Here is a 72,089-nt window from a genome sequence, read left to right as displayed (position 1 = left end):
ATGAACGAGATGTTCTGCAATAGGCCAGAACAGTAGCAACTACAGCACCAAGGACAACTCCTAGGTAGCAAATGTCTTGTTCTGGAAAGGTCCACAGACAGGCAGAACTCTTATCTATTATATTTTTACCTTACCCTTCTTCCAAGGCACTCAGAGCAGTGTATATGGTTCTCCCATTTACAATTAACAACAACCCTGTGAGGTAATTCAAGCTAAGTGTATATGACTAGCTCAAGGTCACCAAAAGGGGCTGTGGCTCAGTACTAGAGTATCTGCTTGGCATGCAGAGGGCCCCAGATTCAATCCCAAGCATCTCCAATGAAAGGACATGGCAGTAGGTGATGTGAAAGAACTCTGCCTGAGACTCTGGACAGCTGCTTCCAGTCTAAGCAGACACTACTGACCTTGATGGACCAAGGGGTCTAATTCAGTATAGAGCTGCTTCATGTGTTCAAGAAAAATTCATGGCAGCGTGAGGATATTCCTGCACATATCCTACTGAACCTACTAAACTTATTGCTTGTTACAACTTCCACCTCCTCTCAGTCAGGGCCGTTCGTCCCTCTAGGCAAACTAGGCGGTTGCCTAGGGTGCCAAGAGGGTGAGGGAGGTAAATTGGGCTCCCCCACCCCCCTCCCAGTGCCCCAGGCAAGCACCTAGTTTGCCTGCCTGCCTCCCCCGCCCACCACCATCGCTGCCGCCGCTGGTCCCTCCATTCCCTTTGTCTCCCCACCGCGACTCCATGCCTCCCCCCCAGCCACGCCTTCTCCTCCTCCTTCCCTTCGGAGTTTGGACCCTTCCCCCCATGTCATTTTCAACGCCGGAACCAGCTCTAGCGCCACGTTCTGGCTCTTTAAAGCCCCCCCCCGGCCAAACACTCGAAACGTGGCTAAAACTGCGTTGCGGGGGTGGGGTGTGCTCACCAGCTCTCAGGAAGAGCGTGCTGAAAGGACAACCCCTGCTGCTACTGACGCCTCCCCTCCCCACTTCCTGGATGGGAGAGAGGAGTCAGTAGCAGTGGGTGTCATCCTTTCAACACATTCTTCCTGAGAGCCAGTGAGTGCACCCCACCCCCGTGGCGTGGTTTTAGCCACGTTTCGAGTGTTCGGCCAGGGAGGGGGGGCTTTAAAGAGCCGGAACGTGGTGCTAGAACTGGTTCCGGCATTGAAAATGACATGGGGGTGGAAGGGTCTAAAGGGAGGGAGGAGGAGGTGCGGGGGTGTTTGGGGGGGCACCAGGCAGTGAGTCTGCCTATGGTGTCATGGAGCATTGGGCCGCCCCTGCTCTCAGTATCGACTCACTTCCACTCCCCCATATCCATGAGGCATCCACAGGCTGGAAACGGGAGGAAACTGCAAAATCTGCCTCTTGATCTTTTAAATTAATGTATTAATATAGTGTATTGATTTCATGGTTTTAATGTTTTTATTCTGGAACACCCTCCCAGAAACCATCAGGTCCCTGTGGGACTTGTCACAGTTCCACAGGGCCTGCAAGACTGAACTGTTTCGGATGGCATACAACATCTAACAGGAGAGGGCTGCTACTGCATCTGGATCTATCATGCTTCAGTACTAACTGCCTAGGATCTGTACACGTTGAGAAAGAAAAATATTACACGATCCGCCTGAATAGATGAAGCAGCACCATTGCAATTTTATTTGATTGTTTTATTGTTTTAATATTGCTTATTGTTTATTGTGTATTTTATGTTGTTAGCCATCTTGAATCTGCATAGAATGTTGTACATCACCTAGAGCCCTACAAATGTAGGAATTAGGTGATCCATAAATGTAATGTAATAAAATAAATAAATAAATAAGTAGGTAGTGTGGAAATCTTAGTCTTGGTCTTTTCCTGATGGATATGGATTTTTGATGAGATGGCCCATAACATTGTTAAGGTCTGAGTAGATGATACAGCAGTTTCTTAAGGGGCTCAGCCTTGGGTGACTCAGGGAATCTGTATAGGTCCACTATCAACCAAGATCCTATTCAGCTTTGGAATCAGTATTTGACTCCTCTTTGGATGGAACTGCATGCCCTTAGAATACTTCTTGAGACCTAGGGTTATGACTATAGGAGTGACACCGTGTTAAATAACTCTTATTAAATTAAGTTATGTTTTTGAATGGATTAATATTAATTGATTAAGCTATGACCTGGATAGCCCAGGCAAGCCCAATCTCATCTGATCTCGGAAGTTAAGCAGAGTCAACTGTGGTTAGTACTTGGATGGGAGACTTCCTTGAAATACCCAGTCGAGAGGACAGGGGCAGGTTCTATTCAGCCATCTCTCTGAATATCCTCCAGGCCCCCAGCAGGGGTCAGTCACCAGAGGTCAACATGACTTCCAGGGGCAAACACACACAGGCACATGCAATATACAAAATAAAAAAATTGCTTAAATCTGCATAAAGGTACATGTGAGAAACACTGTAGTTCTAAAGAGCACCTGTAGCTGCCATATGCCAGCCCATTGGTCCATCAAGGTCATTGGTCCTCTGACCGCCCCCCCCCCCCACCTGCCATTGCAGCCTCTTATTTCCAGAGAACTCCTCTCCTGGGGAACCCTGAGAAATGACACAAGGTGAGTCTGCAGCAGGAAGGAGGAAAAAAGAAAGGTCCCCTGTGCAAGCACCAGTTGTTTCCAACTCTGGGGTGACATTGCTTTCACAACGTTTTCACGGCAGACTTTTTCAGGGGTGGTTTGCCATTGCCTTCCCCAGTCATCTACACTTTTCCCCCAGCGATCTATGGAAATTGTTAGTTTTACCTAGATCCAACTCCAAGTTTTGAAGGAAAATGCAAACTATTGTTTACTAGTTGTGATGTAATGGTAAACTAAATCTTCTACAGCCACTAATATTGTCCCATTGTGTAAGGAGAAGAGATAATGGATAAAAAAGAAACATGTACACAAAGAGCTTGTTCATATTGCATCAAACCATTATTTGGTAAACCCAGACCATCCATGTATGCTCCTGTGCATGAGCTACTGGTTTTCAAAACACAAACATTGTTAATAATTGCACTGTTAATCCACAATCATTACTAATCTATTTTATTATTACAGTGTTTGTTTATATAACATTCAATTGTCTGGAAATTTTTCTCCTAATGAGCTTTTTACCAACATGGAGGACAATTCGGCCATTGTTAAGTGCTAACAAGTTTGAATTGGGGTTCATAGCAGAGTCATTCCAGCCTAAATGGGTTGAAATTAATGGAATTAGACTGCAAAGAACTGCACTGTTCAATTCCCAAGTGAAATGAATTGCTATTTCTTTGACTGGTGCACTATCAATTATTGATTAATTATTGTACTGCCTTGCATTTCCAAACTCTAGTTCTTTAAAGGTCTTGCCTTACCTGAGTTGCTTCAAAAATCTGTAGAAACAAAACAGGCCCTTTTACAGAGATCACAAATGTTTCATTGACATTTTACATGCATTTGCTATCTGGGCCAGATTTAAAGTTCTTGAACCATGAACATTCCATCACATTTTAGGTAAAAATCTCTCCCCCTTTCTTTTTTACACATTGTATGCTGTAACTCCTAAAATTTCTCCTATATCATTGTGAAAAGTTCAGAGACACTATTTCCCAAGATAGCATCTTTCCCCTCTTTCATTCTTTGTGTGTGTGTCTGTAAATGGCTCAACTTCAACATTTTGTAATGCTGATCCTTTATCTTTTATTTCTCTGGTACGGTGAATCATTCTAATGCTGGCTCAATATTTGAGGCAGGGGAAAAAATGATGTTTCCCATTTGTAGTTCTCACTGAGAATAACAACCTAGTTGCCTTCTTGCTTTGGGCTGCCATTCATTTAAGTCATCTGCAATTTCTGCAAACCTCCCTGTTAAAAAAAGTTGTTTTCCTTCCTTTTGATATTATTTCCATTGTTGCTTGTCCATTTTTATTTAAAGAAGAATGTTTTTTTGTTCAGAGCTCCACACTGAAAATTGTGAGATTTGGTTTCTTGGTCTTCCATAGCTTTCTAATTTACCTCAAGCATGTTATTGCATTCCTTTGTGGCTAGTTACCAGAACCCACTGATGCAACAGGGTCATTGCCATTGTTATTATTTCCTGCTTCTGGCTGACAATTTGTTTTAAAGTAAGATTTTGAAATTGTTTCCATAAATCAAAAATATGGAATTCATTATCACAGTATGCAAGGACAGGTGCTACTTTTTTGGAAATGGGTAGTTCTAACAATAACTGCTAGCCACTAGCTAAGTGGAACTTCTATATACAGAAGCAGTATGTTTCTGACTGCCAGATCCTGATAAACAGCAGGGGAAAGCTATCATCTTCACATGCTCCGCTTTTAAGTGTCTAAAGTTTCTTGCTGTTAGAAACAGGGTGCTGGATTACAGAAACTTGCATCTAATCTGGCAGGGTAGTTCTCATGTGTAAAGGCCTGTATGAGCTGGGACCAACATACTGTAAGGCAGGAGTATCAAACATGCAGCCCATGGGTCGCATCAGGTCCTCAGAGGGCTCCTACCAGGCCCGCTAACAACTCACTGTCATAAAAACATAAGAGAAACCATGCTGGATCAGGTCAATGGCCCATCCAACCAACACAGTAGCCAGAAAACCAGATGCCATCAGGAGGTCCACCAGTGGGGCCAGGACAATAGAAGCCCTCCCATTATTGTCCCCCCAAGCACTAAGAATATAGAGCATCACTTGCCTCAGACAGAGAGTTCCATCTATACCTTGTGGCTAATAGCCACTGATGGACATCTGGTCCATATGTTTATCCAATCCCCTCTTGAAGCTGTCTGTTCATGTAGCTGCCATCACCTCTCATGGCAGTAAATTTCATATGTTAATCACCCTTTGGGTGAAGAAGTACTTCCTTTCATCCATTCTAACCTGACTGCTCAGCAATTTCTTTGAGCGCCCATGAGTTCTTGTATTATGAGAAAGGAGGAAAGTACTTCTTTCTCTGCCTTCTCTATGCCATACATAATCTTGTAAACCTTTATCACTGTACCATCGATTTATACAGAGACATTATGAGACTGGCTGATCTCTCTCATGGTCAGTCTCCGCCAGTTCACACCCCATCAACTTGTAGTTAGGATTTTTGGCCCCAATGTGCATTACTTTGCACTTGGCCATGCTGAACCTCATTTGCCATGTTGACGCCCACTCGCCAAACTTTGGCAGATTCCTTTGGATCGCCTCACAATCCTCTCTGGTTCTAACCACCCAGAACAATTTAGTGTCATCTGCAAATTTAGCCACTTCACTGCTTACTCCCAACTCCAAATCATTAATGAACAAGTTAAAAAGCACCAGACCCAGTACTGAGCCCTGCGGTATCCCACTGCTTACCACACTCCACTTCAAAAATTTCCTGCTTATACTCACTCTCTGTTTCCTGTTACTTAGCCAGTTTTTGATCAACGAGAGGACTTGTTCTTTTACCCCATGACTATTGAGCTTACTTAGGAGCCTTTGATGAGGAACTTTATCAAAAGCTGTCTGGAAGTCAAGGTAAACAACATCTATTGGGGAGGGATGGTGGCTCAGTGGTAGAGCATCTGCTTGGGAAGCAGAAGGTTCCAGGTTCAACCCCTGGCATCTCCAAAAAAGGGTCCCGGCAAATAGGTGTAAAAAACCTCAGCTTGAGACCCTGGAGAGCTGCTGCCAGTCTGAGAAGACAATACTGACTTTGATGGACCAAGGGTCTGATTCACTATAAGGCAGCTTCATATGTTCATATTGGGTCCGCTTTGTCCACATGTTTGTCCACCCCCTCAAAAAACACTAACAGGTTAGTGAGACAAGATCCCTTACAGAACTCATGCTGAGTCTTCCTCAATATTTTTCTTCCTCTCTTTCTTCCTTCTGCATTGAAGCTTGCTTTGCCAGGCTTGCTCAATCACACAGGGGCTACAAAGTAAAGCCTCTATTTTCTTCATTGGCTTATTCTCCTCTCTTGGGGAGAAGGAGAGCTTGCTTTGCATGGTTCTCTCAATCACATAGCAGAGCTACTGAGCCAAGCCTCTCTTCCCTCTATTGGCTGATGCTCCTCCCCCTCCTCATCCCCTGGGGAGGGAAAGAGTGAGAGTTTCTGCCGGGAGAGATACAAAGTACCTTTAAGGCCAACAAATTTTTATTCAAGGCATGAACTTTTTGCACAAAGAGAGAAAGAGAGAGTGTTTTATTAGTTCATTATGCCAGGTGTCTCCTGGGTTCAACTGGATTTGCCTCCCCCTTTTTCTCTGTATTCATGCTTTCATGATCCAGTCTTTCACAGTAGCAAAGCAATGTGAACTATTTAGATGAGGAATAACAACAAGCCAGTGAAGTGGATTAAGCTGAGAGTGTGCGTTCAGTCCAAGTTCACCCAGCACATTTCTTTTGCAGACTGGGGATTTTGAATGTAGACTTCCCAGATTGTAGGCTGATACTGATCACTATACATCGCTGTCTCTGTTCTTGCACTGCCTCATAAGACTTGTAGTTATTTCTCTGGGGAAGACTATAGTTTGTAGAAAAACACATAGCTCTCAACCTGTGTCATGGTGCCTTCACATGTTCTTGACCAGTACACAAAACAACATGTACAAAAGCTCAAGATGCCAAGCCATTTCATGTTTTCATCTGGGTTCTAGGCTAAAGCATTGACCAGGAGATTTCTGTGATGAATGTCAATAAATCAAAAGTAGGTTTGCAACTTACAGATACACACTTGAACAACATCTGAACAGCATAATCAAGATTGCTACAGCATAGACATTGTCTCCAGATTTTGATGCAATAATTCAGAGCAAGAGGTGTCAGTTATCAAAGACTGTTAAACAAAATATTGCATGAGTGCTAATCTTTTAAGCATGTTTTATTTTAAATTTTAAAAAATCTTTCATTGTATTTGACTGTCCTTTATAAAGTTTATATCTGTGCTACCTGGCATTACATTTTATGACACACATGTTTCGATCCAACAAGGTCTCATTTATGTCAGATCTGGCCCTCATAACAAATGAGTTTGACACCCCTGCTAAGGACTACCTCCTTCCACATGGACCTATCCATATACTCTGATCATCTTTGGAAGCCCTGCTTCAATTGCCCCCACCATCTGAAGCTAGATGGATCGCAACCTGATAAAGGGCCTTTTAGGTCATGATATCAACTTTTTGGAAATCCCTCCCCAAGGAAATCCATCTGTCTCCCTCCATTGGTATCCTTTCCAGAAGGTAAAGACAAGAGCTTTTTATGTAGAAAAAGCCCAGCAGGAACTCATTTGCATATTAGACCACACACCCTTACACCAAGCCAACTGGAACTGCGTTCCTATGTGCTCCTGCTAAAAAAAAGAAAAGCTCTAGTAAAGACTTTTTTGTTCATTGAGCATGCCTCAAAACAGTTACTGACCCTACTTCTAGCACTAGTTATGTTTTTAATTGAGTTATTTTATAATTTTAATTGTATTTTAATTGCTTACATATTTTAGTGTTTTAAATGTTTGCTGTCTTATGGACCCTGACAGAGTGGAAAGGTGGCATTAAAAATGTCTTAAATAAATCAATAATGTTTGTCTTGATAAGACATGGAAAATTATTCCTTTCATCATGGTTGTGATTCTTTTCACTTGAGGGCATTTTAGAAGCCCCCATCCCACCCCCATGTGGTATGAAACTGATGGAAGCTCCAAAAAAACCCCCAAACAATTTGTGATAGGTATGGAGATTTGCTATTTGAAGAAAAGACATCAGGATAAGCACAACTTCTTAGGTGCTTCTAAATTTGCTTTCCTGACCCTGAATTATGGCTTTAACAACCAGTATTGGGTGAGTAATTTCCTTTAAAGAGAATTAAATTACAATAATGTAAGCTAAGATGCAATCTTTTTGTACAGAATGGGCATTCTGAATCATGATGTTCTGATTATGATCACAGATGCAGAAGTTGCTTAGCAAGGAGTAAAAGAACAATCCTTCCTTTGGAGAACAATAAATGCCATACTTTGCAGGAAGGTCCTGAGAATGCATTAAATAAGGATGGGAGCATTGTTCTACTTCAAAAAGATAGCAGTTAGATAAGTAATTTCTACATATATCTATGATGAAAAATACAAATTTATTTCATCAATTCATAACTGATATTTAATAAACAGAGTGATATTTTAAAATTATGTGACTGATAAATGTGTTAAAATGCATAGGTGACCCTAACTATAAGAACAGCTGCACATCTTCCGTCATTTTGGGATGAGTTCAGCTCCTGACTCTGAGAAAGTTAAGTAATCCCTCTATTCCCCCCACATGTATTAAGAAACATTAGATCACAAATCTTCTCAGCTGAGTACATACAACAATTTGGAAAGACATGCCTATTAATACAGTCCTTTTTAGTGGATTGGTAAACATCCCTGCCAGTTGAACATCTGCATAGTTTCTCCTATCCTCACTCTTCATCGTCCCTCGTCCTTCTCAAACTCTAATCCAGATATCCATGTTCTAGAACAACAGCTGAATTAAAAGATTTTCAAATACTACTGACTATCATTATGTTTTCAATTTGACTTAGTAATAATAATAATAATAATAATAATAATAATAAATTTTTATTTATATCCTGCAAACCCTGCCTAGGCAGGCTCAGGGCGGCTCACAAGACATGGTACATACCATGATTACAATAAAATACAGTTAATACAATAAAATACAGCTAAAATACAATTAAATTACAAATTCATAAATTAAGTAAATAAATTAAAAACAGTATAAATTGAAGGTGCTACAGTTCAATATATATATAAAGATGGCTAGATGTCATTACCAGGATTCCACCTTAAAAGCAAGTTGGAAGAGGACGGTTTTACAAACCCTGTGGAACTGATTGATGTCCCGCAGGGCTCACACCTCCTCTGGCAGCTGATTCTACCATTGGGGAGCCATTATCGAGAAGGCCTGCTCCCTTGTTGTTTTTAGCTTGGCCTCTCTTGGTCCAGGGATTTTCATAAGATTTTGAGAACTAGATCTCAGTGCTCTCTGGGTAGGCTTCCCAAATCACCCACCTGGGCTGGGGACCCCTGATTTGGAGCCTTCTCCTCCCGCTCGCCAAAAATCTGGAAAGCGGGGGGAATAGCGGCCCTTCCCACCCAGCAGCTTCTCCTCGCCCCTTCCCTTCCCACCCTTGAGGGCAGCCCAGCCAGCGGCTCCAGAGGCGGCAGCGGCACCGGGCGCACCTCACTCCCGGCTGGCTGCCCGCTGCTGCTTCCGAAAGCGTGGCTGGAGCTAGAGGCGAGCCGCAGCGCTTTCCTGGGGCCCTGCCTCCTGCCTTGCCCTCGCCTTTGGTGGCTGGAGGAGCGCCGGTCAGGCGTTGCGGGCGCTGTCGGGGAAGGCGTGTGGGGACCAAGCGGCGGCCTCCCTGCAGCCTTCGCCGCTCAGCCAGGCGGGGGGCGAGGACCGGAGAGAGCCAAGGCGCCGGGAGCGGAGCGGAGTCCGGCTGGGAAGGCGGCGCGCAGCCGGGCTGGCTCTGCGGCTGGAAGGCTCTTGTGGCACTGAAGAGGGAAGGCGCGGTGCACCGACCCGTTTGGAGAGCCTCAGTAAAGGGCGGCGGGGGGCCAGGGAGGTCAGCTCCAGCTAGGATGAAAAATGCCTAGAAACGCATGGGGGGCGGGGGTTGCTTCGGGTGGAGAATAAAAGACCTCCTCAGCCAGACCTAAGCCACCCTCCCTCCGGGAATCTGGACTTTGGGAATCCTTTGTAGTTCTAGGGAACTGCCTGCATGCCCTCACTGGCTGGCCTGAGGACACAACGAAGATTTCTACAGTTGGGCGGGGGGGGGGGGGGAGAAGGGCTCGGAGGAGAATATTCCCTCTTGGGGGGAGGGGGTTGCCAGCTGGGCGAGGGGAATTCCTGGAGATGTGAGGGGGTGGTGGGAGGCTGTTTTTTTAGGTAGAGGCACCAAAATTTCAGTATACCATCTAGTGCCTCTCCCCAAAATACCCCCCAAGTTTCATAAAGATTGGACCAGGGGGTCCAATTCTATGAGCCCCAAAAGAAGGTGCCCCTATCCTTCATTATTTCCTATGGAAGGAAGGAATTGAATAGGTGTGTTGTCCCTTTAAATGTGATGGCCAGAACTCCCTTTGGAGTTCAATGATGCTTGTCACAGCCTTGATCTTGGCTCCACCCCTAATGTCTCCTGGCTCCACCCCCAAAGTCCCCAGTTATTTCTTGAATTGGACTTGGCAACCCTATCTCTGGGGAACATATGGAGAGAGGCGGTCCCTAAGGTAGACAGGTCCTCGGCCATATAGGGCTTTAAAGGTAATAACCAGCACCTTGTAACGAACTCGGTACACAATATAAATAGCTATATTAACAAATGAGGCCTTTTTAGGTCAGATTTTGATTAGTCAGTGTCTCAATAAGCACTCCTACTGCCTATGCCCAGTACAGTAGCCGTACAAGTAGTCTTAGAGGTTTTTTTCTATTCCACTGGTGATTTGAAAGGCTTCAGAATGAAACCTCTCACTTCTCAAACCAGATTTAAGCTAGTGTTAGAGCAAAAAGGGATACTGGCTTCAGTTGGCTCCCTTTCCTACAATCTAGCAAGGCCAGAAAACAATTTCCTCTGAAAGATATAGCTGTACTTATTGCACCCAACAGCATCACAAGCTGCTTCTACAATGTATCCAGATTTCAAAGGTGAGTTGTAATATAGTGCAAGGTAGAATGAGGGCTGTTTGGGGCAAATGATGTCCTGCTCTGTTCATAGATTTGCTGTTTATGTTGTGGATCACAGCAAATTTGCATAGGATTGCATTGTCATATGACATTCTCAAACATTTCAGAGAAGAAAATAACAATTGGAGCAGTCTGGCCTTATGTACACATTCTAGAATCACACCTAAGCTCTGTCACACTAGGGTGCAGGCAGGGGAAGAGACCAAGTCCAAGCCGGAGTCTGAGTCAGAAAGCAGAGAGGGAACCACAGGGACAAGTCCAATCCGAAGTCAGAATCAAAAGAGCAGAGCAGGAACCAAGAAAGCAACGTCCAAAACACAAACCAAGAGCGGGGTCATTTGAAGCCAGGAATCAAGAAGCTGAGGGATCAGTTTTCAAAGGCAAACCAAAGAGGAGGCGAGTCACAAGATAGACGAGTTGCTTCCACAGAGGTCCCAGCCCCGAGCAGGGGCTAAATGGGCCTCCGATGGTGCTCCAATTAACAGTGGGGAAGCTCCTGCTAATACTCAGGGCTAATCGAATGCCTTTCCTTTTGGCGTGCATCCCTTCTTCGGGCTGCTGTCAAGGTGTAGCCATTCCCTTAATTGAACTACAGGTGGGGGAGAGTCAGGCGGACTCCCTGCTTGCAACCGTGCCTGCTCCACCTCTGATGCTGAGTCAAGGGCGGGGGCTGCTGGCAAGCTATCAATCTCCTGAGCACTAGAGGGGCCAGCTGTAGCCTCTGATGCCAGCCCGTCCTCGTCGCCCATGACAAGCACCTCCTCCTCACAAGTTACCAGACCCTTTCTTTTCCTCCTACTGTGTGCAGAATTCAGCGCTAGCCCCTTTAAGAGCCAGTTTGGTGTAGTGGTTAAGTGCGTGGATTCTTATCTGGGAGAAGATATCTGGGGTTTGATTCCCCACTCCTGCACTTGCACCTGCTGGAATGGCCTTGGGTTAGCCATAGCTATCACAGAGGTTGTCCTTGAAAGGGCAGCTGCTGTGAAAGCCCTCTTAGCCCCATCCACCTCACAGGGTGTCTGTTGTGGGGGGAGAAGATATAGGAGATTGTAAGCCGCTCTGAGTCTCGGATTCAGAGAGAAGGGCAGGGTATAAATCTGCAAATCTTCTTTTTCTTTTATGCTGATTTAAAAGTTAAAAAAAAGTGTTTCAGCTATTGATATAATTGAAAAACATGTGTCCTACATACATTATACTTCATAATAAATCTCACCAGCTGTAGCTAGAGTTGCCAGCTGCCTGCAGGGCAGAGGGGGGGGGAAGAGTCCTGTTGCTTTAATAAATACTTAATGGGAGATTGTTTACCAGGTGATGATATTTAATGCACCTGCACCTTTCCTCACATTAAGCCACCATTAAAAGGACAAATCAGTTTTCTCTAGGCTTGTTGGCAACCCAGTCTGCAGCCTGTGAAATAGCAAGGCTGTGTTATGGTGCATTTGTCCATGTACATGCATTTGTATATGCATGTACATGCATATTTGTACATTTGTACATGCATGTACTAAAAATAAAATGCTTTTGCCTCCCCCACTCAAATTTAACTTTTATACCCCTGGTGCAGGGGGCTGCAGCAGCAGAATGAATGGCTACTCTAGAAATTTGCACTAACATTTTTTTTCAAAAAGCAGCTCAAATGTTTCCTAGTTTACTGTGCAGTGGTTTAGCAGGGACAGATACCAGAAAACAGGGTAAACTGAGTTAGTTGGAGACTATGAAATTTTATGGGGTAGGGCCAGGTCCATTTTACCTGCTGCCTATAGGTAAACTAAGGAAAGCACACAACAAATTAACTGGGGCTCGAATTCCGCAATACTGGTACTCTCAAAATGATCTGATAACTAATATAATGTCGTTTCCAAAGAACACAGATCAGAAAAGCTTCGCGCAGCCTATTAATGAGCGTCTGTCAGCAGGTACCTAACATTCTGAAATTACTCTTTCATCATGTTCCTAACTTGGAGTTCCTTACTCCCACATCGGTACAAATCTCCCCATGCCTTTTCATTTCAGTTGCTCCTGAACAATTGGGTTTGATTGACTTCACTCCCGATACAAAAGACTCAGCTCAACTATTCTGTGATACGTCACAGCAAATTATAATCCAATCCATATTTCCACTTAATAAGATGTCGTTTACTGGAGGAAGCTATTTACATCTTGCTGGGTATTAAATTATCTCCTGAAAATGTCTGCTAAAATACTTCTTTTGGTGACAGTAAATGCAGGCTTTGAAAGCTTGTATGCTGCTAGCCAGTAAAAAAACCCCCTTGCTTTCATTTTCTGGGGCTTTAGTATATCTGGCAGTCTGAACCACTAAAATTGCATTCATTGCTAACTGTAATCCAGTTTGGGTGAAATAAATATGTGCTGGGGCCAGATGTGATGTTTCCAAAGCGCCAATCAAAAAGAGAATAAGGTCAGATTAGGTGATGGGTTTCAGGTCCCTCACTTTTCATTGTGGTAAATATATTCAAGAGATTGCTTGAAAACGGATTAGTTACCTTCCAATATCATTTACAGTTCAGTCCTAGCATAATCACCATAACATCATCACAATACTGTCACAATGCTAGACCAATGCAACACCAACACTAGTGCAACTCCACTGGTTTAAGGAGCAGAATCATGTGGGTTGACAAGGTATACCACTGGAGGCGCAAGACTTCATTGGGAAACTACACACTCTCAGCTCAAAATCTCAATGCTGGCATAGTGTCATGCCAGTAGAAGAGGGCATAAATTAAAATACTCTAATTGGTCTCAGTGGGAAGAAAAAACATAGCTGTCACGTACAACTTCTACGACACCTATGATGGAGCAAAATATCCCCTCCCCCGAAAAAAACCACTGCACCTCAGCTTATAACAAAAATGCCATAGTGCTAATGAATGGGGAGTCATGGCTAAGCAAAACGAATGGCAGTCTCATCCGGTCAATCAGCACGAGTGGTCTAACCCCACTGTTTCATTCTGATGGTGCAAAACCCCAGATGTGCCAGCTAAGAACCTCTGCCATGTGAAACCTGTGCTGTTCCTGAGAGCTAGGGCTTTCAACTTTTTTCTGCTGATATGGATGCCACTAGTGAGGTGGTTTTTGCTCTATTCTCATCTCTTCTCCAAGAAACATCCAAAATCCTGCCTCCTGTTTACTTTCTCAGTAATTTGTCCCAGCATGCTTCCAGGGAAGATGATAGGGAGGCAGTTACAGCTTCTCTTATTGCATGGCACTTTGCATGAACAATGGAGCACAAGCAGCCAAGGCTGGTAATAAACAGGAAAAGAATACTGCTGCTAACACTTATTAGCATCCTAACACTTGTTAGTCCTTGCAGAACCCTGTCTCAGGATACAACCGCCTAACAGGAACCTCTTCTCCAGCAGGGAATATATACCATGCAGGTGAGCAAGGGACAGAGATTATATGACTCCAAGTTTGAGAGTTACAGATTTCTCCCATCTCTCTCCCCTCACCAAATACTAGCTATTGCATATTGAGTTAACAACCCTGTCCCTCTCAAAAGCTGCTAGCAGTATCTCTGATGCAAAGGCATAGGTTAACCAGCACTCTGTGCAGTTAAGCTTCCACCTTGCATCAGGCACTGCAGTGCGGAACACATCTACCTTTCTGATTGACCATTGCTACTGCTGGCCAAATATAAACAGAAGCAAATGCACATTTCTGTTAGAGGCTTGTGCTTTACCCACCTTATCTTATGAATGTTTTTGCTGCTATAATTAAAGCCTTGGATGTGGATGATTGAGAAGATTTTGGAAGTTTTTAAGATCGTTTGAGACATAATTTTTGGAGCACTAGCACTTTAACAATACCCGATGAAGTGGGTGAAATTTCGTAAGTTTTAAAAGTTGGAAAAGGACGTCTGTGCTAAACTTGAATGAACTGATTAAACTTTGGACTGTTATTTCTTGTATTCTATTTTAGGATTGTGGTTATAGTATTGTAGTAAATAGTAACTGATGTAGTGATATTATATTGTTATAAGTTGTTTTTGAATAGATTGTGTTTGAAATAATTTTTGTTATTTTTTCACAGTTATTTGTTTGCCTTTGCCTTTCACTGCGATACTCTAGGGTTGCTCGGCCAAATATTCATGGCATATTGTATGTAGCAGGATCACATGGCCACATGGAACAGCACAGACCAAAAGTTCATGGGAGTGGTATTTTCTCAGTGACCACATTATCTTCCTAACGCGAAGACTGGAGAAGAACAGGGCAGGGTTTGGGTAGCTGAGGGACCTCAGAAGGGTAGAATGCCATACAGTCTGACCCCCAAGGCAGCCATTTTCTCAGGGAAACTGATATCTGTTGTTTGGAGATCAGTTGTCATTCTGGGAGATCTCCAGGCCCCACCTGGAGGCTGGCAACCCAACTACTGGACCCTCCAGAATGTTGTTCCTGTGGTTAGTGGACCCTCAGGAACAGCCTAGTGGGTGTCTGCAGATGTAGAGGGTTAAAATTGGCACAATCTTATATACAGATACTGATACTTTTTAAAAAAAAAACAAACAAAACTTTATAAAACTTTACAAGTAAATGGAATCCCAGCCTGAATTGCCACCTTTCCCAGAAACCAAAGGAATCAGTGATGACCAACAGTGATCCAAGGTATTTTCCTGTTTTAATTATTAATGAGAAAAAGTACAATCTTGCTAAACTATTAATTTGTCAAAGAAATACTGATTACTTCCTGCTATTCCAAACTGAACAGATAAGAATAACCAACAATTAAACTGGCTAGCAGATAACTGGAAATATAATTCTTATAAACTCAACCTTTTAAACAGGGTGGGAAATGAGTGGTTCAAACTCATTTAATTTTTGTTAAATGCCAGTGTGGTTGAAAAGTGAGTATGTTAAACCACCCCACAAAATTTACAAAGCTTGAAGACAAAGATCATGGAAACAGATCTATTGTACTCATGGGATGAAACTGCCACACTGATGCTGCAGCTGAGGCATAAATCCAGGAAACACATTTTTTTTTGTTCCTAGAACTGCATTGCCATGCTATTTGCATGCTTCTTGCCATACAGGTAAGAGAAAGACTAGAGTACCATGTAGTTTGAAGTTCTGGTATGGAATTCAAAGCTGTCATTGTGTGGCAGGGCCATGATGTAGATGGAGGAAACCACAAGAACAAAAAACAATCCTGCTGGATCTAGCCCAGCATTGAGTTGCTCACAGTGGCCTGATGAATATCTTTGTGAATTGCAAGTAGGACTGCCTCTTGTTCTCTCCAGCACCTGGTATTCACTGGTGTAACTCTGCATCAGTGTTTTGAGTCATATTAGCCTGCAAGCTGTCTGTGCCAGTCTTTGGTGGTTGCCACTCTGAAAATCTAAGTGTCAATAAGAGTGTGGAGTTTCAGGTACATAAAAAAGACTTAATGCTATATGTTTCTTTAGGACTGATAAGCTCAAACACTGACCTCTGCCCACAGAAAGCACAGCACTGAAACACACCAAATATGTGAGTAAAATCCTGTATAACAAGACCTGTAACTTTCACATCAGTTGCACTGTAAAAGTTGCTAGTATCTGTCAGATCTATAAGATACTTGTTTGTTTGTGCTTCTAAGAAATTAAGATGAATTAATAGGGGGAAATCCTCCTGGCAGGCTAGAAACAAAGTTGATGCATTCATTGAATATGAAACTCCATGCCACCTCTGCAATCTAATTCATAATTTGGGGAGAGGGCAGAATAAAAATTGAATAAAATCTCTACAGCTTATTGGCAGGGTGCTATGTGGAAAAAATAGCTGGGCACCTCACTCCTGTTTTGGACCACATGTGTATCCTGGAGTACAACTAAATCTTTAATATTCAGACCTTGAATTAAACTAAAAATAACTCAAGATTCATAGGGGAAAGTGGCATATGGAATTACCAGTTTTAAACTGTATTTTCAGACAGCTGAACTAAGCCAAGTGAGTGAGAGTGGTTGTACTTTATCATGTACTTTAATTGCACAATCTTTTGTAAGAATTCCTTTGGACACACTGTTGTGGCTAAAGAGAACTAAAGGAAAAGACTTGATGATGAAGATATATTTGTTGTTTTAAATACTCTACTAAAAGTATGATTGAAATACAGCAGTAAGATTTCACCATCCACATTCCCTTTTGGCATCAGCAGTGAAACACATAGATTACAATCTTGCTCAATATTCAGATAGCTGTAATTTGTGGGAGAAGTACAGTTTACCTTGTTAGAAAGATCTGATAATTCAAGTTAATGCTCTGCATCCAACCAACCATGAACAGTACTCTCCTCATGAAACTGAAGTGCCCTTCCTCCACTGCTGCTGCAATCCCCCTTTGCTCCGGGCACAACGTGGACGTCTGATGCAGGAGAAGGAAATCAGAGAAAATAGGCTTCCCTCCGCTAGAAGTCGGTGGAAAGCACCTGTTACATAAGACAAAGGGTAATATCTTATGCAGATGTCTCTGTAAAAAGTCAGCAAAAAAAATCTCATTTTCCAGTATTTCTAAGTAAGAAACTTTCTTCAAATTTAAACAAGAAAAGGTAATATGGCAGCACTACCGGCTGCTTTCTAAAATTTATTACATATTAACGTGCTAAGTGATTGTACGAAGAAAAGCACGGAATGGGCACTTGGCACTAGAGGGCAAACACTTTAGCACCCAAGAGGGGGCAGCAAAGTCCACACTGTCTGGCTAATATCTCTCATTGCAGAACCTTAACAGGCACACCCCCACCCCCCGCTTGACTTAAAGGGGCAACCACAGACTGACAGCTAAGCAAGGGCCAGGAATCATCCCAGTCATTCACATCTGTCTCCTCCATTTTCCTCACAAGGCTGGGCACTACCCCCCTGCAATTCTGGCTTCCATAACTAAGGCCAATGGGTTGGTGTGGGGGTAACCCCAGCCAGCCCCTCCCCACCATGGCCTATGTCATGCAAAGGGGCAGACTCCCAAGAAATTGTAACCAGGAGAGCTGCCTGTGATTGGGTGAGGGCAGGTAGGGATGCTTGCAGCCCCACACTGGACTGCTAGCACCCTTCCTTGACTGGACCCTTGGATGGAGGACAGGGTGCAACTGTGGATCAGAGTGCTTGAAAGCTGCCCCAGTGTACTCTGTGGATCAGCTGGCCAAGCAACCCTGGGACTCAGCCCTTGCAGAATCAGAATCCAATGCAGCAGCAGCACTACATCAATCATTTGTAGTGGCTGAGCACTCCCACCCAAGATGGGTAAGTGTCATTAGAATGTCAACAGCATCTGTCCTGATGTGGGAGGGGTTTCTCTTGGCAAATTCCCTCTGCTCTGGGGTTGGACTGTGAACCCGGGTGTTGCTGGTGGCTGGTGTTGATGTCAGGGCTGCAGTGGGGTGGCCTAATGCCTCCTGGCATGTCTCCTTGGAACTTCCCCTCCTAGCCCTGAGGTTAGGGGGTAGATCCTGGTTCTTTTCTTTGCCTCTCAATCTTTACATTTCCAGGGGAAGGGTGTGTGTGACTTGGAGCGGGTATGTTTGCATACGAGCCACACTTTTGCTGCCAGTCTTGCTCTTGCTGGGGAAGAGGTGAACATCTTGTCTGCCACAATTGAAGTCTCCACCTTACTTGATGAAACTGAAGGCAACTTGGGAGGATCACTATCCCCCGCCCCCCCAAGAAAAACAAAGTTCGAAGCCCCTCCAGAAAAGTTGAACCATAGAAAACCAACCTGCAATGTGGGACACTCCTGTGCCAAATAGAGGAATGATAAAATGCTATTACTGTCTAGAAGACAGACATGTTAAGCATGTTGACCAAAGTTAGACAAGGAAAAGCCTCAACATACAGTCAGGACAGTTAAAATAATAAAACAGGAAGAAACAGCCAGTAAACCTTCAGCAGACCCTGAACCAATGGAAGAAGTAACCCCAGATAGGCCAGCCAGAGTGCTGCAAATCTGGAAAGTACAGGAAGATATTAATAGAGATTATATGGAATCTGTGAACATAAATGGGGAGGAAATTACAGGCTAGAGAGATACTGGCAGAGAACTAACTTTAATACAACCCTTAGTGAGAAAAGATCAATACCTTCCTGGAAAACCATACAGAATTAAGGAGATATGTAGCACAGAATTTGAAGTGGAGTTAGCAGAATTCCCAATAAAATACAAAGGCTTCCAAGGGAAATGGAAAATGGGAGTGTGGAAAGACTTAGATGTTCCCATTCTGTTAGGAAACCACTTAGCCAAACAATTCAACACTGTGAATAATAATTACCAGATCTAGGCCTCAAACTTCAGAATCTCAGGCATTACTTTCAGAACAGCAGAGAGCAACAGAAGAACCCAGTGCTAGTGATTCTGATACCTTGTTGCAAGGGGTCCAGGCTGAAGAATCCTTGGCAGAACAGAGGGGAGACGATTATCAAAAAGATTTGTGGCAGAAAGCAGAAACTACAATCCAGGAGATAACTGTAGAGAACTCTTGCTTATTTAAAGATATACACCAGCGACTTTACAGGCTGTTCATGAAGAGGAAATGTGCTGTCATCTGGGAAAAGCAAAAATGATTAGTAGCCCCTAGAAGGTATAGGATGTAAATCCTACAATTGGCACATGAAGCACCCAAGGCAGGCCACCTAGGCATTAATAAAAAAACAAGAGAATAGGTGCAAGAAAGATTCTACTGGCCTAATATTGGCCATCTGAGTATTTTGCAGATCATGCAAGGCTTGCCAGCTAGTAGGCAAAGCCCAAGATAAAACTAAGGGCAACCTCCAATTCCTCTTGTGACTGAAGCCTTTGTGAAGTTAGGAGTAGACATTGTAGGATTCATCTCTAGAGTGACCAGTTGAAGCAACAAATACATGTTGACTATGTCAGGAAGCATATCAGGAAAAGAAAACTGCTCCAAGAGCTCCAACAAAACTTACAAGAGCTAGGAGCAGCGGCTACAGACAACATAAGAGCCCAATAGAAGCAGAAATCTTGGTACAGTTCCAAAGGCCACGAAAGAATGTTCCAGCCCAGAGACCAAGAAGCCCCAAAGAAAACGTAAACTTAAGAGGCTTGGGAAGGATTTTTCCAAGTTGTTCACAAAGTTTCTGATGTTTTCTTTTCTTGACAGGCTTCCTTCAGGAGATTCATTGGCCCTCTCACCTGTCTTCCAAAGAGGGATTCAAATGGGCTGAACCTGGAACTCTTCTGTAGCACTTTTCTGTAACCATCCTTGAGGTGTATTCTAAGCCAAGGATAATTTGGTGGAAACAACTGGTCTGTGCACAGGGTAAAATCAGAAATAAAAAGTGATGCAGAAATAAAACAGATCACACACCATTATGATGGCTAATTCAAGTAAGAAACACCAACACCAAACTGATACTATGGAACTGCAACTCCAAGATTATAATTTTAATATAGTACGCATCAGAGGTAAAGAGAATGTTATTGTTGATGTACTCTCTAGGACCACCTAAGGGTGGAGGTTTTCAAAAACAGGTTGTGAAATGTATTTTGATGTTGTGAATGTTTATAATCTCACAGGGAGGGAGATAAGTACAGGAAGAAAGTACTAGTATTCAGGAAACTTAAGTTAAAGAATCTTTATGAAGGCACATTTTTACTGTGAAGAAATCTCTACAATAAAGAAATCTCTCACTGTTAAGAAGTGAGCATTTATGAAAATAAGCATCAGCAAATACTCTTTAGTCTGTTGAAAACATGACCTGAAAATGCAACAAAATTTACCTCAGCTTTCTCATCCCCTGCCTATCCCTAACTCAGCCATGCCTGTTAGATAAAAATTGTCATTTCAGACATCTCAAGTGCCATTTTAAATAAAGGGATTATCAAGAGGGCTCCTACTTATCTGCAATAAATCCCTGAGCTAGGCAAAAGAGGAGGAACATACAGAAATTTTAAAATATTTCATTAACATACACTACTAGAGACTGCTCAGTCAGAGTGGGGAACAGCTTTTTAGTGTTTTTGGTGGGAAAAATCTGCCTCACAGTAAAAGAAGCAGCAGGGGTCTGTCATACCATGGCATATCCAGGTGGCTAGCCATGTCAAGATAGGAGGCCATCTTGTGGGCTAGACTGAGCCTGAAGAAAGCTTTTTTTGGAGGGGGGGCAGCCGCATTAACTTGCAGAATCCAGTGTAACCCCTAGGCTGTTAGCCAAGTCAGCTGAACCTCATTGAAGCAGGAAGCACAACTTTTCTTTGCCACTGTCACTGCTGCTTCATAGGTCTTTCAATGGGCTGTATATAGCATGCTTCGTGTAGGATTCAGTGTGAGTTTTCTAACAGTGTCTCTCCACACGTCTTTTGGCCCTCTTTAATAAACCATGGGGCTGGCTTCCACATCAAGAACAGAAGGTGCTGATGAGGAGCAGTTCTATCAATAGCTCCAAGGAGCTCCACATTCCAAGCTCCCACTGCAACCTCAATAAACATATGTTTGGAATCCTAAAATCTTCCAGAGCACTCTGAGATCCATGAGCCTTCATGGGTAGATTACTTTAACTGTGCTCTGCTTTTTTTTGGGGGGGGGAGGGGGAGAGGGGGTGTCAGCAGGTCTCAGATTCAGCAGGAGCTCACGGGAGCACAGCTCCTGAACCTTCCTGATGGTTCCCCCTCTTCCCCCCCATCTACCTTGTCCATTGAATAGTAGGTGCAGCTGCATAACAATCCCTGGGTTAGGAGAGCAGGCAGTCAGCCAGCCACCAGGGACTTTGCCATGCCCCCCAGCAGCCCTCATTAACCCCTGGAGAAGCCCATGCACCCTTTCTCCACTTCTTATGTGATTTTGGGTGGCAGGTGGCTTGCTGGCCTTTTGAATGGGAAGGGGTGGCCCAGGAGAGCCCCAGGCGAGCGAGGCCTGCTTGGGCTGGCTGGATCTCTAGCCAGCCCAAGCAGGCCTCGCTCACCCAGGGCCTGCCTTTCTTGTATCAGGTTGCTTTTAGCGGGGGAGGGTGTGTGTGGCATATGCTAATTAATGCTAATGAGCTCCACCACCTATTTTTCTACAAAATGACCCCTGGGTGTCAGTATCATATTTACCCCTGCCTTCATTAGAAAACCATGACAACATTGTTCAGGCTGAATTTCTGACCCTGAAACAGGACCTATAAAGCCCAAGGTGTGGCCTCTTTCATGTGTTCTGCCTGTCACAATTTGAGATAGGCCCAGGGCAGCCAAAGAGGATATAAAATCCTGGGCCATCCCTAGTTAGAAGTATCCATTCAGCTTGAATTGTGAAGTCACCCAGAATAATCAATCTAGGAGTCTCTAGCACCATATCTAAGACCACAGTCCATGTCTCGCAGAAATGTGCAAAGACGTAATGCTTTTGGACATTAATCAGGTATCATATCAATAAAAATAACAAGTTGTTCCCTTCCCTTTTAACCCAAAGTAATTCTCATTGGAAGTTTAGATAATACTATAATCCTTCAAATCACACATCTTAAAAGGGATAAAAACCTACCTAACATTGCAAGACGGTATAGTACAATTTGGGAAAACATGATAATGGACAAGATTTCAACATAACAGAAACACATGGAAAATCCCAGCCATATCTTAATTGTTTTAGAACACTAGTTCCTCTTTATTTCATATGTAGAGTCTGTGAAAGAACATTGTATGAACATCTAAATGTAAGGCTGTGTATGTGTGTGTGGAAATGATAATTTTATTGGATACTTATTTAAGATGTATCGTAATTTAAAGACAACACAATGGACTGTTGACAAGATCTTTATCGTAAGATCTTGCCTTCTATCTTTACAACAAGGCAGATGGTTCATGTCCTCCTTTGTGAAAGATTCTATTCCTTTATTTTAGAACCCTCTGTTGTTAATCTCTTACCACTGCAAATTCTAAAAGGAAGGATTTGGGTTTTGTTTGTTTTAACAATGCTGGTGCATATACTCAGTGGCTCAGTGGTAGAGCATCTGCTTGGGAAGTAGAAGGTCCCAGGTTCAATCCCTGGCATCTCCAAAAAAGGGTCCAGGCAAATAGGTGTGAAAACCCTCAGCTTGAGACCCTGGAGAGCCACTGCCAGTCTGAGAAGACAATACTGACTTTGATGGACCGACAGTCTGATTCAGTATAAGGCAGCTTCGTATGCTCATATATACTGTATGTTCATATTCAGCGGGTAGGAGCTGGAATTCATACTAACCCAGGCAGATAGGTCAGACTGAGAGACAGCAACTGTTCCGAGGTGCGCTTCATGAAAGAAAAAAGAGCTGGAATTTAGATCTTTCCACTGGCGGATGGATGGATAGATAGACAGATAGATAGATACTGCACCACACAATTAAGCAAATTAATTGAAATTGTTTCCTTGAATTTTTATTGTTATTACTTAAAATTGTTTCATTATAATTGGTTAAAAATGGAAATCCGATTCAAGCATAGAACAAAGCGGTATACAAGTGCACCTTTAAAACCAACTAAGTTTTATTCAGAATGTAAGGTTTCATATGCTCTTAAGCAGACTTCATCAGACAAAATGGGAATGGCAAGCAGCAATTCTTAATATAAGTGGGCAGTGAGTTGGTATGTAGAATCATAATAATGGCCGTTTTCCCACTTACCTTACCCCGGAGCGACGTCCGACGTCCCTCTTCACCAAAAAGCAGTTTACATTTGCGACGCAAAAGCCCCGGGACTACGCGGCTCTTCCTGGTGCAGCAGTTTGTGCGAAATCCGCGCAGACGCAGCGCGGTGAAGAGGGACGTCGCTCCAGGTTAAGGTAAGTGGGAAAACGGCCAATGTTTTTAGCAGATTAAAAGAATCACAAATAGAAATCTGTTTGTTAGTGTTAGAACAAAGCAGGGCTGAAGCAACACTGGAGGGTGATAAAAAGCAAACTGCTGTTGTAGGTGTGAAGTGCCATAAATCTAGGTAACATTCTGGCTTTGTTAGTTTAAATAAATAGGCTTTGTTCTATTGCTTCAGATTAACACGGCTGCCTACTGGGAACGATTCAAACATAGTTACTAAAATAAAACAAAATCTGTAATTCAGCACGTCCATTTGCAAAAGACGCGCCTTGTCTTCCCCGCCACTGAGTTGAAATCTCCAACGGGTCAGCGCAGGTTCGAGCACACTGAAAGGGGCCAGGTCGTTCGTAGCAAGTGGTCTCCTTCCGGGCCCTTTTGTGCAGGCATTGCACGCGCCTCACCTCCTCTTTTGCAGCGCTGCGAGGCGCGCCTGAACTTGAAACAGAAGGTGCCGCTTGGGGGCGGGCGACGAGGCACTTCGGCATGGAGATGAGGGCGGCGTTGTTGTGTACGAGGGAGGCGGTGGCTGACGGGCAGTGGGAGGGAGGGAGGCACCGCCTGGCCGCTCTTGCGCTCCCTCGCCGGCGGGCGGGATAAATGCCGAAATCGCGGCGGCCGCTGTGCTTAGTAGCTGAGGCGAGTGGTGGGAGGAAGAAGCTGTACGCTTGCTGCCGCCCGTGTTGCTGTGAGGAGGCGCGTCTCAGGCGAGCTGAGGTGAGAGCAATTTAGCCCGCTGCTGGATTCTGCCGGCGCCTCCGAGGGCTCTCCCGCCTCCCCGCAGACCAGGCGCCTTCCTCCGCCCTCTTGTAATGGGACCCTTCCCCTCGCGCTTTAAACTCCTGTTTCCGCTTATTATCCGGGGGGGGGGTTCTCTCGCTCCTCTTCGAAGGTCCAAGTTAGCCCCCACCCCGCCACGGCGGTGCGGTAGCAGCTTGCATGAAAACTCTTTGTAAGGAAGGAACTACACCGGTGCCCCTCACCAGTAGAGAAGTTTGCTTTCTTTCTCTTCATGGCTGTTCCTTGTTCGGCTTCTGTGAACTGTAACGCGGTGGTTGAGTTTGCAGGATTTGTAGGGGAAGAGAAAAAGAAGCTGCTCCTCTTATAAAAGCCTAATATGCAGACGAATGTGTGTTTTACTTCTGTACTCGAATTCACAGAGGCTGGAGGAATAGAGCTTCTTTCCTGCTAAAGGCTATTTCAAAGGACTGGAGGCATAGCTCCCCCCCCCCCCCCCGTGCCTGTTATCCGCCAGCCACAGTTGGGAACCGGTAACTAGTTTTCTCGTACAGCATTCAGAAGCATTTACAAAGAGGATTGCTATAATTTTTGTCTTTAAGACCTTCTCCCTCGTAAATACTTTAATGTTGTAGACAGGATTAACTGCAGCCACACATCATTGGTTATCATTGCAACTTGCAGCTGGGATGTCATATGTGGATGGACCCTTCCATTTGCAAATGATTCCTGTGGAGCCACAAGGGTGTAATGTCCCAACAATACATGGATGCATTTATTTATTTATTTATAGGTTAGATTTATAAATCACACAATCCCTGAGTACTCAGGACTCTGAACAAATAACAACAAAGGGTCACCATTATGTTTACTTAACTGCTCCCCTCCTTGGACTACTGTAACCTTGGAAATTGATCTCACTTTTTGCCTATTCCCTTGCTACAGTCAAGCAATGCTGTATTAGTATAGGGTAGGGCACCTGGCAAAAAAGCATGGTTTCTGGTCATGGAAAGCAGGTGCCTGATTAAAAAGAAGTCTAGTTCCTGTTGTCGGAGGGGTTTTTCTTTTTGGGGGGGTGGGGGTTGTTTTCAAATCTCACCCAGAGATCCTTCATTATCTTGGGCTGGTTTTGCTTGCACAATCTTGTTTTCCTCTTACAGTAGCTCCACTTTGTAGTGGAAACCTGTGACAACCTTTGTAAGTCTCCCAGCCTGCAAGCATAAGCCTGAGCTTTTTGCCAAGGCTATACACATTGTAGATGCTCTGATTGTTTGCAAGTTGAGTTCACTTGCTCTACAGTCTCCTCTTGCTATACTGTGTAGGCACACATTCTTGTCTATCTCTGTAAAGTATTGATCATAACCTCTTTGAAAACCTTCAGTTTTTCAGCTTTTACCATGGCAATAAAAATGGCAGAAAGGCCTCCTAACATAATGAAGGTTTAGTAGTAGATAGTGCATTGAAGAAACAGCAGTTGATTCCTTGGTCAGGATTGGAAAAGGGAAGTATATGTTGGTTAAAGCTGATAAATAATATCTTTGCCAGTGTTCATAGTATTTCATTCCAATGGTATCAGTAGGGGGTTGGTTGATTTCCCTTGATTTGTGTGAGGAAGAAACCTGTTTCTGTACTCGGAAATGGGAACATGCAACATTTTGTTTGTGAAGTAATTGTGGAACGGAATTTGCTTGAAATTGGAACTGGTGGCTTGTGGCACTAGATGGTAAGAGCACAACCTGTCTGCTATGCTATGAAATTCTGATATAACAAGATTAGGGAGTTTGCCTAGATTTCTGTAGCATCCTTTTGTTCCAAAGGAAATAGATAAATGATTTACACTTAACATAGTGCTCTCTTGTTGTTCTGTTACACTTTATTCTTGTAGTTAAAGTTTTGAACCTGACTTGTAAGAATATATATTATGTAAAGTTATATTTATTATGGAAAGTTCTATGCAATATTTATGTAATTTACATATACTCTGCCTCTCAGACTCAAATCAGTTTACATCATGCTTCTCTCTTCCATTTTATCTTCACAACTCTGTAAGGTAGGTTAGTCTAAGAGAGTGCAGGGTTGCCTAGCAAACCTCCATGGTATGAGTGGAGATTCGAACCTGGATCTCCCAGATACTAGTTCAGCACTTCTAACCACTGCACCATACTAGCTCTCTACTATTGCTGTAGTATAGATAGTTTTATTTTGTGGGCCTTATTTCTATCCCCTCTGTGCATAGCTGCCAGAAATTCTGAACAGAAAGTTTTAGTCACATTTCAGAAGATAATGGAAACATGAGTAGTTAAAAAAGCATGTTAGTGAAAAGCAAACTGACAGCTTCTATATAAGGCTCAGCTATTCAGGACATGCTTTTAACAGTGGTTTTATAATAAATCTACTATTTGACCTGCATATTGCACATGCAGATTGTTATACAAACATATGTGTCTGGCTCATTTGGAGATGTGGTCAGCCTTGGAATGAGCAGAGGATGTGGTTACTGCCCCTACAAATCCGAAGCTGAAGCTGTGTTAAAGTAAAAATATTATGTAGTTCAATTGAACATAATCTGTTTTGAAAGAATTCCTTAGTATTAGGAAATCTACCACAATGACATGTTGCTCAATCATGAGACAAGTGTACAGAGACTAGATATTTCTTAACTAAATACATAGACAGGGTACTGCAACCAAGAACTAATGTACCTACAATGTAATTCTTGGGGGGTGGGTTGGGGGGGAAGTATTTTTGCATTTTGTGTGTGTGTATCTGCACCTGGCAAACCACCCCATAAAAAGGTCTGCCATGAAAACATTGTGATGCAATGTCACCCCAGAGTTGGAAACAACTGGTGCTTGCACAGGGGGCTACCTTTAGCTTTTTTTATCTGCACCTGGAAGTCATGGCAACTTCTGGTGACTGACCCCTACTGGGGACCTGGAAGATATTCAGGGAAATGGCTGAATAAAGCCTGCCCCTGCCCTCCCGACTTGGTATTTCAAGGAAGTCTCCCATCCAAGTATTTGCCAGAGTCAACCCTGCTTAGCTTCCAAGATCTGACAAAAATCAGGCTTGTCTGGGCTATCCAGGTCAGGGCACCTAGAATGTTATTATTGAAAACTACATTTTGATGGCACTACCGCCTTCAGTGTTGATTGCATGCTGTTTTCTTTCTTAACTGCTGATGCATTTCACTGTGGGCTTATCAACCTCTTCAGGCAGCCTACCTATGTTGAATTGGTTGCCTTCTTTGCCAATGAGAAACTAAAGAATTAATCAGAAATGGGATGAACCTTTTGTTCGCTTTGTTATTAAACTGGAATGTCTTTCCCAGTTAAAGTTTGGCAAGGCGCTTGGCTCTCCAATTTAACAAGCAGTCACTGAAAGCATCTTTTGAGAAACTGCTCAGAGTGAAGAAATAGGTCAGCCACAGAATGCATGCTCAAGGAAGGCAATATTTCTTTCATCCTCACTGTTTAAACAGTCTACCTTAAGTACTAAGACAAAAAAGAAAACCTGAAAGCTGTAATGCAACAAAAAGGCATGAATATATAGCATTTATAGTTCCCAAAGACAATTGCGGAGGTGTTTGTAGCTTTTGGACTGGACTCAGCTTTGAGATGGATATTTGACATAACCTTATCTGTTGCATTTCAGTGGAAACCATTTTGACAGACAGACCTTCTGTTCTGTAGCCAATAATTTGTATAGCTGTCAGTTGGATAAGACCATTCTTCTTGCTCTAGGGGTTGCTAGCTTCATTGGATAATGTAAAAATTGGTTATTTAAAGATAACTTGAGATGAAGTTTGTGGCTTGCTAAATGGTACGTTGAGGTCTACTTCTTTAAATAGTTTGTTAGTTACTGTGTCTTTCTGAAGATTTGGACTGGACTAGCTCTGTACTCATAGCTATTCCCTTAAACACACTATTTTAATAAGCCCTTGATCTCTAAAACTCAAGCCCTCAGTTTTGACATGATCTATATTGGTAGTTGTTTTATTCTTGTGAATGGGTAAGTGTTCTTGGAATTTGCTAATATGTGTGGTAATTTTTGACAATCTGGTAAAAAGAATATTATGTTGATTTAGGTGTTACGGTTTGTTTAGGAAGAATTTATTGAGAATTACTGGAATATAACACATGGTTGCAGGGTAAAAATGTTTCATTTCATAAGTAAACATCATGGTGATGCAGCAGCATAGTTCAAGGCTGTGTCCAACATTTATAACATGACAGGAGCTGACATTTGACCGAAGCTTACTTCTGTATCAAAATCTGATCAGCCAGTTTTCACAAACTAAACTGCCCTAACTCAGTGTGTATCCAGATGGCTGGTATAATGTAATTCCAGTGGAATTGAAGGTGTGGTGTATTAAACATTGGGCATTGTACCAAAAAAGGCATATTTTTTTACTGAGCTCTACAGTTGTTTTATACTCATCATTTTAAAACACTTTTAATGAAAGTCCTCGTCACTGGCTTTTATTTTGAACCATCGTTTTAGGAATGGCTTAGGAAACAGGTTTCCTTCTCATATCCCTACTGCCATAAGATACATTACCAGATAAGCTTTTGTGTATGCATTAGACTATAGTGAACAGGAGTCACTGAAGAGTTTGTATACAGTAGCTATAAATAAAATTCTAGATTCAGTGGGGGAATACGTCAATTTTTATGCTTCTGTTCAGAAAAATATCGTATTATTATGCAGCAACCATGTAGCTTTGGTAATGGAATATTTCATAAAACTTATTTTTGGTTAGTATAGACAATAGGTAAATCAAAAACTATACAACATAGCTGCATTTTTCTTCTAGTGGTTACTAGTGATCCACACAAAGTGTCTAGAAGGGCACAACTGAACCAGACCTGTTCTAAATTTCTCCCAATGTTGAAGAAAATGGCTTGTTTATATGACAGTAGAAAATCGATTCCTGACAATTCAAGTGACATCAGGTTTTTTAAAAAAATCATGAATAGTAAATGAAGTGCTGAAAATATCTCAAAAGGAATTGGTTCAAGTAAAAATTAAATGTATTTTATTATTTATTATTGTTATTACTAGCTTCATTTATAGTCTGCCTTTCTCACCAGATCTTGATTATAAATGTGGTAAAAACGTCAATCAATCAGCAAAGAAATTCCAAAGAATTTAAACATTTGTTTTTAGCAGCTTAGGTTCATAATGAAACAGATTAATGCAATGTTGCTGGACAGATTACAGGAAAGAGAAAGACTATCCAGTCAATCAGCAAGTGGAGTACAAAAATATGATATAACAAATTAGTCTAACAGCAGACATTAATCATAAAACATAACACAGTTTGACTGGAACTGAGACATTTAAAAGCAACACAAGCAAACAAAAAGCTGTTAAACTCACCAAACAGTAACAGTTACCTGTTATATAAAGCAGTTCAGTATGAAACCATTTAATTTAACAGCAAGATTTTTAATAAAACAAAATAGGAGACACTATTGTAGATGTATGTCTTTGAGAAAATTAGTATTCTGTGTTGGAAATATGTATCTGTTTTGTATGTCCTTTGCAATGTTATAAAGTTCCAGTCATTATAGGGTTAACACTGTGCCTGATTCCCTATTGTCTGCATGACCTGGGAAGAAGATACTGCTGTCAATCAAGGTCTAGAAGCAGGAAAACCTGTTTTGTTTGTTTGGTCTGTTAGTCAGGTGACTTCCTTTGTTCAGGCAGAGGTCAAGAAGGAGGAGGAAGTAGCCTCTATTAAGCATATGATCTTCTAGTGTGAGGATGTAGTTCTATAGTGTTTGTTATTTTTACCTCCCAGTACCCTTTCCCTATAAAAATAAATATATTTTGCTTTTTCATGTTAAATGCCTCTGAATGATTATTTGATCCAGTGATCCTTCGTACTGTTTGAGATAAAGAAATAGAATTTCAAACAGAATTTCCTAACAAAATTGATAGCAGAGCAGATGGTTCTTGGTTTTTGCCATCAAGCTGGTAGCTTATAGCATGGACTGTTTTTTGAACTCTAAATTTTTTTTTAATCTGGATCGCCTTTGAGAGCATTTAGAAAGCAATAGGCAAAAAGCTGCTATGCTGTGCAGACAAGCCTCAATTTTAATCTTTTCAATCTTTTTTTTCTCTTACCATTACTGAGAGCGTTCTGACTTAAATGAGCTTTGAATTCAGATTGTCTCGATCTGGAAATGCTGCTACTTTTGTCTAAAAGCCTCAGATGTGCTAGAAAGAGAATTTTTGGAGCTTTTTGACCCTTTTTCTGTGGATTACATCAGAGACCTTGGAAGAGCCTTGCTGCAACTACCTGCGCACATTCAGCTGCCTTTTCTCTCCAATGAGGAAGGAAGAATCTTTAACCCTGTCCTACCTGATTGCTGTGAAAAATGTTGAGCCCAGAGAGAGGAGCCACTGGACCTTCTGTTTCCACGTCTTCAGGAACAGCCACTGCAAATCTTGGTTTTGGTACCGTGAGTAACCTACCAGTGATAGGATTTAGTACCCTGAAGTTAACTAAGAATAATTTCTCATTCTGGCTCTCACTCCTAATGCAAAGACTTGAGATTTATGGAGCTGAACGAGTTTTGTCTGAAAATTCCCCTGAGAATGAGCAAGAAAAATCAAATTTTAAATGGCTAGATGGTTTTGCAAAAACTCTCATTTTAGAATCTCTTGAGGCATATGAAATTCCAGAATTGCACACTCTTAAAACTGCAAAACAAGTGCTTGAGTGCCTTAAAGATAAATATAACAAAACTCCCATGATTTAAAGGGCAGAATATTTGGTTTTCAAGTGCAAGAAGGAGAGAATGTGTCTAAACGTCTGAAGGAATTTATGTTCATGCAATCCAGACTACAGGAGCTTGGTGAGGCTATTGTGGAACGAGACTTAATCTCAACTATATTAAAAGCTCTACCAAACAGCTACAAGCCAATTAAGATGATTTTGAGACTGCAAAAGGATTTGAGTCTGGAAGGCCTGTTAAATGCTATTGAGGAGGAAGTAGCCTCCAGATCTGGGGACAAGGACACTGAACAAAGGAATAGCAATTTTAAAGCACATGTTTCAAATGACGAAACACGGGCGTCATCTCGTGACCATAGAAATAATAGCAGCTGGAAATTTTTAAAGCAGAAATTTTCCAAGCCACATGGCCCAGGTGGGAACAAAGGAAAGAACAGCGAAAGTACCATGCATGTTAATAATGTGAATTTTATTGGTGAAAGAGGAAGATTTTTGATTGATAGTGGATCTTCTATGCATATTTGTCGATATAAAGGCATGTTTTCAGAGTTGGATGAAAGTCAGAGACCTGAAATGATAGGTGCCAACCAGAAACCCTTACAAGTTTGTGGTGTGGGTGAGATCAAAATGAAATTGCTTACCACTGATGATGATTTAATGCCAGTAAGACTGTGAAAAATGTAGCTTATGCACCTGAATCAATTGAGAATTTATTTTCAAGCCAAGTGCTTATAAGAAATAATTATGCTGTATATCTTGATAAAGGAGATGATGGTGAAATTATTCAGAAGAATTCTGGAATTAGTTTTAAACTGGATGAAAGAAATGGAGCTCATTATATTATGGACTTAAGTGACAGGTCAGATTCTGTTGATGTTGTGGAAAAGACTGTTTGCCAGACTGAAGGCAGGAAGTGTGACCATAGGAGATGTGTTTATGCTTGGCATGTAAAGTATGCAGAGTGTTGAGAAGTTGCTAAAGGATTGTGGACTTGATGTTGTGCATTGTGATAAATCCAAGGAAATATGTGATGTTTGTCTGAGAGCAAAAGGAACTGCACCTTGCTTTAGTGGAAAAAGCAGTGTGCATAATGAAAGGTTTTTGGAAACAATATTCAGTGATATTGTTGGGCCTATAACAGCCTCGATTGGGAAAAATAAATTTTTCTCAGTATTTACAGAAGCAAAGACAAAATATAGCACTGTCTATATGCTCAAATCAAAAGATGAGACTCTTGATAAATTTAAAGAATATGCTGCCATGGTTAAAAACAGATTTGGGCGTGTACCTCAAAGCTTGCTGACAGATGGAGGTGGTGAATATTGTAATACTGAGTTTAAGAAGTTTCTGAAAGCGGAAGGGATTGAACATAAAGTGACTGTCCCATACACTCCACAGCAGAATGGAAGTGCAGAAAGAGTTAATCGTATGTTACGGGGAATGACCAGAGCAATGCTGATGCATTGTGGATTACCTAAAGGCCTGTGGGCTGAAGCTGTAAATACAGCAGTGTATATCCACAATAGAATACCTTCAAAAGTAACAGGAATTACTCCGTTCCAGGCTTGGTTTGGCAAGAAGCCAGGATTTAAGCATATCAAAACTTTTGGAGCAAAAGCCTATGCATTTGTTCCTAGAGAAAATAGAGGGAAGCTTCATGCAAGGACTGAGATTGGATTCATAGTAGGATATCCTTCAGTGGGAAAAGGCTACAGAGTCTATGATCCAAAGCTGAATAAGACTAAACATTGTAATGTTGTGTTTGTGGATGACAGTAATTTGCCTAGAGCACCCTGTGTACCTGAATCTGATCCTGAGGTTAATGATGATGCTTCTGAAAATTGGTATAGTTGGTTACTTGTAGTGACCACCGGTGAACCGGCAGGTTTACCTTCTGAAGACTCTACTGAACCAAAAGGGGAAATGGGGACCGCACCGCAGGGAGCGACAGAACCTCCACTCATTTTAAGACTATCAGAAAGAAGCACAAAAGGGCAACCACCACAGAAATATGGATACTGTGAGATCTATAGAGACTGTGAAACCTAAAGAGGAACCCAAGAGCTGGAAACAAGCGTGTGATTTACCTAATGAAGAAAAGGAGAAATGGATTCAAGCAATGGAACAAGAGATACTATCCATTTATGAAAAAGATGTATGGACTCTTACAAAGCTACCTGCAGGAAGAAAGCCTGTTGGATGCAAATGGGTCTACAAAATAAAGTACAAAGATGATGGAACTATAGACTTGTACAAAGCAAGGCTATGCACAAGAATTTGGAACTGGTTATTCTGATACTTTTGCACTAGTTATCAATAGTGCTACACTTAAAACACTACTGAGTGTGGCATCATCTAGAAATACGCTTGTAGAGCACCTAGACATTAAGACAGCGTTTCTTAATGGTGAGTTATCAGAGGAAATCTATATGGAAATACCTGAAAGCTTTTAAGTCCCTGGCAAAGAGAATTGTGTTTTCAAACTCAACAAAGGACTGTATAGTTTGAAACAGACCGCAAAAAGTTGGTATGGCAAAATAACTGTACTACTACAGCAACAAGGATTTGAGCAAGGTAAAGCTGAACCTTGCATGTACACTAGACTTAAAGATGGAGAATGTCAATACATCCTGGTTTATGTTGACGATTTGGTTGTGAGCTGAAATAACAAAGAGAACATTAAAGACATTGTTGAAAACATGAACAAAGAGGTCAAAGTCAAAAGATTTGGAGATATTAATCACTATCTAGGAATACAGATTGAGAGACTTGAGGATGGAACCTTTCAACTGTGCCAAAGACAAAAGATTATGGACTTTATAGAATCTCTTGGCATGAGAGACTGTAAAGAATCTAAGATACCTCTTGAACCTGCATACCTGAGAGCTCAGAGTGGTCAACCATTCAAAGATATTGGAGAGTACAGAGAGGTTATAGGAAAACTGTACCTGAGAAAAACTACCAGACCTGATATCACAGCTGCTGTCGGAATACTGAGCAGAAAAGTAAGTTCGCCTAATCACCAGGATTGGAATGCAGTAAAGAAACTTGCCGGTTACTTAAAAGGGACTATGGACTTAAGACTGATCATTGAACCTTCTGAGAATCCCAGACTAGTTGGATATATGGATCCCAATTATGCAGAAGAATTGTGTAATTACAGATCAACCAGTGGATACTTGTTCTTCTATGGAAACGGACTTGTAGAATGGACTAGCAGAAAACAGACTATAGCGGCAGAATCTACAGCAGAAGCTGAGTGTGTGTCAGCAGCCAGTGCCTGCAGTGAACTTGAATGGATTTTTCATCTGCTGAAAGACTTCAAGATAAAAGAACCTGTACCTGTTGTAATGTTTGAAGATAACCAAGCATGTATTGCTATATGTAAAGGGGAACGTAGAACAGCCAGAAGTAGATCTATTGGTATTAAATGTGAGCTAGTCTATATGTGACTTTTGTCGACCTTACCAAAGCTTTCGATACTGTTAGCAGGAAAGGCCTGTGGCAAATCTTGGAACGTTTAGGATGTCCCCCAAGGTTCCTCAGCATGATCATCCAGCTACATGAAGACCAGCGAGGCCAAGTCAGACACTGCAATGACCTCTCGGAGCCCTTCCCAATAGGCACAGGTGTAAAGCAAGGCTGCGTTCTCGCGCCAACGCTCTTTACAATCTTCTTTAGCATGATGCTTCAAAGAGCCGCAGTAGATCTAGATGATGATGATGGTGTCTACATCTGCTATCGCACTGATGGCAGCCTGTTCAACCTGAGGCGACTAAAGGCTCACTCCAAGACAATGGAAAAACTCATCTGAGAGCTACTATTTGCTGATGATGCTGCACTCGTCTCCCACTCGGTATCAGCTCTGCAGCATATGACGTCCTGCTTTGCAGAGGCTGCCAAGCTATTCGGCCTAGAAGTTAGTCTGAAGAAGACAGAAGTTCTCCACCAGCCCGCACCCCAGGAAGATTATCACCCTCCCTGCATCACTGTGGGTGAATCAGTTCTGAAGACAGTCCAGCAGTTCAGCTACCTAGGGTGCATCATCTCCTCAGATGCCAAGATCGACAAGGAGATTGACAACAGGCTGGCAAAGGCAAATCGTGCATTTGGCCGACTGCACAAAAGAGTGTGGAGCAACAAGCATCTGAAAAAAGGCACAAAGATCAATGTTTACAAAGCGGTTGTGATGACAACCCTCATCTACGGCTCCGAATCGTGGGTTTTATACCGTCATCACCTGCGACTCCTTGAGCGCTTCCATCAGCGCTGCCTTCGCACCATCCTCAACATCCACTGGAGTGACTTTGTGACCAACACTGAAGTCCTCAAGAGGGCAGAGGTTACAAGCATCGAAGCACTGCTGTTGAAGACGCAGCTGCGCTGGGCAGGGCATATTTCTAGGATGGAAAACCACCGCCTTCCCAAGATTGCTCTGTATGGCGAACTTTCCACCGGCCATCGAAATAGAGGGGCACCAAAGAAGAGGTACAAGGACTCCTTGAAGAAATCCCTTGGCACCTGTCGCATCAACCATCACCAGTGGTTTGACCTAGCCTCAGATCGCAAAGCATGGAGGCACACCATCCACCAGGCTGTCTCTTCCTTTGAGAACGCATGCATAGCTGGTCTTGAGGACAAAAGGTGATTGAGGAAGAATCACACTGCTACAGCACCAACCCCAAATCAGACTTTTCCCTGCAGCCACTGTGGCCGGATCTGCCTGTCCCGCATTGGTCTTGTCAGCCACCAGCGAGCCTGCAGCAGACGTGGACTACTGCACCCTTCTTAAATTTTCGTTCGCGAAGTCAAGCCGAGAGAGAGTGAAAGATCTACACCAGAAGGGGCTGATTAAGATAGAATATTGTTGTACAGAAGCTATGGTAGCTGATATACTTACAAAGCCATTACCTTGTGCTAGATTTGAACATTTATGTGAAATGATGAATCTAGTTGATGTAAATGTTACAGTGAATAATGAGTAATGACTATTGAATGTATAATGATTTGCACATTAGACATTGAGAAGGGGTGTTGGAAATATGTATCTGTTTTGTATGTCCTTTGCAGTGTTATAAAGTTCCAGTCATTATAGGGTTAACACTGCCTGATTCCCTATTGTCTTCATGACCTGGGAAGAAAATACTGACTGCTGTCAATCAAGGTCTGGAAGCAGGAAAACCTGTTTTGTTTGTTTGGTCAGTTAGTCAGGTGACTTCCTTTGTTCAGGCAGAGAGGTCAAGGAGGAGGAGGAAGTGGTCTTCCACTAAGCACATGATCTTCTAGTGTGAGGATGTAGTTCTATAGTGTTATTTTCACCTCCCAGTACCCTTTCCCTGTAGAAATAAATATGTGTTGCTTTTTCATGTTAAATGCCTCTCAATGATTATTTGATCCAGTGATCTATCGCACTGTTTGAGATAAAGAAATAGAATTTCAAACAGATTTCCCTAACATTCTGAATATTTAGTATAGAATGCATCTGAACATTAAGTGCACCCTCTGGTGTCTGCAAGCTGGATAAAGGAGTTCTCTGTTTAAAAGTCTATTGAAATATTTGAAGTCATGTATAATTGTTTTCTTATACAAGGATGCCTTCATCTAAATGTTTATTTTGCTAATGGTGTTCTGTACCGTCAGACACATGTACTCTAGATACGTCTATGTTAATATGACTAACATTCCAATTGAAGCTCAAATCCACACTAAGCCCAAGAATAAGGAAGAAATCTTCTTTCCTTCACCTCTCATTCCATGTCTATGGAATATGCTAACCAACTAGACATTGGGAGGAATGAGTGAAGAGATCCCAGTGTACATATTCATGAGTCTTGGGCTTGTGAAATATGGGAGAAGGCTTTTCCTTCCAATTTCTCACTTCTGGTATTGAATATAAACAGGTTAGTGAATATAAGCAGACATGGATCCTCCTCTCACAATGACTAGTCTGGGCTCTGTGGTGAATGGGCATGGCAGTGCAAATTTAAACATATAAAGGGATTCTAATGGTGATGGCAGCAGAAGTGGTGCAACACAAAACTTCCGTCCAAGGTAATTGCTGGCAGTTTTGTGATTTTAGAAAAGAGCTGCTGTTTGCCTCACTTCTGAATGGCTGATCAGGTGAAACTTCTAATCTGTATGTGTCTTTGGCCTTCTGTGTATATGGCTTATTGTACGTGGCAGACAATGTATTATAATATTGCTTCTTGCATATTGGAAGTTTGCATTTGTGCCATAGCACCCCGCACATTAATTTATATCAGTAGTGGTGTCTGCAGTGGCCCACAGTTTTATTTTGTTTCAAATCAACTAGATGTGGTTGGGCAGTGTTAACAGGATGCCAGTTCTTCTTTCTCAGTTTTCATTTTACTTGAGTGAGAAAGCCTGCAGAACCTTTCAGGCAAAAACACAGGAGACTTGTTGGAGAACATCTTGCTGGGAGCAAAACATCTGATCTCTTTTTTGGGGGGGGTTTGTCTCCTTCCTGTCTTTAGTTATAAAGGCTGGATGTGACTAGATGCCTGAGCCCTTGGTATGTTTGTCCATTAAAGTTAATGGCTCACAGCCCAGGGGCCTATAATAATCAGTCAAGTGAAACGGGACCCACCAAACATATATTTGTTTTTGTTTGTTTTGATTATTTAAATTACATCATTTAATTTGGTTTGGAAATTCTGTAAGACTTTGGGTCCCTCGGGAGAAAAGCAACATTAAGAAATATCTTCATAAATAAATACGGGTCTGTTTGATATTGACAGACTTCTGGATGTAGTAGAATGCTGCAGGATTCTTTTCCAGTGCTTGTAAAGCAATTACCTGACAGTCCAGGTATTGCTTTGATATTAGCTATGCCAAACACGTGAGTTGCAAACTAGTTTTGCTCATATATCAAGAAGCAGAGACATGATTTCACTGTATGTCAAAAGTATGTAGATTTAGGGTTGCTTAACTATAGGTACTGGGATTGCTAAACTGGAGATACTTGGCAGCTAAACCAAAGATGCTTGGCACAAGGCCATGAAAAAATTGGCTGAGTGAAGTGAAGCTTTTGGTTAACTATATTTGCTTCTCCAGCAGCATTCTGGTGGTAAGTTCTGTTTGAACATCTGAAAATAAGTGTGCATGTTCAGGAGAACTATGTGCTTCTGGCATGTTTGTTCATTAAAATGCAGAAGGATCAACTAAAGGTCATCAGAATTGGCATGTTTCAAAACTTCCAGGCAAGATGGTGGTGAGATAATACCACCTTTTAGACACTGTGTCTTTACTTTTTTATACTTCCCAAAAAGAATTTTAACTGGATCCAACCAAAAACACTTGACTTTTAACTGACTGGAAACCGTTTGAGCTTATATTTATATCAATTACTGCCGAATGCCCTGCCTCTGATAACATCAGCCGCAGACTCGGGTAATTAGTTTTTAGTGCCTTTAGTTTATTTAGCAACAATGGAGAAGAAAAAGTGAGGCAAACCTTCTAATTTTTATTCTCCTTCAAAATCAACCAAACAAACATATGTAGACAATTTTCTGTCAAAAGGGGCAACAGGTAAATCATCTTCTTACCTACCTGCTAACCCACCTGATGCATTGAGTGTGGAGGAGGGGAACGCAAAGGAGGAGCTGCTATTGTAGGCAGACTTGGACTTTACTCCCTCAAATGGGATTGACAAAGACACAGTCCCAGCATAGTAGAGATTTCAGAAACATTTCCCTAGGTACCAACTCCTCATAAAGCACATTTATTATTGGGAGGTGAAGGAATATGAAATGTATCTACAATTAAAAAAAGACTCTAATGAAGTTCATTGGGGAACATTGCTTATTAACAGGAGAAACTGTAATAGGTAGTGTTCAAAAACTAAATGGCATCTCCAATAAGCTTGGTACATTTAACATGATCAAGGCCTACAATGAAAAGATCATCTATCACCCTAACACAAGTGAAACTCCCAAAATTTCCAAGCCTCACTCTCAGACCATCAATTTAACCACCAATTTAAAGAACCATTCATTATTACTTTGCTGGCAAGCAGTAGATAAAACACAAGAGAAACCAAACGTAGATCTTTCTCTTTGTCTCCAAACTAATCAGGTGGTGTTGCACATCTCCTAACAATCATGTAAGCTGTGACTGATGAGAAAATAAATATGGCATTCTGTGTTCCCTGAGTCAACTTCTAGGAACTGAAATACAACACATTGATCTTACAAAAGTTGACAGACTACTTAGCAACTTTCATGGGCATAGATTGCACTTAACAATTTTCTGTCCAACAATTCTCATGATGTTGAAAATGCAAAGATGCCTTGCCTCTTATGGAATTACAGTTTGCAGAGTATTTACAGATGGGAGAATTCATCCTCTAATGCTAAAAAGTTCCTCAGAACCACTCAATTTTTCTGAGTTGGTGATTTCTCCAAGCAAGTCTGGTAGAGAGCCTCCATTGTACAAAGAATGGTCGAGGCTATCGCACAGGAAGAGGAAGAACTGGGCATGGAAGAGGAGGAGCTGAGGGAGCGACCTAATGGGAGTTTGGTGGCCCCTAGAATATTTTCAGTGATGCATGAATGGCAAGAGAGCAACCTGGAAGTTAAGGGATTGACACAGATCCCTGAAGAAATACCTATGATTCTTGAACAACAACTTAGTTCTGAAAGCCCTGACACATTGAAGAGAAAATGGAAGGTTGAGAGATTAAGGGAGACTATGAAGAAACTAATAGCTTGGCAGGAAGAATGGAACAGAACCCGTAAAACCCAGCATAACCCTTCTGAGGGAGTATTACAAGAATAGGAATTGTCAGTTGGAACATAAGAACTAAATACAGCAGAAATGGACTGGGAACTACAAAAGCACAGAAGGATAGAAGTACATAGTAATAGTGGTTTAAAGAACATTTTCAAGCTCTATATCCAGATTTGAGACTCATGGAGAAAAAAAAATCAAAAGTCACAAAGATGGCAGCCATGAATACAGTCAGTTATTAGAAATACTGCTATTTAGTTAGCAATAGAATGTCTTTTCCTCCCCCCCCCCCCCCAATGAGGGGACTGTGGTTGGGGACAGTTTGGTATGTTTTTCTTGTAGTGTCACTGGTTTTACCTGTTGTTTTTATCTGTAAAGTGTTTTCCAGAAGGTGAACCCTTTGCCTTAGCCTTTTCTTCCCCCGCCCCAGTCTGTATATGAATTAGTGAGTCCATTGCTTTGACCTCTTCTGCCCCCCCAATTGGTATGTGAATTTGGAGGATCCCCCCCCCCTCTTGTTGGCCAGGTCCCAGATATTTAAGGGAAGGAGGGTGTGGAAGAGTTCACTTTTCTGTGGTACGGGGTGGATTGTTTTAGGGAGAATTTTCTGATTAGACCTGAGATGTATTGTTAGCTCTCCCTGCCCTGGTTTTCTGTTGATATTTCTCTTGATTATAAAACTCCTTGTTTTTACTGATTTTACTTTTAAGGTTTGCTCCACATCTCAGTAAAATTTCCAATTTTTTTATTGTGGAGTGATATGTAGAATGTATTAAATAAACTTATTAAAACAAACTTCAAAAAAGAGAAAAGAATTGGCATATTTCAGCCAGCAGTCATTACAAATTCGCAAGATCATGTTTGTAATCATGATGCTAACTAAGCATCCTTTAAAAGGAGTAAAACTGAACAGTGGAAACAAGCTGTGGTGTGTATGTTGCAAGGTTCACTGTGTGGTGTACAGTTCTTCCAGTGAATCATGCATGTTAATCATGTATTTTCCAGTGCATTCATGTAATTTCTTGGAAGGAGGTTTATAATCAGTGATTATTTTTCAAGGTTGTTTTATTTATTTATATTATTTATAGTCTTTCTTTCTCACAGGGACTCAAGGTGGATTACGCATACAGTTGTTGAAAGTGCTTTTGAGATTTTCAGCAAAATATGGTACTACTTGAAGAAAAATCAGAACCTAAGCCTTTTAAGATGATCTGGTGATAAGTGTTCCAGTACATTTTCCACATTGAACATGAAACATCTCAGTTTTTTGTATTCAATTCTCACATGCTGCTTTGAACTCTTGTATGTTCGACTGACAAAATTGGTGCCATTTCTATGTTTGACTTACTGGCATGGTCATGAGACAAACTGTAGTTCTGTTTTTTCTAAAATGTTCTTCAGGGACTTCTTAGAGCTTACAGCAAGCTCCCAAATGTATGTGTGTATATATAACACTCCCTCCCCACTCTCATTTAAAGCTGCATAACAATGATCTTACAAAGAGTACAGTTTTCCCAATAGCCTTATGATGGTAGGAATGGAAAGAAGATGAGGTCTGCTGACAGTTAATTACCTTAGACATTATTTCACTAAGTGTTAAGCTTGATGAGTTTATAGCTCATGGGTGGGAGTTGAACAGAACAAAATATGTGGATTTCCGCTATGTATCTGTACTTCTGAAGCAGTATTATGAACATCTTAACTTTCTGTCATTTGAGATTTGTCAAAGTCCCTTAAATTTACCATTAAGATCTGGGCCTGGGATTTTAGTAAATCCTATGGTAATTCAGTGTTCTGGGAGATTTTTAGGCAGGGCATAAAGATATGTCCTGCCATTTCTCTTAGGAGCACAGAGTGGTGTGTGCTCTTCATTTTATTGTTGCAAGAATCTGATAAGGTAGGTTTGGCTGAATAAACAGGACTTGCCTGGTTACTTAGGTGAGTGAGCTTCAGTGAAACTAAACCTGGGTCCCACATTGTAACAAGTATATATCAGACTGACTCTAAGGAATATGCTTATGAGGCCTGGAACTTAAATCTGAAGTAGCCATAATCTTAACAGGAAGATCATATTTGAAGCATTTCTGCTGCTTGTGCGCTCTTAGACACTGATGGTAAATTGCAATTTATCGTGTTACAAAATTGTTGGTGCTGGAAAGTCTAATCTGTAATGTTCGCCTTTGCCTCTAATAAAGGGACTAAAATGTTGTCTATTAGTCTTGCAAGTATTTATTAAATTGACAGTTGGTAACCCCCCAGCGTCATTCTTCCCTTACGTTCTGCTTTAGTTTATCTACCCTCTGGGATTTCCCTTGTTTCTGATCCAGGTTTAGTAGCAGAGATAAAGCCATGCAATGCACCCTCACCCCTCCATAGTGCTGCCCTGTTTCTTTAGGATAAGAGAGGTTACAGATTCCCTTTTGTAAGTAGATGGCTTGAACTCATCATAGTGAAAGAAGATGTGCTAGGTTCTCAAAATATTTATGTTGGTGTATTTAATTTATCCATGAATGATCCATAGTCAGAATTGCATAGTACAGTAGCCAGATTTGCAAGTTCCAGATTAGTTCGGTAGAGAGATTTTAGCACAGAAGTAAACCTTGCATGCAAACAGCTTAATACCCAGTATGTCCAGTTAAAAGGATCTTGGGTAATAAGACTGTGAAAGGCACCTTGTAGAGGTGCTGCCAGTGGAAGTGGGCAGAACTGCGCTAGCGCTAGATTGATCGGTGGTGTGATTATTGAAAAAGCAGTACATTACCATCTTAAACAGAATCCCTCCCATCTAATTCCATTGAAGTTGATGAACTCAGAAGGTTATAGCTCTGGTTAGGATGGCACTCAGGATGGTGCTCTCCCAAGCAAACTGTGAAGACTCCCAAAGTCTCACTGTGAAGTCTCCCAAAGTACATCAGAATGACCAATGATAATGTGTATGTGCCAGGAAATGCACATTATGACAAAAAAACAACAACAGCCCTTTGCTTCAATGTATAGGTGAACTATTATTATTATCCATGAAAGTAATCTTGCAATCATAATGGAAAGTTTACTGAAGACATTAACTTATTGAGGCAGTGGGGGGCTGGGGGTGGGAGGGAGTTCAGTATTAAGAATTCCCAAGAAAGTTGCTGAAGATGAAATGTCAGATAAATTATTACCTTTATATAAATTTCTGGTATGGTGACATTTGAGTACTTGTAAATTTCTAGTCAGTTTGATGTATTGGTTAAGTGTGCAGACTCTAATCTGGAAGAGCTGGGTTTAATACCCCACTCCTTCACATGCACCTGCTGAGTGACCTTGGGTCAGTCACAGTTCGTGAAAGCTGCTCTCTCAAAAGAGCTCTCCCAGCCCCACCTACTTCACAGGGTGTTTGTTGTGGGGAGGGGGAAGAGAAAGGAGATCAGGTGCTCTGAGACTCCAAGTGAATAGCAGGGTATAAATCCAATATCATCATCTTCTACTTCTTTTTCTACCGGTACTGCTGCTGCTACTGCTGCTACTACTACTACTTTTCTTTTAAAAAGGAACTAAGATATTGAAAAGTAAGGCTGGTGACTTGGTTATTTTATTTTTTAAAAGTGTCTAAGAGACAGTATGGTAGAGATCAATGAAGTTAACTGTGTGGAGGGGCAGAGGAATTTGTCATGTAAAAGGTATGCAGGAGATTTGAGCCAACAATGTATAAGTCTGGACATTTCATCCCTCATAACGAGCACAAGAATTACCCAGTGAAATTAGCAGTACTAGGTAGACGAGGAAGTGAGTTGCTTTCAAAAACTCAGTTCACTGTTGCAGGCTGTAGTAATAGAGGAGTTTAAAGATTCATGGGAGATTTAGCTCAGGCTGGTCAGCATGTCAGAGTTTGGGAGCTAATCAGGGTTGGCTGCAAACAATTCTTGTAGTGGGAGACCACCAAGAAACACCAATTGTAAACCACTTCTGCTCATTTCTAAGAAGAAGAGAAGAGATTGGATTTATGCTCTGATTTTCACTTGATGTCTCAGAGCAATTTACAATCTCCTTCCTTTCCTTTCCTCACAACAGATACCCTGTGAGGTGAGTGAGGCTGAGAGAACTCTTTGAGAACTGCTCTTGAGAGGACAGCTCTGAGAAAACAATGACTGACCCAAGGTCACCCAGTAGCTGCATGTGGAGGAGTGGGGAATCAAATCTGGTTGTCCAGATGTGAGTCCTCTGCCCTTAACCACTACAGCAAACTGAACATTTAGTTTTAAGAACATAAGAAGAGCCCTGCTGACTCAAACTTGTGATCCATCTAGTCTAGCATCCTGTCTCACCAAGTGGCCAACTAGTTCCTCTTGAGGTACAGAAATTGGGCATAGCAGCTGAGGCCTTTGCTTGACGTTGCCTCCTGCCACTGGTATTCAGAGATGTACTGCCTCAAAACGTGGCAGAGCTTGTAGCCACTGATAAGACTATCCTCCATGAATCTGTCTAATTCCCTTTTGAAGCTGTCTATGTGTGTGGCTCTATCTGCATCCTCTGGCAGAAAATTCCACATTTTAATTACTCTGTAAAAAAGTATTTTTTGTTTGTCTTCTGTAGTTTTTCCAGCTCTGCTGTGTCCTTTGTTGAGATACAGTATCTAGAACCGCACACAGTATTTCAAATGAAGCCACACCATAGATCTAAAGTCCAAATCTCTTACCTGGAACACTACACAGATGGGTTGCCATCTGTGTTCCCTCTAAGCTGCAGTCTTATGAGCAAAAATTCTACTTTGTGAGCTACTGGTATTAAAGTTGTGAGCTACTGCATAAATTATTGTGCTCTGGGGTCATCCTTCCTGAACTAAGACAAAAATATGTGAGCTGGAGGCTAAAAATCTGTGAGTTAGCTCACGCTAACTCAGCTTAGAGGGAACACTGGTTGCCATGAGTTAGTTGTAACTTGGCAGAGCATTCTCCTTTTGTCTATTCTCCTTAACGGTTAAATGGAATTACCATATACAAAGTCAGTGAACTTATTAGTGTCAAATGGGGCGACCATCATCTCTTGAAACTCAAAAATGGCATAAAAGTATGTGGCAGCTAATGGAAACAGAATGTTCGACTAGCTGGAATCTTGAAACTGGTTTCTACAGCTAGAGAAGGAGGTGATAGAACAGAATGCTCCACTTTGGACTGTAGGTGAACAGTTCCAATTCTGAATATTCTTGTGCATTAAAAATTTTTCATAGACATAGAAAAGTAATACAGCCAAAAGAAAGCTATTTCCTTTTTTTGTTTGCTGAGCCATCTTTCTGCCTGCAGGGAGTTTTCAAAATAGGGGAGTACATCAGAATGTGTCTGGAAGCCTAACCTCAGCATCCTGCTACCTTATTTCCATTTTGTGTGACTGCGCATGTAAATTAGGCCTTGGTAGAGTCCAGTGAATCTTAAGCAAGGCTGGTATACAGCAGGCGTCACTTGGTTACTGGCAGGTACTGTCTATGGAACTGGTTTGAGTAGGCATTTAATTCAGCAGTTGAAACAGTGAAGTGGTCAGTGTATCATCATTAGCTGAAATTGGGCCAGGAGTGGTTGCAGCCAAAGCCTGCAGAAATCTTGGGAGTTGGGAAGTGACAATTGGGGAAAGTGCTACTTGTCCTTCCCCATAACTAGAAAGCCCCAAATAAATTATGTAAAATGCAAGATTATACAAGTGTACTTAGTGTGTATAATTTATGCACAATGCAGAATCCAGCTTTTCTTGATCCAGAATTTGCATTACCTGTGTTCAGAATTTTTTTTTAGCAGAGTGTACATAGCTCAGGCCATTTTGTCTTAAGCTGTAGAACTGCACATTTTGCATCATGTCACTGTGCAAACAGAAGCAGTTTCTCTAAGCCCAAACTTGCTTCCATGGTAGCACTTACTTAGACACAAGCCTCACTCTGAAAGTTTCATATCACACTATGGTGTGGGCTGAGTTGCAGGTTGGGTGCTGTGACTATAGCTCTTGAAGAGCTCTGAAATGTTGGGGTTTTTAGATGCCAGGTTTAGCAAAACTGCCACTGTTCAATTTGTAGATTAGTTTCTTCACACAGCAGATTTGGAAAATCTTTTGGGGTCAGCATAAAATCGTAAGTTTTCATGTTGTGGTAGATTTAAAGAACAATGTGTCCCATGGGTCCATTTTTGCAGCCTTTATGAATGAGTCACAATTTTTGGTCTTTCACTTAACGCAATTTTTGGTCTTTCACGCATTGGGAATACTTGCCATGCTGGTATCTTTGTCTTAGCAAGGTCCTAACTCTTGAAGAACAAGAAGAATGAGAGGTGGAAGGACTGGTACCTCAACCTTGATCCTGCTAAGAAACGAAAGACAGAGAACAAATACAAAAAAAAAAAAGCACAATGTGGTTGACATGTGAAATCGCATTGAAGATTTTCCTTGTGCTATTGAAAGGAAGAAAAATAGTTGTAGGGCTAACTTGAATGATAAATACACCGAGCAAATGCTTTAGAGATGCCTGGAAATTTAAGACTGCAGCTAGGAAGGTCTAGATGATACAAGTCAAGAATGAGATGAATTGTGTTTGTAGTAAAAACTCATGATTTGCTGAGAGCCCATGAAGGTGGGCTGGGATCAGTTCCTCCAGAAGCTTTTCGTTGAAAATGCTAGTCTTGAAGTGGTAAAGTGGTAGGGCTTTTCTCAGAAGTTCTCAGAACTTTTGAAGTATGAGTCCTGTGCTAACCCCCCCCCCCTCAAAACTAAGGAGTCCTATGGCAGTTTGTAGCCTGATTGATTTATAGTATAATCAGTGGGTTTAGAGGAATAAATCTATATAGGATTGTGCTGTTACAGTGCAGTCCTAAAGAGAGTCATTCAGGAGTTCAGCAGATGCCTAGAGTGTGTCCTCAGTTGGCAGATAACACAGTCGCACAGTTAATGGTTTGCTTCTTTTTATTCCTGGTGATATATGGTGTAAATTATTTTACATTAATTCAGTCTAATCAAAACAACTAGCTCAGGGAAGCATAAATACTGTAGTTATGCATTATTTCTCAAAGAGTGAGTGAGTGTTTGAAATTAAGATTAATTTTGCTTCTTTCTCCTTTGTAAGTAGTTATATAGCAGAACATTTTTGTTGCAATTGGGTATTTGGTTTTAATTCTAATGATCTGTTCGCACTGCTACTTCCATTACCCGCTTTTAAAGTGCTTACACTGAATTAATTCTTCCTTTTAAAAATGGACTACACATGTGGCTATGTGTATAACAATATTGTATGTAAGCACTGTAAGATGGTCATTTCAAGTCTGGCTTCAGTTGAAAAAAAGAATATTTCTTTGTTGATAGACAAGAGCTTTCCTGCTTATCTTTACAGTACTGTGACACATTATTTCAGCAGATATGGCTTATTTAGCAGCTTCATCTAAATGTCAGTCCACTTTACCATTGCTTGGTTGACTTGTAAGATCATATATGAACAAAAGAAGCCCTGTCCTTGTAGGCCCTTTTTATCTCCAGGATTCATGGAGGTAGGGTTTGTGATTTTCTTGCCTCCTTGAGTATGTAATGGGCAATATGATGCAAGGTTGTGTTCTTTTCCTTCATGATCTTTGCTTCATACTGCTACCCTGTACAGGAAAGATGTATGATAACATTTACATTGTCATGTATTGCATAAAAGCTTGGGCTCTTCACCATACCTGCATTAATCTCTTATGATATACTGTTAAATTCCTAGTAGGAGTGATAGCATTAAAACAGGTCATAGGCTTGTGTTGTGGAGTGGAGAATGTTAACAGTTTTTCTCTCTCTCTTTTGTCCCTACCCCCATCTCTTCACACATGTCAGTTGTAGTTGGGTTCTGGTTTGTACTGGTAGAATGTGACATGACATATGATTTGCTAGTATTTGTAATTTCCCAAAGCTTAGAAAATGACTTCACAAAGTTTTTTTGTTGTTGTTTAGTTGCAGAGTCGAGTCCAACTGTTTGCGACCCCATAGACAAAGTCATGCCAGGCCCTCCTGTCTTCCACCATCCTCTGAAGTCTGCTCAAATTCATGTTAGTTACATCAGTAACACTGTCCAGCCATCTCATCTTTTGCCGTCCCCTTCTTCTTTTGCCTTCTGCCTTTCCCAGCATCAGGATCTTCTCCAGTGAGTGCTGACAGTGTATGCGTAGGAAGTTCCCCTGTATGAGCAAACTGTAGAGTGCAACTCCAGAAGCTGTGATAAAAGAGACTCCAAACAGCCAGTTAACAGTTGTATTTGGGCATATACGAAAGAGGCAGTCAAAAACAGGTCCAATGGTTCATACACATAAAGCAGTCCTTCCAATATACAGTGCCAAATCAGTGTCCAATAAGAGAAGTCAATAATCCAATCCATACATTACATAATCCAGTATTATCCAGTCCTCCACAGTAACAGTATAACAGCCAAGATGTTTCTCCTTCACTAACGCACGTCCTTCTCCTCCTTCTCATCACCCACACCATCTGAGGGTAAGGCTGCTACTATTATGGTGCAGCTCTCCAATCCCATTGCTGATTGCTAAACAAGCTGCACGTGTAACTCTCGTGACTATAATCACACCTGTATAGCTTAGTTACATAACAATGATTCAGCAGTTATGATCCCTGAAAGAACTTAACACTGACAAGTGCTCCCTTGGTGGCCAAAGTATTTGAGCTTCAGCTTCAGCATCTGACCTTCCAGGGAACAGTCAGGGCTGATTTCCCTTACACAAAGTGTAAAACATTGGAAAAGGGAAGATTAAACTATGATAAATTAGGTTCCTGCAATAATTATTTTATTCATAATAAAATCTCAGAGTGCTGATACAAACAGTTTGTAACTGTTTGAGAACAAGCACATGTCCTTGGATTCTGGGGTGCCGTAGCCATGTGGGACCATTGTCCTGTGTTGCTGTCTCTGGCAGTTGGAGGGCTACCTGTAATTGATGCAACCATTTGGACAGGACCAATTCTGTGCCTGTCCCCTGGAACTGGCATAGTCTGTGGGATGGCATAATGGAAAAATAACTCATATGCAGCTGCAATTGGGTGTGAAAGGTGCTTGGCACTGGCTGCATTATCACCAAGGTAGTCTCTGTTTCACTGATTCCTGCTAGGCCACGTGTTCTGCTTAGGCATTATGTAAGCTTACACCGAAACAGTCCAGGAGGCAATTTCTATAAGGTATGTAACATTGTTTCATGTCAACAGGGTGGCCTGACATATGGTTAGCATTCAGCTGGCAGTCAACTGACCAATTCACGCACAAGGATCTAATCATTTAGAAATATCCTAAAATTAGGATAGGGGACAAGCGTGTCTTTAGGAAACACTGGATATATAGAAGTCTAATGTTCCTGTCTCTGTTGATTGGAAAGGATGATGATGTCATACCTTGCGACACTCTGTGCACAGAAGTTAATCTCTCAGTCATTATCATTAGCTGGCAATACATTCAGTTAAAACACTCTGGCCTCTGTTTTTGTATCTATTTTTGCACCTTTGGACCCTTTCCCCATTTTCTCTACTCCAATCCTCAGAAATTCTCTTTAGATGTACTATCATTATATGCAACTTCTTAAGAAAAAATTAACTAGATTCCACCCATTCTGGAATTTAATTCTCAATCCCACTTGTTCCAGTGGCAAAATACACTTAAATATGCTATCCTGGACTTATGTTTAAGGCTTACTCACCAGAAAACTCTATTATGAGTATAATGGTATCCTATTAAATTGAGTCACTAGATCAGGGGTGTCAAACATGCGGCTTGGGGGCCAAATCAGGCTCGCGGAAGGCTCCTATCAGGCCCCTGAGCAACTGGCTGTCATCTGCTTCCTTCTCCCTTTATCTTGCTTCCTTCTGCATCACAAATTGCTTTGCAAGGCTTGCTCAATTACACAGGAGCTTCAGAGCAACACCTCTATTTTCTCCATTGGTTGAGGCTCCTCCCTTGGAGAGGAAGGGGGGGAGGAATAGCTTGCTTTGCCAGGCTCTCTCAGTTGCACAGCAGAGCTACTGAGCCAAGCCTCTCTTCCTTCTATTAGCTGAGGCTCCCCTCCAGTCCCCTAGGAAAGGAAGAAAAGAGCCAGAGCTTCCTTTGCCCAGTTCCCTGGATCCCATGGGAGAAATACAAAGAAAACATCTTTAAGACCAATAAGTGCTAATGTTTTAAGCATGTTTTAAGTTTTTTAAAATATATATTTGTGTTTGTCTGTGTTCTTTGTAAAATTTATATCTCTGCTACCTAATCTTAAATAGGTATGCACATGGTCCAGCCCAACATGACTCGGCCCAACCCGAAATGGCCTGGCCCAACAAGGTCTCATTTATGTCAGATCGGGCCCTCATAACAAATAAGTTTGACACCCCTGCACTAGATCTTTTTAAGAGTGATGCCTGTTGGTGCTGTCAGACACCTCAAGCCAGTCTGGTCCACATGCTCTGGGAATGCCCCAAAGTTATATTATTCTGGTAATTGGTTGTATCTTGGATTAATCTTTATCTGTGCCTCACAGCTCAAGACAATCTCATATTCCCCCCTTAGTTGATGATTCGGTCAATGATAAATTAATCTTTGTAAGGAGATGCACATACAACAGACACCTGGAATTTTCACCTCTGTCTGGCAAGATTTCTTGTATCTCTTCAAACAGTGATGCTTCGTCTTCTGTACTTGTGTTTAGCTAGATCCACATTGCTGCTTCTCACTCTGTCCCCCATTTTTGCCCTGACTTTTTTCTTTCTTTCTTTTTTTTAAAAAAACTTTATGCTTTCAGCTGTCTGTTTGTGCAGGTCCCTCTTTCTTATTGATGGGTATGTGGTAGCAGAGGTACATGGGATTTGTTGTTATATTTACTATCCAGTGTAGAAAACTAAAAATCTTAGTGGGGAAAAAATTATTTCACTTCTTTTCCCTTTCGCTTACTGGATGCTCCACGTTGCTCCAGAATAACCAGTCCCCTGATTGAGGGGGGCGGGGGGAAAGGGCATTCCATTTAAGACCTTTGAAAGTGTTTTTTCCCTCATTGGATGGGGGTAAGTCTTGCATCAGACAGATTTGGCTAGACAGTTTCTTGAGACTTGAAATTTTAGAAGCTGCAATACAAGTTTAAATATACCTCATCATCCATGTGTAAGTTGAGGAAGATGTAGAGGGGTCCCCCCCCCCCGGGAACTTTATGGATGATGGTTGAGGACTTACTAAAATGTAAAAAAGGAGGGTTGGGTGTCTTATTTTCTTAAGGCCATGTTAATTCTTCCTTAGTCACTTCCTGCCATACTGTAAGCTGTTCAGCTATTCTAACTTATTATGTCCCTTTGTTGTAGAGGGAGGGGAGCTCTGGCAGTTTCTGAGGAGCTGCAGTGAATGGCCATTTGACTGAATGGCCTCATTAAGATCTTATAGAAGAGATACTTCTTTATTATCAGTTTGTAATACTGTGTTTCAAAAGTTGGATAGTTGTGATAGTATTTTTCTGCTAAATTGCAAATGAACACGAGACTGACTTCAGCTAAGCAATTAATTTAATATTGGAAGAGCTCTGGTTCCTAGGCTGCTTTTTCTGAAACATGAAAGAGATGACAGAGGTTAGGCCATTTCATCTGAGGGTGCAGGGAGTTGCTGCAGTTGTACATTTGCACGCCCCAGAGCTGTTCTGTTGCTATGACTTCTCACTGGATTATGTTGCAGCTGTGCAGAAGCAAAGCTTTGTCTGTCCAGCCTCCTTCCCTTTGCTCCATCCTATTGCCCTCCTCCTGTTCTCATGGGCATTTGACATAATTGCTGGAGTGGCAGCTGTGGTGATGTGGAGAATAGGAAGGCAGCTGCTATGGAACATAAATTACCTTCAATATAGCAGCATTTGCTTTTTCACCCAAGGAAATTAAGTGTGGAAGCAGAGGAGACCTTGGCAACCAGCTGCTGCATTCCTTTCATAGAGCTTGCTTTGAAATTTTCCCAAGGTCTTCAGGTAGAAGGATGGTAGGAGTAACAGAGAGCAGGAAACCTTCCACTTTCTTCTAATGGAAGGAATGAAATATGGTCCGCACATAGGTGGCTTCTGACTCATTCACTCACAGGGAAGGCAGTAGATCTTCCCTCTGTGTAGTGGATCAGAACATATGCACCTGCTGCTACCTGATGGTTCTGAGTGCAATAAGTAGCAAGGAACATACATGGCAAAGGGAAGAGAAAGGATGCTGAAGTAGTAGTCAACAGCAGTATTTGTAGAAGCTCCACCTTTCCCCTAGTATCTTGGTTACAGGGCATAGACTCAAGGTTTTGAACTTGGCTGGAGCTCAGGGGAGGACCAGGCACCCATATCACTTTAGAAGGCAAACTGTGTAAGCATGCTTTAGTTTTCAGTGCATTTAAGCCTATGCTTAAGTTCTAACTATCTCCTTATATAGTTTCTAGGTCCCTATATCTTGAGGACGAAAGGTGCTTGTCTTTTTTTTTGTCCTGGTCTAGAAACATACAGGATTATAAAATAGGGTTATATTTTGCTTGATGCAGAAGTTTATGTTAACATCCAAATTTTGATTTCCACTTCAGTATGCTGTGGTATTTCTGGTATGCAATGGTATAGGTGTTTTTAAAATATTTTGTTTGCTTGCTTGCATGTTTATTATGCAGCACTACAGAATTCCAGCTGCTTCTCTGCTTTGGCTGCAATTGTGGTTTAAGTATTGCATGTATAGAATCTGGCCTTGCTTTATTTCCTACTGGCATTTTGCCCGTATCCCAAAATAGTGATATGACTCAATAGCACTGGCAGCCTTTCGACTTGTCAAGGGCTCACACTGTAACTGTGCTGAATTTAAGGCTTGAACCTGAGAGGTGGTGAAAGTTTGATTCAGCAAACCACCTTATTCATGACTTTCAGTTGGTGCTCAGCTGCCACAAATAAATACTGTGTTGAACCAATGCTCATTTGACCATTGCCTTATTTTTTAAAAACTGTTTTTCTTTCCCCTCTTTTTAGGTTGCTTCTGTGTGCCGGGACCATGAACTGGCATTCCCCCCTTCTCTTTGCTGCTTTGACGTCAGTGTGTACATGCTTCCAGCTGAACCCTCTGTCTCTTGAAGAACTGGGTTCAGACATTGGGATCCAAGTTTTTAACCAGTTGGTCAAAACCAGGCCTAAGGATAACATTGTTGTGTCTCCCCATGGAATTGCGTCTGTGCTAGGAATGCTTCAGCTAGGTGCTGATGGCAAGACAAAGAAGCAGCTGACGACAGTGATGAGATATAGCGTCAATGGTCAGTTTTTCTCTGCTGCTGTGATGGGGTTTGTTGGTGGGGTGTCTTTGTGTGTTTTGCTTGTGGAAAATCACAGGACAGGTGAGATCTAGTTGATTTATATAGTGATACAAAGACTGACCTATAGCAAGAACAGTCCTTACTGTGCTTGAAAACACTAACCAGTTATCTTGGTCTACTGCAATATTAAATAGTACTTTAGTATCTGTTGTACCAGAAGGCACTCTTGGCCACAGCATTCAGCATTGATGCTAAACACAATGAGCTTAACAAGGACTGCCCTCCTGCTTCCAAAGCAAATAGAATTGAGTTTCATTGCCAGGGTTGTATGGGAAGCATAAAATGTTTCTCTGTGTGGGGCTGACAGTCTCTAATACATGCCTTCAGATGTTATTCAATAAAATACCTTGGTGTTTATGGCAAATGAAACTGTTGGAGCATTTGATTGGCTCTCATATAAGCTTTGGATTCTTCTGTATCAACCTATACAGCCTTTCTAGAGAGATCTCTCTTGCTTCTGTCAAGCTGCGTTCCTGACATTTACAGACTTCAGAGTTTCATTCCTCAGCCTGAACCTCTCCTCTCAAAAGGGCTTTAATTGACCTTGTTGCGTCTTTTAACCTGCTGAGTACTTGTGCAAATGCATCTGTGGCTTCTGAGCACATTTCAGGGTGCTTGCACTATAGCAAACATAGTTCATTATTGCCTTCATCTTCCAAAAAGTAAGCATTCCTTCTGGCATGCTATGAGAATTCTGCCCTCCTGCTTACTTTTCCATTTTGTTTTTAAGATACATTATATATGCTGGCTCCATCTCTAATCCCCAAAGACCTGAATGTTGAAATTCCATTAGTTTTGTTTAAACCATGTGCCAGCCTCTCAGTACACTGAAATTCTGTTTTCTAGCCTGTCATTGTGAGCTAGTTTTGCCACCAGTTTGAGGATCTTTGTCTAGATCTCTATTGACAACACACTAAGCTGGTGATCCTACTGGCAGTGTTCTGTATGCTGCTAAGAGCCTGTGTAGTTCTATGGCCAAGGTGGTTTGGAAATGTTCACTTGTAATTTGGTGACTTGCCCAGAGGCTTCTGTCACTGCTGTAGTTTTCCATCTGTAAAGTGTGTGAGATTGTTCTGGGGACTGAATGCTTAAATGCTGGGAAGTGGCTGTAGTGAAACACCACATCATAAGATGTTTTCCTAAATTTTAGCATGTATTTTATACTTGGTGTCTTTGTTCAGAAGATATAATCTTTGCCTTGGTGTGAGACCCCATAAAGTTAACTTCTTGAAACCAGGTTTCATTAGCCTAATCGGAGCTTCTGAGTTAAATGTGTTTTGGATCACAGCTTCATCTCCCAATCTGTACCCCAAATCCGATTTTGCTCTTTTCATGCTTGCTTCTGCTTATTTTTAAAGGCAATGTTAATGTTTACTCATTTTATAAAGGGTCTTTATTTGTCTTTCAAATAGGAGTTGGTAAAGTACTAAGGAAGATAAACAAGGCTATAGTGTCGAAGAAGAATAAAGATGTTGTGACAGTTGCAAATGCAGTCTTTGCAAAAAGTGGCTTGAAAATGGAAGTGCCTTTTGTTTCACGGAACAATGATGTGTTTCAGTGTGGTGTTAAGAGTGTGGACTTCATGGATCCAAACACTGCCTGTGACACTATCAACCAGTGGGTAAAAAACGAAACTAAGGGTATGTGATACAAAAACATTGATGATTATTCTTCGTTACCCATGCCTTTTCTGTTCTTCCTTCTAATTAATTAAACACCCTTTCCTTCCATCTTGCTGGAATTTAGAGCGTAAGTGGTCCTGCTTCTTTTGTTTTATAAGTCTAAACATTGGGTATGTTGACTGTTTATGTGTTTCTCATTCCTCCCCTGCTCTTGCTTCAGCTCCTCTTCCTGACCCAAGTACTTGCTCTTTTCTCTCCTTGTTTGGATTATCCTGTCAGGCACTTGTCTCCTGGTCCTTCTCCCTGCTTATCCCCCTCCCAGCCCTGCTTTCATTTTCCAGGTTCATGAACCCATCCCTGCTCTTGTTGGTGCTCACCCCCCACTTCTGCTTTCTCTGCTTTTCTTTTCTCACTCTGCAAGCTCTGCTTCTTTCTTTCCCCACCTCATCTCAAATTAGCTGCTGTTTCTCCCCATTCCCTACAGTGTCTTTTCTATCCAGTCTTGTTTTTGTCCCACACACTTTTAAGATTCTCTGTTTTACTTACCTCTTCCTGGGTATTGGGAATTTTTCTGGGTTTCTGGAAGCAACTACCCTGTCCCTGGTTTGCCCCATTGTTTAAATCTGCATACCATGTAATTGTTGTAGATGTAGACCTCTGCTCCTTGTTTTTTCGCTGTTCCTTTTGTGTCTTAATCCTAATGATATGAAAATCCAAGCATTGAAAACAGAAGCATATGGACATACTTGGCATGTGCTTGCTAGGTATCGATGTTTTCAGGAGTCTTAACATTTTTAGAACCCAGTTGAAATGTTGGATAATTGTGGGCATTTGTTGATTATCCTGAAAATGTGTTTTAATAATTAATGACCATACTATTTTAAATCTGTAAGAGCAGCTTGCAAAATGTAAAACTAAGAAAAATCTTACTTTAATTACATTCTCCTCTATGTGAGGACATGATAACTTCATAAATGACTCCAGATAAGGAATATTAATGGAGAGAGGAAAGGGGGTTAATGTACAATTACACATTTTTAGCCTGTGAACTAATATCGGGATTAAATTTTACATCTCTCATAACTGAAATTATGTCCTAATATATCTTAATCTCCACAAAAACTCTATTCCTTTCACCACTTGCTTCAGTATAAAGTATGAGCATTTAAAAGCACTTTTAAATGAACCTCTTATGGTTCTTGTGGTGAAATCTCCAGTGAGTGGTAGTATGTGTGACAGGCAAGTTCTGTCTACTGAGGGGACCCACACATCTCTTATTATCAAGGGTGTCAAATATAGACACTGGAATTGGCCTGCCTGGGGCTTTAAGTCCATCCTGTGGCTCTCTCCTCTCCTCTCCTCTCCTCTCCTCTCCTCTCCTCTCCTCTCCTCTCCTCTCCTCTCCTCTCCTCTCCTCTCCTCTCCTCTCCTCTCCTCTCCTCTCCTCTCCTCTCCTCTCCTCTCCTCTCCTCTCCTCTCCTCTCCTCTCCTCTCCTCTCCTCTCCCCTCCCCTTCCCTCCCCTCCCCTTCCGTGCCCCAACCTCTACCTGTCCTCACCTTTCTGAGCTGCCTGTGAGTGAACAGAGCACAGGGCGAGGCTTCTGATCTTCCCTTGTCTTTACTGGCTTCTCCTGTGCCCACTAAAGTTGATTGCCAAAGCTTGCTGGCCGAGGCAGAGGAGGCTTGCTTGCAAACGTTGTGCTACCCAGTGGAGGCTTTTCTCTTGCATTCAGTGAGCTAAGGATACAAGTGAGTCTGCTAGAGTAATTTGCTGAAGTTTGCTGGCTGATGGGGAGGAGGCTTGCTTGCCAACATTGTGCTTCCCAGTGGAGGCTTTCCTCTTGTATTCTTTCACACATATTGTGCAGCTCTTAAAGCCCCCACCAGCTTGGAGAAGGCATTTATCTCTTTAAATTCTTTCACCAAGCTAAGCCAGCTGATGTGGGGGCTTGGAGAATACATTTAAAGTTAAAGTTGCTTTCTTTCCACCTCTCCCTCCCCATCTATTTTCCTTCTTCCCCACCTCACATTCATGTCTTGCGGCTCTCATTTGATGGTTATTCTGTGTGGCTCTTACATTAAGCAAGTTTGGCCACCCCTGAGCTAAAGACAGGAGCCAGGTGGGTCTGCTAGAGTTCTAGGTTATCAATAATCCCTGTCCCTCCATTCTTCTTGGGGTAGTGTTTGTTTAATTAGCATTAAGTTTTTGCTTGGGCTACCCAGGCGATGGCTCAATTGAAGAGCTGCTGCTTGGTATGCAGAGAGTCCCAGCTTCTGTTCCTTGCACTTCCAGTTAAAAGGACAAGGCTGAGGCTTATTATTAGAAAGACTTCAGCCTTAGTCCCTAGAGAGCCACAGCCACTCTGAATACACTGAGGGAAGGGAAAACTTGTAATGTCCAGCCATTTCATGTTTTCCCCTGGGTCCTAGACTGGCTCAAAGAATTGACCATGTGAGCAGGCTGGGGAAAGGGTTTGCACCCCACTACAGGCAGTACAGGGGCATCTGCCTAGTGCTGCTACACTGCATTTTTAATTGTGTTTGTCTGTCCTGTTATCTCTACTACCTGGCATTATATTTTATGACAAACATGGCCCAGCCCGATAAAGTTCCATTTATGTAAGATCCATCCCTTTTAACAAATAAGTTTGACACCCTTGTCCTATATCTTTAGGAGAACCAAACTATAAACCCTTCTGCTCAATTACCAGGTAGCGAATGTCTAGCTTTGGGTTTGCAGCCATGAGTAAAAAATAGTGGTGAGCAAATAGAATATGGAGTTCACTGAGATAGGAATTGTATATTAACAACCCAGAATATCTATTTATTTGCAAATTGGCTTCAAAGAATAGATAAGCAACACAAGTCTCCTGGTAGACAAAGGAGAATCCTGGCTGAGGCACATTAATTTTAATTAGCCATGGTTGAATAGTTTGAATTTGCTTAAATACTTGCATGCATAGACTGTTATTGATTAGCCACTAGGTTGGATCCTAACCTACATTCCACCCACACCAGCTTACCCTTTCCTAAGGGTCAGACTAAATGGTAACAGACCTAGCAACTGGGTACTCTGTCAGAGGTAGAGCCAAACCTCTCTACTACACTATTGAGCAGAACTAACCTTTACTCTGTCTGCTTGTTTCCTGAGTCAGACCTAAACTCTCACTGCTCTCTCCCTGAGGTAGAACTGAACTGAGCTTCTCCTGTGTTTTTCCTCCAACATCCCATTTTTCTTCTCAAAGGTGATTGGATGCTGCAGCAACACCCTCATAAGCTCAAGTGAGTGGCTGTTTCCACCTTCGGTGTTGTGGAGAAGCAGGAACAAAACCTTCTTCCCAGTAGCGTTAAATCCAGGCCAAAGGTCTAAATTATTTTGTCTTGAAACTTTGTTGAAATCCAGCATGGTTGCTCTCCATAACTGTACCTGATTCACTGTACCTGATTCCTCATCTGATGAAGTGTGCTTATAGCACACAAAAGCTTACATTCTGAATAAAACGTTGTTGGTTTTAAAGGTGCAGCTTGACTCCTACTTTGTTCTACTGCTTCAGACCAACATGGCTGCCCACTTGGATATATCTCCATAACTCTATTGGCTTTCAAATCTTGTTTCACATTTGATTTAATGCAATTTGGTACTCAAGTATATTTCACTTCTTTTCATTCCTTTTTTCCCTTCATGCTTAATATGTTTTTTGTGATGCATAGGGTTTTTTTGCTTTTTTCTGTTTTATACAGGCATGATCAATGGTGTTTTATCACCAGATACTATTGATGGTGCTTTAACCAGGCTGGTGTTGGTGAATGCAATATACTTTAAAGGACTGTGGAAATCACGTTTTCAGCCAGAAAATACAAAACAACGCATATTTAATGGAGCTGATGGAAAGGCTTACCAAATACCTATGTTGGCTCAGCTGTCTGTATTCCGATGTGGTATGCTCAGAACTTTCTTACGTATAAAGTAGAAAAGTGTAAAAAATAGTTTCCCCCCTTTTTAAAAAAGGGTGGGGTTTTTTGCCTTCTTCAAAACTTGAGGAGAAAATTAAGTAATTCAGTTGACCAAAACTATGAATTATGTTTTGCGTTATTGCAGTTGCTGGATGAGCTATGCATATGTTGGTCTTTTGGTCAAATGTAAGATAAGGGGAGAGAAGGTTCCAATAGTCTTAACAGCTAACAGATTTTTAAGGTATAACATGAGGGAGCTACTCTGCAGAAATGTGTGTTCCTCTGTGTGTTCTGTTTTGGAGTACAGCCTTAAAGCAGCAGGCTTCAGACCTGTCTGTTGCTGCTTCCCAGTGCCTGGAGGCTGCACACTAAGGAAACTGGGGAAATGCATGCAAATACTCCCAGAAACCTGCTTATTGTGCTCCCAGCTCATTGTAGCTAAAGCCAGTGAAGCCTGGTTCAAACCTAGAGCTTGATTGTATGACCATTCTCCTTTTGCACTCTTGAGATTATTTGTTGTTTCCAGAATCACATTGAAGTGTAATTTGCCAGTAGTACCTGTGGGGTCGCCATGAGTCAGCTGTGACTTGATGGCACTTTACACCATCACCACCACCACATCCATTCTGGCAAGCTATGGCTTGTAGTTGCCCAGGATTCTAAACAGTAGCCAAGTTAGTGTTTGGAATCCTGGCTGGCTTGCCAATTTGGATATAATTACAAGCTACAAAGTTCCACAAACCCTCAAATAACTAGGTGATCTTGCTGCATGCAAAGTATCAGGGGATCTCATGAGTGAACTCTAAATTCATTCTTAGGGCAAACCAGGGTCTGCTGTTGTTACATCCAAGCCTGAGCATATAGGTGCACTTCTCTAATGTGTGAGAGCATGTGGCATTTCTGCTTCAGGCTTGGAGGCTTTTAAACAGTAGATCTAGTTCAAGAGAAATAGTGTTCATCTGGTTATTGGTTTAGATTTAATCTCACTTCTTTGCTGATTTGAGTTTCCGAGAGCGTGTTTTTAAGACCACAATCATTAAGGAAGCTTGGGCAAAATACATTTCTTCAGGGTAATACAGCCATTGTCATGAGAATGCATCTGGAGTAGGATCATTTGAGCATCTTGGATCAGAAAAAGCTTGAAGTAGCAGCTATTAAAAAAATGCATAACCCTACTGTTGTCTATAGATGAGAACTACAGCATATGATTTTTTAGATTTATTTATTTATTTTATGATTTATATCCCACCCTTCCCAGCAAGTGGCTCAGGGCGGCTCACAACATAAAATTTCACATAAATAAGATTTAAGCATAAAAACAGTTAAAATAATTAATACATTTAAAATTTTAAGACATTTAAACCATTTAAAACATTAGGGACAGCAGAAATCTAGTATAACCACACTTGGTTATACTAGATTCTAGAATAGTATCTGGAAATAGTTTTGCTGTCTAACCATGGTTCAAAAAAACTGATTGCTTCTGCTTTTCGTACAATCTGGAGATGGTCGTTTAAATTCTGAACAGGGTACCAAGAAAAAGAAGTTCAGGAACTTTAGCCTAGCTCTGATAGTGCTTGCCAGCACAGGAGAATGAGGAGACCAAGCATAAGAATAGCAAGGGTTTCAGACTGTTCATCTTGACTACAGCTGATTTGTAATGTTAAAACTTTGGGACTGCCTTCAGGAACTGGAACTTTCTCTTAATTTAAAGTGTCTGCAGTACAACCTGGAAAACATTTTGTATGCAAGAAATATTTGCAATAGTTTTAGTGATTTTTTTCTGTTGAATGAATACTAAAGAAAGCAAACTGATTACTTAATAAAGCCATTTAAACTAACACAAAGTCAGAGGTTCTGTGCCCCCCCCACCCCCGCCATGATGTTAAGTGTTGAATTTTGGTTTCAGACCATTACCTTTAGGCTAGGACCAGTTTCTTTATAGTATTGGCACATATCCAGACAGAGCTATATAAAGACAATGCCCTTCTGGGGCTTTCACTTTGTCTAATATTAAATCCTTAGATCAAAAGGAAAGGCATCTGTTACCCCCTTTGGTTTCTCCGGAAACTTCATTTAGCTAGCTTCCTAATCTTTAGGATGACGATATCACTAGATTTGCTAACTTTGAGAAAAAAAATTATTTCCTTTAAACAGTAAGGAAAATGATGTCTGCCTCCTTTTTTCCAAAAGCATCTTTGGAAGGCGGGGTGTATTTACACATGAAAGTTTCCAGGGGCGGGGCAAAAAATCCTTCTATGTATGCCCTCTCCTGCAACTTCCTTGTCCCTACGTGTCTCTGTTTCCTTCCTGTCCCCATATTGTTGCTCACCTGTGCTGAAACCAATGCTGTCCTCCAACCAAGAAGTTGGATTCAAGGAGAGTGAATGGTGACTTCGGGGAGAGAGAGTTGAAACATTGCTCATCTAGGGAGTTACTGAAGATTTGTTCTCTTCTCCCAAACTGTGATCAAACTGAAGCGTCACCTACTTTTAGAAAGGTAAAGGTAAACCAGTGGCTTCCGACTCTGGGGTGACATTGCATCACGACATTTCCACAGTAGACTTTTTACAGGGTGATTTGCTATTGCCTTCCCCAGTCACCTACACTTTCTCCTTAGCAAGCTGGGTACTCATTTCACCAACCTCAGAAGGATGGAAGGCTGAGTCACCCTTGAGCCAACTACCTGAACCCAGCTTCCTCCGGGATTGAACTCAGGTCATGAGCAGAGAGCCTGGCCTACAGTACTGCAGGATTACCACTGCACCACGGGGCTCTGTACTTTTAGATAACTGAGAAACTAAGACATCAGTTGCTATCTCACTAGGCAACTGAAAGCTGAAGGTGTTCTTTGTATCTTTACATCTTCCATGAATTTCTCATTTTTTTAGGCACAACAAGTACACCTAATGACTTGTGGTACAATATCATTGAATTGCCATACCATGGTGAAAGCATCAGCATGTTGATTGCCCTGCCCACAGAAAGCACAACACCTTTGTCTGCTATTATTCCTCATATTAGCACAAAAACTATACAGAGCTGGATGGCAACCATGGTACAGAAGAGAGTGCAGGTTATTTTACCCAAGTATGTACTGTTTCTTAAATTCATTTTTAAATAACTCTCTTAAAAACCTTCATTTCAGAATAGTTTTCAGTCTTAGGTCTGATGCTTCTCTGTATTGCTTCTTTACAGGTTTACAGCGGAAGCAGAAACAGATTTAAAGGAGCCTCTCAGAGAACTTGGTATTCGAGATATGTTTGAACAGTCAAAAGCAAACTTTGCAAAAATAACAAGTGAGTTAGCCGCCCTGAGCCCGCCTCGGTGGGGTAGGGCGGGATATAAATCGAATAAAATTAAAAAAATAAAATTATCCTTCAGTTCTGTAGCTCATCCTCTTTAGAATTAGATTTTTTTTTGTAAAAATAATTAATTGGTTACTTTGAAATTGCACACTTTGTCAGTGAAGCTTGTATCAAAACTTAATGACTTAAAACAGTGTCACACTGTTCTGCAATTTAAGGTGAAGGATTGCATTTTGCATACCTACTGTTAAATACATGTCAAAAATTTTCCTAAGCATTCTGCTACTGAGTTTTTAAAAATGTCTGATTCTGATTGTAAACAGTGGGGATTAAAAACCCACTTGACTGGGCTGCCTTGGTATTCTCCGGCTTTGATTATCTTGAAATGATCAAATCGCGAGAACAGCTTCTGAATAGTTTCTGTAATAGGTACATGTAGAATCTGTTTAGTACAGAGAACTGGATTAGATGAAAATCTGGAGCTATGTGATCAGGTTTCCATGTCTTCAACTTTCTTTAAAAGCAGTATGCAAGGGGAGAAAGTGTTTGAATTAGTGCCACACTGCTAGACTCAGTGAACTGTTCCCCTCTCTGATGTTTCCCAAATAGATTGTCCTCTCCTTGAGCAGTCAGTACTCTGATAGGCAGGGGAAATGGCACAGGGTGAGGAAGGAGAGAAGGTGGAGAATAAATATGTACCAGCATTGCACTCCCAGTCCAAAACTGCTCCCCCTGTGGCTGCATTTAAAGAAAATCAAAGTTGTCTGAAGGACCTAAAGACATTTGTATCAAAAATAGTACAGTATTAAAGTGGCAGCAACACTGAATTTGGAAGAGATGTGCTTACCTTTCCTCTTCCACTGCTGTTCTGCTGACAAACAAGCGGATTCTGCTCCTGTTGAGTCATTATTATTAAAGTTGATCAAAGCAAAAAAATGCTTTCCTATTGCATATAAACAAACTTCTTCAGTGTATGGGAAATCAGAGTGTTTTACTGATAATAAAAGTATATTTAGAACCATGTTTTGCATCAATGTTTATTTGCTGTATGTATATAGGGTTAGAAGAAATTGGCTTCTCCAAAGACTGTTGTAGGTGGGTGCACACATGTTGGGTAAATTTACTGTTGTCTATTTGTTAAACTTTTAATAGGAACAGAAAGTCTTCATGTATCTCAGATCCTACAGAAAACAAAAATTGAAGTTAGTGAAGATGGAACCAAAGCTTCTGCAGCAACAAGTAAGTAGCTGATTTGTTTGTGCTACCAGGACACTAGGAAACAATTACAACAATCATGTAAATAATTTTTGTAAATATTTTTATTACTTTTAAAACACAGTTGAAATTGCATGAACAACCAATTTTCAAAGGTAACTTGGCAGACTTCAAAAAAGCAGGCCTGCATTGTATCAGAGCCTGAGAACTAGTCTTCCATGAGACTTCCATGTGAAATATAACACTCAATAATTACTCTTGACTACAGAATAGTCAATTCTGTGGTTCTAAATCTAGACTCCTCCATTTTGTAAAATTTACGTTTATGGGGACTGCAATACAAAACAATATCCCCCATTAGCAAAACTGGTTATCCTTAACTATATACGTTTAACAAATGGCTATATGGTCAGGGCAATCATTCTGTTTCTCTTTGTTCCAGCTGCAATTTTAATAGCCAGATCATCACCTCCTTGGTTTGTAGTAGACAGACCATTTCTGTTCTTCATAAGACACAACCCTACAGGTAAGTTGTTCTTTTTTTGCTTAGCTGCATGTTGACTTTATTCATAGACTGGCAAAATGCAAACAGCATTTCCCAGGAGACAGAAGCCTGAAGTAAAACAAGAAAGACAAATACTTTGGATCTGCTTTTCTTATCAAATAAGGCCCTGAAACTCCTCTCCTCTGCATCATGCATAGATAGTTTCTTCTCTTAAGTATGAGAGAGTAACCAGCAGCTGTGTAGGATTTCAACACTTGAGGGGTTGTTGCCAGGAACTAACAGGCCCTCTGTTCTGCCAGCGTATTTGCTAGCTCATCTACATATATGGTGCATGTGGAAGGTAAAAGTGCCAAAACTGGAGGGAGTCGTCCCCAGCCTGGCAGCTTAGGACATCAAAGGAGCATTATGCAGTTCTGAAGAAGAGCACTGGCCAGTTGTCAAAACACACATATCCTCTGTTTGCTCCACTTCTCTGCTCTGTTTTTCTTCTAATTGATATTCTATCCTCTGCATTTGCTAGCTGCTTAGAAAAACACTCCCCCCCAACCCAGAAAAATGAATCACAAGGAAAGTGGCTGGACATTTTAACTAAATATATTGGCAAAACAACACTTCAGGCTATATGTCCCCCACATTCTTCCCTTTTCTCTTTATTCTGCAGTCAAAGATGGGCTGCAAATAAAATCATCTTCAAAGAATCAGCTTTAGTATATTTAAATATCCCATGTTACAAAATGCCCCACAAGGTGCAGAGTTGCTGGCAGCAATAAATTCTGATTGGAAAAAAGGGAGACAATGGGGCCAGAACACCCGTCTCCCTCTCTACTAAGCAGTCCTCTAATACTGCAGCCACAGATTGTAAGGACCAGATGATAAGAACCATTTAAGTCTCCTAGTAACCAAGCCCATGATATGATCCTCCTTCACCCCATCACACATGGGACTGCTCCCAGTCATTGATGGAGTTCACAGGTTTCTTTTTTCATCCCTGGTGTGCAGGAGCAAGATTCTTATTAGGACCATGGCATGTGGTGAGCAAATGGTTTAAGTCTTCCTTCCCACACCAAAAAAAAAAAAAAAGTACAAGGTAAAAACTGAATCCCTACACCATGTACTGTGGTCCTGCTTGGAATTGGGTTCTCCTCACACACCTGAAAACTCTGGGGAACTCTGAACATATCATTGGGTATGCCTCCTACTTTGCTGGTTCTCCAGTGCAAGATTATGGGCAACTGATGGACTGTTCCAACCCAATTGGGATGGTGTTTTCCCATCCCTCAACCTTCCCAGTGTATATGCCACATCATGGAGATAACTAAAGTAAATAACAAGTGGGTGGCGGAGGTGAGATTACTGGCTCCTTATATGTAAGCCATACTAACAGAAATGAAATAGAAGCTGTCACCAATCTTACTGAATAGAATCAGTTAAGGAATGAAGGCTAGAAGTTTCACAAAGGAATGGAGTTGCTGGACATTCTGATCCTGTAGTGCCCCATGCATAGAAAAGTTGCAAGACAGGAACAAGAAGGGCTTTGTGTAGCTGATACAACTTTCATTTTAATTGACAAAGTCAGAGAAGGGAGCACTGGATAGGCATAAGATTGGCCTGGACTTATTCACTTAGCTGTTGTGATGTGCGCTCTGTGTCCTCACAAGATGGATAAGAAATGAGTCTCTAAGGTCTATAATGCTGACCTGTATAATCCAGGCTAGCTTGATCTCATCAGATCTCGGAAGTTAAGCAGTGGCAGCCCTGGCTAATATTTGGATGGGAGACCTCTAAGGAATACCAGGGTTGTGGCAAAGAGGCAGGCAGTGGCAAACCATGTCTGAATGTCTCTTTTCCTTGAAAACCCTATGGGGTTGCCATAAGTCAGCTGTGATTTGATGGCACTTTCCACTCACCAAAGCCTATGAGGATTCCTCTGTGCATGAGTTCTGTGCTGGCAGGATCCTATCCATAGTTCCTATCAGCTTTGACTTTCCATCCTTCATACTTAAGGAAGATGGAGTTGGTTTGTGTGTGACTTACATGAGGTTAGCTCCGTTGTTCCTCACAGTTCTCCTGAGTGAACAGCTTTGAGCTGGGAGATGGGTGTCTGAACAAGGCCACTTAGTGTGTGTATGTGTGGATAGGGGGTTTCACCCAAACCCAATACACTGGCCACAATGCCTCCATTTTAATAGATGTGTGCATATATTAGTGAAGTCTTAGAAGGTACGATAGCACTTTGTCTGGATCCATGCATAGGCCAGCATTTTAAGAATAGCTTGTTTTACTTGGCTCTTGCAGACTTAGTAGCTCAGAGCTGCTGTAGCACGTATAGAGTACAGGGCTTGGTCTCTTCCTTGCTGTTCTTCAGGATTGTGGTGTATATTGTGCTTTGTTTTTGTTACCTTTAGGGAAAATCTGAGAACCTACTCCAATTGTGCAGGGTTTGTAGTAAGAATATTATAATTTAATTAATGCTTGGGTATCCAGTGCATTCATCTCTAATTATGTTTAAATCCCAATGACTTCAGTTTTACACTGAAATCAATGGGACTTGAGTGTTTAGATTTAGCTAGAGCACACCTTTGATTACTAAGTTGAAGAGTTGTCCTTATTTCCCCCCAAGAAATGATTGAATACTCTGGGGCTTATAACTGAAATGCCTTTAAGAAGGAAAGCAAAAAACTGGTTTATAGAATAATCAGCAGTAGAGAGACTCAGACCAGGATTTGGGAGACATGGGTTCAGATCATCATTCTGCCATGGAAACTTGCTGATGGTGACCTTAGGCCAGTCATACTGTCAGCCTAGCCTACCTCATAGGGTTGCTGTGAAGATAAAACTAAGGAGACATCAGAGTAAACCACTTTAGGTCCCAATTAAGGGAACAGGTAAGGTCTAAAAGCTATTTTTAAAAAAAAATTAAACACTTTCCTCCAAATAACGCTTTGGTTTGTTGTAAGGCTTCTGCCAGATTTAAGAAATTCATGCTTTCCAGTTGATTGAGTATAAATGTCCATGTTACGAAATTATCAGTATAAGATTTTTCACATTACCATTCTAAACTGGATGTTATTCATTGTTGGCCCAATTTCAAGTAAAGTGATGCAGGGAATGTGGGTTTCATACAGCTGATTTCCCTCTTTTAATGGGCTGTCTCTGATGTGCTATGGTCATTTCAAGTAGTGTCGCCTCCCCCCCCCCTTTTTCGCCACATGATCTTCCTCAGTTTTTCTGAATGTTCTATGCTGCGCTCTATAGCGCTAAACCAATATAGCACTTCAAAACTATAGCAGCACCACTGAGATGTTTTGCATTCATAGAGCATTTTTTTAAAAAGTCCGTGGAAGATTGCACAGCAAAAAAGGGCAGGAAAAAGGCAGCATTGAAGGAAACACTATGGACATTTTAAAGAGCATACTACATCATTTCAGAAGCACAATTAAAGGGTAGAAAACAGAAGAAAGCAGTTTCCCTAAAACACAGTTCAACCACTCTTTGCTAATCCAATGTGTGAGTTTGTATGAACAGGTAAATAAATTCCACTAGCAGCCGGTTGCTAACATGAGTCTGTCTGAAATGACAAAAAAAATCCATTAGCAACCAGTTACTAAAATGGAATACAGTTTGAAAATGGCCTAAGTGTTCATTGAGATACTGAAGGATGTGAGAAGATTGCAGTTCAGTAAGCAAAAGCTACCACTTTTATTCTCTCTTAAAGTGAAGCCTCAAAACCAAAATAGTCCCAAATGAACTCTTAACTCAGTTACTGGGAGCCAAAGTGATTTAATTTAAAATGATTCAATTTAAATCAAATGATTTAAATTCCTTGCCAGGAATTATTAATTTAAAGTGTTTCAATTTAAATCCTTCAGGCTAATGAAAGCATTCTTATCTAGCTGACACTAAATTTTAAGACTGGCATACTTTTTATATAAGCAAGGCATGCATGAATAATCAAAATCTAGGGCTTTTTCAGTGGCAGCACCAGAACTTTGGAACACCCTCCCAGAAGCTATAAGGGCCCTGCGGGATTTGTCGGCGTTCCGCAGGGCCTGTAAGACCGAACTGTTTAGACAGGCTTTTCTGGTTGATTGAAAATGGGCTGCCACCGGACATCCTACAGAAGCTGGCGATCATAGTCAGAACCCAATACCGCCAGACTGGATTGAGACAGCGCAAATAGTTCTAAACTGATAAGTGTATTATGGTTTTATATGTTTTATGGAATTGATTGTTTTTATGATATTGTAAGCCGCCCTGAGTCCGCTTGCGGAGAGGGCGGGATATAAATGTAAAGTAATAAATAAATAAATAAATAAAAAATCTGCAATAATGTTTTCTTGTTCTTCAGATGCAGTTTTGTTTATGGGACAAATCAACAAACCTTGAACATGGGAAGAAGTTTTTCTGCTGAAGCAAATAAAGATTGAGGCTCTTCTGTTAAATATTTTTGTACACTATTCTTTGGCTAAGAACTAGTTTTTGAGTGTGATTGGTCAACTAAGTTTTGAAGAAGAAATCGGAAATAGCTGACTTCCTGTGTGTGCAGGGAGTGGGAACAACTTTTTCAAAACTGTTTAAAGATTCTTAAAACTACTGATTGGTTCCCTGTGCTAACAACTTTTGAAATTCTGTTTTGGTCTATGTATTCTGTATTGTGATTTGAAAAGTCTTTAACCAGAGTTGGAACTAAAGGGACATTTTCTATTTTATTTTATTTTTTACTTTTGGTTTGTACCTTGCCCTTCTAATACTACTGTTGTCCACAAAATGGTTGGTGGGGCATCCTTGTTAGAAATAAAACTTAAAAGCTTTAGCAATTTTTATTTTATGTTGTGCATGTATTGCTGAGACTTAAAACAACTGATGTCCTGGCTTAATGCCTTTGCATTGTTGTAATGTAAACTTGTCATTGCTAGTATACACTTTCTATGGATTTAAATTTTATATTTTTTTGTACAAAGGAAAAGAAATAAAAGCAGTATGAACAGTTGGAAATGGCATAGCATCAGTGTGATGTTGGAAGGAATTCGATCATTGTCCTCATGGGAAGTGCATGTAAAAAGCTGCCATAATGGAAGACCACTCAGGCTTGATTTCCCTGGTCTGATGGAACTTTGGTGCTTCTCATATGTAGTAGATAGTTTCCTTGCCAGGAATTACTGCCACGTTATATCCCTGTGGAATATATAATATATATTTGTGTGTGTGTGAGGGTGCACCTGGAAGTCATTGCGGCATCTGGGAGAATATTCAGAGAGGTGGCTGAATAAAGCCTGCCCCTGCCTCTAGGCTCTGATGTTCCAAGGAGATCTCCCATCCAAGTACTTGCCAGATCTGACCCTCCTTAGCGTCTGAGATCTGACAAGAGGGGCTTGCTTAAGGTACCCAGGTCAGGGCTCTCTGTGGAATATTTTGAAATGCCCTGTGTTTTCATGTGCATGCAAGTAACTTGAAATAGATGTGTTGGATGCTTATGCCAGGAGCCCTTGCAATATATTGTATGGCATATCTTTAAAGAAAATCTAGATTTATCAATAAATGACACTGTTTAGGACTAATGTGACATCAGATTTGCATAAGAGAACTTTTGGTTGTACCTTCTGTGTCTCAAATTTAGAAGGGAATCCATATCTGCTAATACTTCTTGTTTGCTACAGGAATGAGACCAGAAAACTGTATGCACTTATATTATGTTCATAAATGCTGGCTTATAGCAAAATTAAGTGAAAGTTGCTTCTGGCATCAGTTAACCATTTCCAAGTAGAATAATATTAAATATGTTACAATATGTGTATTTGCAGAATGGGGTAGAATAATACACACCATGATTTCACCTTCTATGTACAGTCCTACAGGTAGTTTTCTTCAGTCCTGATGAAAGTTGGTTTTTTTAAATATGCTTAAAGCCAAAATATTGGCTCTGATTTCATCATCCATTTATATTTTGTTGGGATTCACTGAAGTTTTAATGTCATGGTTTAAGAAATAGAATTTTGGGAAGCCTTTAAAAAATGCTGCTGTTAAAAAATGATAATATTTTTGTAAAGAAATCTGGAAGCAGCAACCAGAGTTCATATACAGAATGGTAGCTGTGATTTCTACATGTCTGTCTGAAGCACTGAATATGTCATAAACACCAGTTACTTCACTGCATATTTCAGAAGGAGTTGTGAAGATGCTTTGCAATCTGCTTCTTGTTTTTAATATTATGAACATATTCTTAAGTTTTATCCTGTTCCATTCTTGGGACTTTAGCTCTGAGCTTGTAAAAAATCAAATAAAAATACATATAGAAGCTGCTTTACACCTCAGCTACCAAAAAGCAGCTCAAGTGCCTTTGAAAAGTGGCTGTGCTCCAGAGATCTTTACAGGGGGCATGGAGGGGGAAAAGAAATGTAAGCCATGCATGTATGTGTTAGGCACAAGTTACAACAAACTGGTTTTTCATTTTAAGGATGAGCTTTGGCTCACATACTCTTCGCCTTTACCCTTCATGTGCAGCTTATCAGTGGATCCCCTTACACTTTAAGTCGAATGGACAAAGGTCCTAATTAAGGTGGACCTTTTGTGCAATGGTCACCCTTCAACTATACCACTGCAATAATCCTGCTATTCCATGACAGGCTATTTAGATGTAATAGGGTCTGCTGAGGGACAGATGTGTCCCCTGTGGCTTTTATTCTCCACATGATTATCTGACAGTTTGAAATACTTCGTGATGGAAATGTCATATATATGTTTATAATGGAAGCCATGTAGGCTGACATTTGATCCTCTGTCTTACATTCTTTAAACTATTTTAATGCAGTCCTCATATACCTCTTCCTATGAATTAAAACCTGATGTCAGAAGAGCATGTTGAATATTTGCTTTCCAAGGCTGAATTAGTCGAAAAATTGGTTACAGTGCCCTCTTAAGGACAAATCACATATCACAATTTTTTTTGTCATAAATTGACTAAAGAGTGGGACTCGATTATTCTAAGAAGGATTAGGTGAGATACCACTAAAATATCAACCTGCTGTTTTAGGAATGGAAAAATAAAAATAGGAAGCAAAAGAGATGAGAGGCTGTGTTGAGTCAAATCATAGACTAATTTACTATAAGAACAAGAATTTACTATAAGAACAAGAAAGCTATGAAAATGCCATCAGAATAGAATAATTAAACACGCATCTAAGGATTAAAAGTAATCAACAGACTGATTTTATCTGAGGCACTGTCACTTTTGTTAGCTTAGCAAATGGAGACCAAATTTAAAAACAGGAAAATAAGAGTGGGATTTTGGATGGCAATACCTAAAGCAGAAAAATGTTTTCTGTCGGTAAAAGGCAGGGAGAGGGGCCAGACCTGTTTTGACCTTGGTGGTCCAGGCTTGAACAGCAGCCACAAGATAATAAAATCCAGAAGCTGGAGCCAAGAACAGATGAGGCATATCTATCTATAAACCTAAAAAACACTCAGGTTTGCAGAAATCTGAAATCTTTTAAAAGGGTGAGGCTGGCTCTTCCCCCAATAATAGAAGTAGTGCCCTTAGTGTTAGAGAGGGAAATATTCTCAGCAGTTGCTAGGCAACCACACACTATCGCCTGCCTTCCAGGCTTTGTTTTTGCCAGTAAAAAGCAAAGGAGGAGGTAGGGCTCTTTGGGGGGATTTTGAGGGGCCAGGCATGGCAGCAACCACTTTGCAACTTAATATAACATGACTTTCTTGACTTAGGCCTGGCTACTTGCTACTGTTCAACTGCAGCCACCTCACAAAAGCCAGTGTGGTATAGTAGTTAGCATTTCAGGTTAGAATCTGGGAGTTCCAGGTTTGAATTCCCATTCTGCCATGGTGTTCACTGGGTGACCTTAGGCCAATCACATACACTCAGCTTAATTATCTCACAGGTTGCTGTTACGCTACAATGGTGAACAGGTGATTGATGTAATATGCTTTGGGTCAGAAATTGAGGAGAAATAAGCAAATCAATAATATAGGGGAAGATGAGGGGCAGATAAAACATAGGTTGATGGGTAGAAAAAGAGCACCAGGTTTTTATATTCCACTTTTTCCTATCCAAAGGAGTCTCTGAGCAGCCTACAATCATCTTCCCTTCTCCCCCACAACAGACACCTTGTGAAGTAGGTGGGGCTGAGAGAGCTCAGAGAAACTTTCTCCCAGCAGGCTGTATGTGGATGGAGAATCAAACCCAGTTCTCCAGATTAGAGTCTGCCACTTTTAGTCACTATACCACACTGGCTGTCATAATGGGTGAGTAGGAAGGAGAAGAAAAGGGGAGAAGCTACGTACCCCTCTTCTCAATGATATTTTCAGGGCTTTTTTTGAGCAGGAACGCAGTTCCAGCTGGCTTGGCATCAGAGGTATGGCCTACTATGCAGATAAATTCCTGCTGGGCTTTTTCTACAAAAAAACCCATGAGACCTCAGTGTCAAAGCAAAGGCAGCCC

General features: G+C 41.4%; 1 protein-coding gene across 2 annotated transcripts; it reads left to right on the top strand.

Moving 5' to 3' along the window:
• Positions 1-24,069: 24,069 nt before the first annotated feature.
• Positions 24,070-68,632, top strand: SERPINE2 (serpin family E member 2). 2 transcript variants are annotated; one of them, XM_060242196.1, is made up of 9 exons: positions 24,070-24,216; positions 52,696-52,973; positions 54,446-54,673; positions 58,397-58,594; positions 61,501-61,699; positions 61,808-61,908; positions 63,070-63,156; positions 63,575-63,658; positions 67,986-68,632. In XM_060242196.1, the coding sequence occupies exons 2-9, from the start codon at positions 52,718-52,720 to the stop codon at positions 68,021-68,023; spliced, it is 1,191 nt and encodes a 396-aa protein (XP_060098179.1). In that variant the 5' UTR covers positions 24,070-24,216; positions 52,696-52,717; the 3' UTR covers positions 68,024-68,632. The 2 variants fall into 2 exon arrangements, with proteins under 2 accessions (XP_060098179.1, XP_060098181.1); XM_060242198.1 differs by lacking the exon at positions 24,070-24,216 and adding an exon at positions 24,367-24,451.
• The last annotated feature ends 3,457 nt before the right edge of the window (positions 68,633-72,089 follow it).

This window comes from Heteronotia binoei, chromosome 6 (assembly GCF_032191835.1).
Source record: "Heteronotia binoei isolate CCM8104 ecotype False Entrance Well chromosome 6, APGP_CSIRO_Hbin_v1, whole genome shotgun sequence".
Classification (NCBI taxonomy): domain Eukaryota; kingdom Metazoa; phylum Chordata; class Lepidosauria; order Squamata; family Gekkonidae; genus Heteronotia; species Heteronotia binoei.
This window is presented reverse-complemented; position numbering and strand designations above follow the sequence as displayed.

Excerpts from the sequence above, each read along its gene's own strand:
- SERPINE2 (XM_060242196.1), top strand. The coding sequence starts at position 52,718 with ATGAACTGGCATTCCCCCCTTCTCTTTGCTGCTTTGACGTCAGTGTGT. Across the intron at positions 54,674-58,396 it reads GGTAAAAAACGAAACTAAGG|GCATGATCAATGGTGTTTTA; the intron begins GTATGTGATACA and ends TGTTTTATACAG. Across the intron at positions 63,659-67,985 it reads CATAAGACACAACCCTACAG|ATGCAGTTTTGTTTATGGGA; the intron begins GTAAGTTGTTCT and ends CTTGTTCTTCAG.